At 44.7% G+C, this 71,883-nt stretch overlaps 2 protein-coding genes, 2 long non-coding RNA genes, 3 other non-coding genes and 1 pseudogene across 7 annotated transcripts; 3 read left to right on the top strand and 5 right to left on the bottom strand.

Moving 5' to 3' along the window:
- Positions 1–2,846: 2,846 nt before the first annotated feature.
- On the bottom strand, positions 2,847–10,047 carry LOC137350424 (uncharacterized). The gene is made up of 3 exons (XR_010969412.1): positions 9,995–10,047; positions 8,395–8,480; positions 2,847–2,995 (listed from the first exon to the last, which is right to left on the bottom strand). It is a non-coding gene; the product is annotated as an uncharacterized lncRNA (long non-coding RNA).
- On the bottom strand, positions 3,287–3,360 carry trnat-agu (transfer RNA threonine (anticodon AGU)). Its single transcript has one exon. It is a non-coding gene; the product is annotated as a tRNA-Thr (tRNA).
- A 6,820-nt stretch (positions 10,048–16,867) lies between the features above and the next one.
- Positions 16,868–17,257, top strand: LOC137350423 (histone H2AX-like). The gene has a single exon (XM_068015084.1). It carries the CDS (start codon positions 16,868–16,870, stop codon positions 17,255–17,257), a length of 390 nt encoding a protein of 129 aa, XP_067871185.1.
- A 12,781-nt stretch (positions 17,258–30,038) lies between these two features.
- LOC137350758 (U2 spliceosomal RNA) lies at positions 30,039–30,147 on the bottom strand (annotated as a pseudogene).
- Positions 30,148–37,921: 7,774 nt separating this feature from the next.
- Positions 37,922–38,296, bottom strand: LOC137350422 (histone H2B 1/2-like). The gene has a single exon (XM_068015083.1). The coding sequence runs from the start codon at positions 38,294–38,296 to the stop codon at positions 37,922–37,924; it is 375 nt and encodes a 124-aa protein (XP_067871184.1).
- Positions 38,297–44,321: 6,025 nt separating this feature from the next.
- On the bottom strand, positions 44,322–49,414 carry LOC137350421 (uncharacterized). Its single transcript, XR_010969411.1, has 3 exons — positions 49,106–49,414; positions 48,662–48,738; positions 44,322–46,310 (listed from the first exon to the last, which is right to left on the bottom strand). It is a non-coding gene; the product is annotated as an uncharacterized lncRNA (long non-coding RNA).
- A 3,362-nt stretch (positions 49,415–52,776) lies between these two features.
- trnam-cau (transfer RNA methionine (anticodon CAU)) lies at positions 52,777–52,848 on the top strand. Its single transcript has one exon. It is a non-coding gene; the product is annotated as a tRNA-Met (tRNA).
- A 3,636-nt stretch (positions 52,849–56,484) lies between these two features.
- On the top strand, positions 56,485–56,556 carry trnam-cau (transfer RNA methionine (anticodon CAU)). Its single transcript has one exon. It is a non-coding gene; the product is annotated as a tRNA-Met (tRNA).
- The last annotated feature ends 15,327 nt before the right edge of the window (positions 56,557–71,883 follow it).

The following is a 71,883-nucleotide window of genomic DNA, read 5'->3' as shown; positions in this document are numbered from 1 at the left end:
GACTAATCCCCTGGGATGGTGGGATTGTCTTATGATGAGACACTGCAGAAACTGGGCCGAAATTCTCTGGAGTTTCGAAGAATGAAAGGTGATCTCATTGAAACTTACAAAATTCTTACAGGGTGTGACAGGGTAGATATGGATAGGATGTTTCCTCTGTCTGGTGAGTCTAGAACAAGGGGACACAGACTCAGAATAAGGGCAGGCCATTTGAGACTGAGATGAGCAGGAATTTCTTTACTCAGAGGGTGGGAAATCTGTGGAATTCTTTATCCCAGTGGGCTGTGGAAGATCAATCATTGAACATATTCAAGACAGAAATCGATAGATTTCTAAATACTAACAGGATCAAGGGATATGGAGATAGCAGGAAAAATGGCGTAGAGGTAGATGATCAGTCACGATCTGTTTGAATGTTGGAGCAGGCTCGATGGGCTGAATGGCCTAATGCCCCTATTTCCTATCATCCTTTGAATCCCAATAATGTACATCGGAACGTCAGACCAAGTTATGCATTACATACCAGTTCAAAAATCCCACAGAGATTACGACTGAAAGATACAGTATCAATTCCATTACTACAAAATGAAGGACTTGGAGCTTGCAGACCAGCCCATGTATAAGATTGAAAGTTATATTTTCATTCACAATCATTTTCACAGAGCTAAATATTAAATACCAATCCACAACTTGCACAGGACTACCAAATAAAACCTACAACTGTAAAATACAGTTAATCCATATTTTAAATTAAACACAAGGCAAACAAATATTGATACATTAATAGAGTGGGAAACGGTGAGAGCAGAGTGGAGCATAAAGAGCCCAGGAGAGAGAGGGAGCAAGAGTTCACTCGGAGAGCAGGGAACAGCGAGAGCACGCATCAAAAAAGGCAAAGGAATCCACAATTAATGGGAGAACACTGAATGGTGTAGAGGAAGTGAGGGACGTTGGAGTGAATGTCCACAGATTCCTGAAGTAGCAGGACAGGTCAATAAGGTGGTTCAGCAGGTATATGGAATCCTTTCCTTTATTAACTGAGTTATAGAATATAAGGGTGATCTGGGTGTCCATGTCAATAAGTCACTGAAAGCTAACATGCAGGTGCAGCAAGCAATTAGGAAGGCTAATAGTATGTTAGCCTTTATCACAAGAGGATTTGAGTACAGGAGTAGTGAATTCTTGCTTCAATTGTATAGAACCCTGGTTAGACCGCACTTGGAGTACTGTGTACAGTTTTGGTCTCCTTACCTTAGGAAGGATATTATTGCCATGGAGGGAGTTCAACGAAGGTTCATCAGACTTGTTCCTGGGATGGTGGGATTGTCCTATGAAGAGAGATTGGGGAAACTGGGGCTGTCTTCTCTAGAGTTTTGAAGAATGAGAGGTGATCCCATTGAAACCCACAAAATACTTAAAGGACAGTCAGGGTAGATGCAGCTAAGATGTTTCTCCTGGTTGGGGAGTCGAAAATCAGGGAACACAATTTCAAAATAAAGGGGAAGCCACTTAGGACAGAGATGAGGAGAAATGTTGTTACTCAGAGGGTTGTGAATCTTTTGGAATTCTCTACCCCAGAGGGCTGTGGAAGCTCAGTCGTTGAGTATGTTTAAAGCAGAGATTGACAGATTTGTAAATACAAATGACATAAGGGAATATGAGGAAAGTGTGGGAAAAAGGGCATTGAAGTGGATGTTCAGCCATGATCATATTGAATGGCGGGGCAGTCTCGAAGGGCTGAATGGCCGACTCCTGCTCCTATGTTTCGATGTTCCTAACTCCACATTATCGATGAGACACAGCCTCAGGCCGACTTGTCGGGTGGTGCAAACAGATAACACTGCTTCTGATCTTCACCAGAACAGAGACTGAGATGTAACATTGATCATTAAACAGACTGTGAGAGAATACAACAGAATAAAACACATGGAGAGACACTGTGGAATAACAAATAGATTTGATTGGAATGTTGAATTTTGATTGGAATGGATAAAACACCAGAAACAGCAGATTAAATTGGGATTCTCATCATTATATTGATCTGAGACAGAAAAGAGAAACTGATGGAAAGAAGGAACAATGGAACTGTTAAGTTTTTTTGAGTTTTTCACTCACCCATGAAAGCTGATTAAAAAAAGATGCAAATAACAGAGAATTTCACCAAAAAGGGAGATTAAATGCTGCCGAAACCTTGGATCGAAGGATGTCCCAACAGATCACCTGTTTCACTGTCTCCTCACTGGGGGATTTCAATCAGTGAGCAATATTATTCGCTACCTTTTTTTTGTTAAATGAACCCAGAACTGTCACTTGGAGTTAATATCTGCATTCCGACTCCTGAATATTTTCTGGACACATTTCCTGCTGAAAGAACTAAGAACTCTTTTCTAATTTACACAATACTATATACACATTCATCAAACCTCTTAAGCTAGCATCCTTGGTGCTGCTCTCTCTTCTCCCAAACCTCATCTCATGTGACTGTTACATCATCACTCTGACAGTGGGAGGGGTTGATCCCACTATCTTCAGCATTAACCCTTTACATCCTTATACTACACTGTCTGTCCAAACAAATGGGTGGAGGGAACTTCCTTCATTTATTCAAACACTTGAAAATCAACTCAAAGCCATCAGAGAGAGAGAGGGAGAGAGAGTGTCAGAGAACTTCCTGCATCCAGTCCTGACCCTGTCACACTCAGCAGCTGCTCACCCAGACCCCACTCTCATCAACACTGAACATTGTTACAGAGACCCTTCAAATAATGTTTATAAAAGGCGGAAAAATTCAAAGTTCATCGCAGCCGGATTGAATGGAACAAAGTTTAATATCTTCTCACCGTCTCTCAATACCCACGAGACATAGGTTTTCTTATTTGGTTCCTTTGATTTTTCTTGTTCCTGATTGACAAATATTCCAAACCTCGGATCAACCTTCCCACTCGCGTCATGTCCCCAGTCTCGGTTAAAAGCAACACATAACGAGACCAACACTCTGAAACATACAACACAGTCACACTTTCCTTCAGTGAGATTAATGTCGAGCTGTTTTCCAGATCGAATGTAACCGTGAACAAATTTGTATCAAAGAAGTTGCCTTTGGCGTATCAGCACTGAATTTCTGGACAAGGAGGAACAGCCATTCCCAACTCACATCCTTCACAAAGGCTGTTTTCTCCTGTGACTGAAATTCATCATGTAATTTGAATTCCAAGTTCAAGTTCACAAAACAGAGATGTAAATGATTGATAAGGAAACTTCTAAAGCATATCACAAATGTGAAATAAGGCTCTGCTGGGAGTTGAACCCAGGCTCTTCTGTTTACTAGACAAGTGCTTTAACCAACTAAGCTACAGAGCCAAATCGCAAATGCTTGTGTAGTTGAAATCAGAGGAGGATCTGTTTATTCTCATCACACTTCTCCACTGGTCACAACATATTTTAACTTTTCCTACTTACTGAGACAGTCATATACTCTATTTTTCCCAAAACTGAGAATGGAGGTGGAGGGGCAACATGATAGAGGTTGACAAAGTTATGAGTGGCAGAGACAGAGTGGATAGTCAGAAGCTTTTTCACAGGGTGGCAGAGTCAGTTACGAGGGGACATAGGTTTAAGGCGAGAGGGGCAAAGTTTAGAGGGGATGTGCGAGGCAAGTTCTTTACACAGAGGGTGGTGAGTGCCTGGAACTTGCTGCCGGGGAAGGTGGTGGAAGCAGGGAAGATAGCGACGTTTAAGAGGCATCTTGACAAATACATGAATAGGATGGGAAGAGAGGGATACGGTCCCCTGAAGTGCAGAAGGTTTTAGTTTAGACAGGCATCAAGATCGGCGCGGGCTTGGAGGGCCGAATGGCCTGTTCCTGTGCTGTACTGTTGTTTGTTCTTTGTACATAGATAACACGTTTATAGATGTGGTCACCCCACAGCTTAAGAGTATGCAGGGAGAGAGGGAATGGGTGACCACCAGGCAGTCAAAAGGAATCAGGCAGGTCGTGCAGGACACCCCGAGTGCGTCTCACTCTCCAGCAGGTATTCAGTTCTGAATACAGAGGACAATGATGCTTCACCTGGGGAGTGCAGCCGGAGCCAAGTCCATGACACCATGTGTGACTCAGCAGCAAAGGGGAGTACAGGGAAGACTGGAAAAGCCATAGTGATAGGTGATTCAATCGTCAAGGGAACAATCAGGTGTTTCTATGGCCACAGACGTGAATCCAGGAATGGAGTGTTGGCTCCCTGGTGCCAGGGTCAAGGATGTCATTGAGCAGTTGCAGAGCACCCTGAAGCGGGAGGGTGAACAGCCAGCAGTGGTAGTCCACATCAGAACCAACAACATAGGTAGATATAAGGATGTTGTGCTGCAGTCAGAACTTAGGGAGTGAGGTAAGAAATTAGCAAGCAGGACATCAAAAGTAATAATCTCCGGATTACTCCCAGTGCCACGTGCAAGTGAGTACAGGAATAGATGGATAAGACAGATGAACGTGTGGCTGGAAAAATGGTGCAGGAGGGAGGACTTTCGATTTTTGGGACAGGTTGGACGGGTTGCACCTGAACCGAGCCAGGACGGAGTTCCTTGCAGGATGTTTTGCTAGTGCTGTTGGGGAGGGTTTAAACTAGTTTGGCAGGGAGATGGGGACTGGAAGGTAGAGTCAGATCAGAAATGAAAATGGAAGGCAGAAAATTAATGGAGCCTGGAAGAGAGAGGAAACACTGATTAGAAAATTCAAAACAAAAAATGTTGGCAGTGCTCAAGGATATCTAAATCAATGCAAGGAGTATAGCAAATGAAGCAGATGAGCTCAGGGCACAGTTAGACACACGGCAGTATGATATCATAGCTATTACAGAAACATGGCTAAAGGAGGGACAGGCGTGGCAGCTCAATCTTCCTGGTTACAGGGTTTTCAGACGTGAGAGGGAAGGGGATAAAAAAAGGAGGGGGAGTGGCAATTTTGGTCAAAGAAACTATTACAACTGTGAGGAGGGATGATATGTTGGAAGGTTTATCAAATGAGACCGTATAGATTGAGCTGAGGAACAAAAAAGAGGCAATCACACTGCTGGGAGTGTACTATAGACCCCTAAACAGTCAGAGGGAGATGGAAGAGCAGATATGTAGGCAAATATCTGAGAAGTGCAAGAACAATAGGGCAGTAACAGTGGGGGATTTGTACCACCCAAACATTAACTGGGATACTTTTAGTGTAGAGGGAATTGAGGGAGCAGAATTCTTGAGGTGCATTCAGGAGTACTTTTTTTAGCCAATATGTAGCAAGTCCAACAAGAGAGGGTGAAGTTTTAGACTTAGTTTTAGGAAATGAAGAGGGGCAGGTGGAAGGAGCGGCAGTGGGACAGCAATTTGGTGGTAGTGATCATAATTCAGTCAGTTTTAATATAATTATGGAAAGGACAAGGACAGAACAGGAGTTAGAGTTCTCAATTGGGGTAAGACCAACTTTACTAAGGTGAAGATTGATTTACCGAAAGTGGACTGAAAACAGGTAGTTGAAGGTAAATCAGTGTCAGAGCAGTGGGAAGAATTCAAAGGGGAGATTCCAGGGGTTCAGAGTCAACATGTTCCCACAAAGAAAAAGGGTGGGAAGGCCAAATCTAGAGCCCCATGGATGTCAAGGAGTTTACAGGTATAATAAGGCAGTAAAGGGAAGTTTATGCCCAACACAGAGAACTGAATACTACAGAAAGCCAAGAGGAGTATAGAATGTGGAGGGGGGAAATCAACATTGAAATTAGGAAAGTTAAGCGAGAGCATAAAAGAATATTGGCAATCAAAATTATGGTGAACCCAAAGATGTTTTATCAATACATTGAGAGTAAAAGGATAAATAAGGAAAGAATAGGGCACAGAAAAGACCAAAAAGGTAACCTATGTGTAGAGCAGAAGATGCTGGCATTGTTCTGAATAAATACTTTGCATCTGTCTTCACAAAAGAGGGGGAAGATGCATATATTGTAGATAAGGAAGAGGGGTGTGAAGTATGGATGTGATCCATACAGAGGGAGAGAGGACATATTAATGGGATTAGTGTATATGAAAGTTGATAAATCACGAGCGCCGGATGGAATGCACCTCAGGCTGTTAAAAAGAAGCAAGAGAGGAAATAGCAGAAGAGCTGATCATCATTTTCCAGACCTCACTGGATACAGGTGTGGTGATGGAGGATTGGAGGACTGCTAACGTTGTAGCTTTGTTTAAAAAGGGAGTGAGGGAGACCAAATAATTACAGGCCAGTCAGTCTAACATCAGTAGTGGGCAAATTATTGGAATCTATTCTGAGAGACAGGATAAAATGTTACTTCGAAAGGCACAGATTAATCAAGGATAGTCAGCATGGATTTGTTAAGGGAAGATCTTGTCTAACCAACTTGATCGAAATTTTGAAGAATTAAGAAGGAAGATAGATGAGGGTAGTGCAGTTGATGTAGTCTACATGGATGTAAATGTAGGGGGTATGAGTTTGCAGATGGCACAAAGATTGGCTGTGTGGTAAATAGCAAGGAGGATAGCTGTAGACTGCAGGAAGATCTTCATGGTCTGGTCAGATGGACAGAAAAATGGCAAATGGAATTCAATTCAGAAGTGTGAGTTGATGCACTTGGGGAGGTTAAACAAGGCAAAGGAATACACAATTAATTGGAGAAGACTGAGAGGTGTAGAGGAAGTGAGGGACCGTGGAGTAAATGTCCACAGATCCCTGAAGGTAGCAGGACAGGTCGATAAGGTGGTAAGAAGGCATATGGAATTATTTCCTTTATTAGCCGAGGTATAGATTTAAGAGCAGGGAGGTTATGCTGGAACTGTATAAATCATTAGTCAGGCCACAATGAATACTGTATGCAGTTCTGATCACCTTATTACAGAAAGGATGTAATTGCACTAGAGAGGGTGCAGAGGAGATTCACGAGAATGTTGCCGGGATTGGAAAAATGCAGCTATGAGGAAAGACTGGATAGGCTGGGGCTATTCTCCTTGGCACAGAGAAGGCTGAGGGGAAATCTCATTGAAACATACAAAATTTTGAGGTGCCTGGATAGAGTTGAAGTGAAGGGCCTATTTACCTTAGCAGAGAGGTCAGTGACTGGGGGAAATAGATTTAAAGTGATTGGTAGAAAGATTACGGGGGAGATGAGGAAAAGTTCTTTTCAGCCAGAGGGTGGTGGGGGTTTGGAACTCACTGCCTCAATTCATTCAAAAGAAGTCTGGATATACACTTCAAGTGCTGTAATCTGCAGGGCTACAGACCAAATGCTGGAAGGTGGAATTAGAATGGGTGGAAAGTTTTTCATCTGGCACAGACACGATGGGCCAAGTGGCCTCCTTCTGTGCCTTAAACTTTCTTTGATTCTATGATACTATAATTACCCAGCTGTTGTAATGGAACTTGAACTTGTTTCTCTGGACCATTAGTGGAGACTTCAGGATTACTCGTCCTGTAATGTCACCACAAAACCACCATACCGCTGTATGAGATTTTTTACTGGTTTGTTCTGTGGATTTCAGTCTACACAAATGGAATTGATAATCTATTTCACACTGATAATGTTTGAGATGTTTTTGGCTGGTAAATAATGTGTATCTCAGTCAACTGTATTTTTAAATTCCGCAGTCTGGGTGAATTCAGGCATCTAATTTACATCACAGTTTGCACTTTCTATCAGCATTACTTAATCTAATACTGTTTTATTTTTGGACTGGCAATGTTTAGCTCAATCTACACTCATGGAATTGATACTGTATTTCAGTTTGATATTGTATGAGTTTTTAGAATGGTATATAATATTTAGATCAATCTGCACGAATGGAATTGATTCTGTATCTTTCCATTTCACAGTGTGGGTGAGTTCTGAACTGGTATCTAATTTGTGTCTCAGGTTACAATATCTTTCAGCACCTTAGAAACTTTCTCTGTAATGAATGTTGAACTTGTATGTAACTTGTATCTCAGGGTACACTATGGGGATGTTTAAACATCCTTTATCATGAATGGATGTGAGCTTTGAGTATGGTATTTAATTTAAATCTCAGGGTACAGCATTACGTTAGATTCTGTGCCATTCAATCAATACTGTGTGCCAATTCTATCTGATATTTAATTGATAGCTAAGTCTGCATTATATTTAGATTGACACATTGTATTTCAATCTGTTAATGTGTGTGATTTTGACCTGGGATTGACATATCTGACTATCAGTGGGACTGAATTGGGGTGAAATGGAAACAACTTATTTTTCTCCTGCTTTGTTTGATTGTTGGATTGAAAATGTGTCTCTGGAACTCGGGATCAATGTGGGCCTGACTACTTCTGCAGTCTGAGACTAGGGAACTGATGAACTGTCTATCCCTCTGTACTCTGAGTGATAATGTACCTACTGTGTGTGAGAGGAGTTGGCTGCACTGTTCCTTGTGCCTCGAGTGCAGCAACCATCACATTCATCATGATTCCTTCAAGTATTTGCCTGTATGAAGAAAAAATATGTCTTAACTCAAGAACAGGGGAGGTGCAAAATATCAAAGAGGTGAATTTAATTTCGCAATTAATAATCATTAAAAACACCCACAAATGAAAACCAGTGTCAGTATCTGTCTCCACTGAAGTACTGAAGCTCCCAGCTCCTGCATCACAAGTGTTCTGGGCAGATCCATCCAGACAAAACACTGCACTGGGATCGTCCCAACTGCTCGATGCTCTACACATATTTCCAGCCATCCTGCTTCATTTGCACAAATAAAAAAAAATAAAGCCTCAATTCCTTTCTTCCCAGACAGTTGTTCCACCTCCCCTTAAATGCATCAATACTATTCGCCTCGACCTCTCCCTGTGGTTGCAAATTCCAGATTCTAACCACTCACTACATAAATACATTTTTCATGAATTCCTCATTGGTTTTATGAATGTCGATTTTATATTTTTGGCTCTTGTTTCAGACACCACCACAAGAGGAAACATATCTGCATGTATTCTATAGAAGCCCTTCACTATTTCCTCACTTTTTTCATTTGTTCATGTGATGTAGGCATCACTGGCTATGCCAGCATTTATTGCCCATTCCAAATTGCCCTTGACAAAATGGTGGTGAGCTGCCTTCTTGAGCTGATGCAGTCCTTGAGATGTAGGAATTCCAACGGTGCTGTTTGGAAGGGAGTTCCAGGATTTTGACCCAGCGACAGTGCAGGAATGTTGATATAGTTCCAAGTCAGGATGGTGTGTGGCTTGGAGGGGAACTTGCAGGTGGCAGTGTTCCCATGCATCTGCTGCCCTTGTCCTTGTTGGTGGTAGAGGTTCCAGGTTTGGAAGGTACTGTCGAAGAAGCCTTGGTGTGTTGCTGCAGTGCATCTTTTAGCTGGTACGCACTGCTGCCACTGTGCATCAGTGGTGAATGGAGTGAATATTGAAGGTGGTGGATGTGGGCAATCAAACAGGCTACTTGAGTGTTGTTGGAGCTGCCCTCATCCAGGCAAGTGGGCAGTATTCTATCACACTCCTGACTTGTGTCTTGTGAATGGTGGACGGATGTGGGGAAACAGGAGGTCAGTTACTCGCCGCAGAATTCCTAGCCTCTGACCGTGCTCTTGCAGTCACAGCATTTATGTGGCTGGTCCAGTTCAGTTTATGGTCAATGGTAACCATGGGTGACTCAGCTGCTGTACTGTTTGTCTGTTCCATCTGACATTGAATTTGAAGTTCAGGCTGCTCTCTTGTGAGAGTGACACAGTGCCTTGCAATCTGATAGTGGGTGTGATTTTGGACTGGGATTGATGTATCTACCTGTCAGTGGGACGGAGTTGGGGTGAAATGGAAACAACTTCAGTCTGTCATGCTCTGTGTGACTGTTGGATTGACTGTTAGTCTCTGGAACTTGGGATCAGTGCCAGTCTGACGAATACTGCTGGCAGTGATTGTGGAACTGATGTCTCTTTTCTCTCTGAATGATACTGTCCTTACTGTGTGTGAGAAGCCGGCTGCACTTACCCTTGTGCTAAGGCATCATTATATTTATTCTGCTTCCTTCAAGTATTTGCCTGTAGAAAGAAAAAGTATTTATTATAATTCAGGAAGAGGTGTGGTGGAAGTTACAAGAGAGACCAAAACAATCTTTGAATGAATAATCATTGTGAACAATCACAAAGGAAACCCAGCAATACAAACAGAGTCAGTGTCTGATTCCACTGCAGTCCTTCAGCCCCCAGCTACTGCACACCAGAGGCTTTGGCCGTTTTACAACAATTAAATGACATCCAGACATAATCCGCTGGGACATGAATGGGACTGACCGACGGAACAGGGACTTTTACACTGGTCAGATTTCCAGTTCCCGCTCCCATGGTCTAACCGTTCAGGCGAAACCAAACAGCCACTGTTTAAAATGTGTCCTTCACACTTCTCACCTGGTGCCTATAATAGATTCTCTTTGTGTAACTCCCCACATTCTGACTGTCCGCTTCTATTTCCACACTTCACTGTCCAACAACAATAAACTGTGGGAACAGGCTGGATCGCTCTCTTTGCGCTGGCACGGACATGTTGGGCCGAATGGCCTCATTCTGTGCCGGAAATTTTCTATGTTTCTGTTTGCTGAATTGTTGCCTGAATCTGCGCCTGCGCTCCCCTCCCCCAGCACTGCCTGTGAGCGGAAGAAGATGGTTTGAAACAGTCGCGAATGGAGAGATCCCGTTCCCGGGGGAAGGAAGCAAACAGCAGCCTCCTTCCAGCAGCACATCGCTTTGGGAGCGTGTCCACAGATAGACTCAGAGATCAGCATCGAGTCCGGGGCAAGTTCAGGGGCAGACGGGGGCTGTTTGTAAGAGGCGGAATGGAGAATCAACTGGTCCCGGAACATGGGGTGAGTGGGGGAAGGGAGAGGCCATTCTCAGGCTGTGTGTCGACGGGGAAAGGAGACAGAATGGGAAGAACCTGTTACTGCAGTGCAGTCAAACAATGATAATATTTGTATGACTGGGCTTCCTTTGTGGGGGCTCATTATTATTTGAGAGATTAAATTCATTAAAATCCTGTATCTTCTGTCTCACCTGTATTTTAGTTATAAACATACTTTTGTTCAAACAGACAGATAATTGAATGAACCAGAATAAATGTGATGTTTCCTCCACCCAAGTTACAAGGACGAGTGTCACCAGCTCCTTCTCACACACAGTCCGTACATTATCATTCACAGAGCGCAGAGACACAGACAGGTCATCAGTTCCACAGTCTCAGACAGCAGAAATAGTTCCAGAGACACATTTTCAATCCATCAATCAAACAGAACAGGAGAGACGGACGTTGTTTCCATGTCACCCCAACTCAGTACCACTGACAGGTAGATTCATAAATCCCAGTCCAAATTCTCACCCACTATCAAATTATCAGGGTGTCAATCTCACAATAGTGCAACCTCAGCTACAAATTAAATACACATAGAACTGACACATGGTTCCCTTTTCAAAGTTATAGAATTAAGGGCGGTGCAGTGGTTAGCACCGCTGCCTCACAGCTCCAGCGACCCGGGTTCAATTCTGGGTACTGCCTGTGTGGAGTTTGCAAGTTCTCCCTGTGTCTGCGTGGGTTTCCTCCAGGTGCTCCGGTTTCCTCCCACATGACCAAAAGACTTGCAGGTTGGTAGGTAAATTGGCCATTATAAATTGCCCCTAGTATAGGTAGGTGGTAGGGAAATATCGGGACAGGTGGGGATGTGGTAGGAATATGGAATTAGTGTAGGATTAGTATAAATGGGTGGTTGATGGTGGGCACAGACTCGGTGGGCCGAAGGGCCTGTTTCAGTGCTGTATCTCTAAACTAAACTAATATAATCTGAGATTCAAGTTAAATACCAGCCCAATATTTACACGTTATCAGTTTATTATCAGTATTAATTCCCATAATGTGTCCAGACATATACATTAGATACAAGTCCAAATCTAAAATGCATAATCAGATTGAGAGATTCTGAAATATCGTATAACCTGAGATACAAACTCAGATTCCAGTTTAAAACTCATCCGGATTGTGAAACTAAAAGATACATTATAAATTTGATGAGTTTAGTCTGAGCTATAAATTACATACCTGTCCTGAAACCTCATAGTGTCAGATGGAAGATACTGTACAATTCCAGACTGAGCTCATTTTACACACAAGTCCAAGATTCTCCCTCAGAGTCAGACTGAATGGCATTGATCAAATTGATTAGTACAGCCTGAGTTACATTTGCACATCAATCCTGTATCAGATTGAAAGATACATTATCTTTCGCTATTATGTTCACAGTGACAGATATTTAATACTTGGCAAAACTTCAAACATATTGTCTGCTTAAAACCAACCACATCTGTGGCCTGTTGCTGTGCTGACATTTTATGCAGAATGAATCCAGACTTGCAAACAGTCCCAGGGACGGAAGGTTATATAATGAATCCCCCACTCACACAGAGTACCAGATACTGACAGATAAAGTGATGCTGAAACACATGCTCAGTGCCAGATGCTGAAAACTATAGGTTGATTATTGCACTCACTCACAGTACCTCAGCCCGAGTCATCTAAAGCAACCTAACACACAAATAGTAGCACTGAGAGATTGAGAAAGAGTCCAAAACTCACATAGAGTACCAGGCACTGACAGATACAAACTGAAAACTACACACACATGGATATGGGATTGGCTAACTCACAGAAAACAGAGAGTGGGGATAAATGGAGCATTTTCAGATTGGCAAACTACCCAATGGAGTACCACAGGTACAGTGCTGGGGCCTCAACTATTTATGGTCTATATTAATAATTGCATGAAGGGACCAAGTATATTGTTGCCAAATTTGTAGATGGTACAAAGATAGGTCGGAAAGCAAGTTGTGAGGAGGACACAATGTGTCTGCGAAGAGATATAGATAGGTTAAGTCAGTGGGAAAACATTTTGGCAGATGGAGTATAACATGGGGAAATGTGAGATTGTCTACTTTGGCAGGTAGAATAGAAAAACAGAATATTATTTACATAGAGAGAGACTGCAGAATGCTGCTGTACCAAGGAATCTGGGTGTCCAGGTACATGAATTACAAAAATGTTAGCATGAAGGTATAGCAAGTAATTAGGAAGGCAAATGGAATGTTGGCATTTTTAGCAAGGGGAATGGAGTATAAAAGTAAAGAAGTTTTGCTATAACTTTACAGGGCATTAGTGACATCCCAACACCATACAGTTTTGGTCTCCTTACATAAGGAGGAATATACCTGCATTGGAATCAGTTCAAAGAAGGTTCACTCGACTGATTGCTGGGATGTTGGATTGTCTTATGAGAAAAAGTTGAGCAGATTGGGCCTATACTCACTGGAGTTTAGAAGATTGAGAGGTGATCTTATTGAAACCTGTAAGATTCTCAGTGGGCTGGACAGGTAGATGCTGAGAGGACGTTTCTCCTTGTGGGGGATTATAGAATTAGGGGCAAGAGTTTAAGATAAGCAGTCTCTCTTTCAAGAAGGAGATGAGGAGGAATTTCCTCTCTCAGAGGGTTGTTCATCTTTGGAAATCTGCTCTCCAGAGGACTGTGGAGGCTGTGTCATTGAATATATTCAACGCAGCGATAGACAGATTTTTGATCTACAACAGAGTCAATGGTTATGGGGGCAGGCAGGAAAGTGAAGTTAAGGCCACAATCAGAACAGCCATGATCTTATTGAGTGGCGGAGCAGGCTTGATGGGCCAAATGGTCTACTTCTGTCCTATTTCGTATCTTCTTATGTTCTTACACACACACACACACACACAACCAATGTGTGGCGGATCTAGAATTAATCCCACTTTCATACACAATACCAGTGACTGAAAGGTACAGAATTAATCCCACAGATAGATACAGTACCACCGACAGGTACAGAATGAATCCTATGCTCACAATCAGCACCCGGGATCGAAAGATACACGTGATTCCTACCCTCACATAACAATATCAGACTGAGTTACAGAATGATTTCCACATTCATACTGGGCACCAATGACTGCGAATTAATTCATCCCACAATCACACACACTACCAAAGGCTGACAGATACAGAATTAATCCCACACTCCTATGTAGTAGCAAAGACTGACACATACAAAATCATTCTCAAATACTCCTACAGTACCTGGCAGATTCAGTGACTGCCAAACTCACATAAATCACCAGAGACTGACAGATAAAGAATGAACTCACACACACACTGAGATACTGACAGATATAGCTTGAATTCCACACATACAGAACCACTGACAGATTCAGACTAAGTCCCAAATCACATAACATTCCAGAGACTGACAGAATGAATCAAATACTCACACACAGTGCCACTGACAGAATGTATTCCACACTCACATACAAGACTGAAGACTGACAGATACAGAATGTAACTCACACTTTCACAAAGTACCAGTGAGTGACAGGTACAGAATGAATCCCACATTCACACATGACGTTAGAGATGGATAGCCAAAAAACAATAAGACTGCCAGAATAGATAGAATTCACATAAAAATTCTAAAATATGGCAGAGAAGCACTCTTGACACAAATACATGTCTCATTTCCCTCATCTGGAAGGAGGAGAGCATGACAGGGGATCTCCGCGATGCGGTAATTGTGATCATCTTTAAAAAAAGTTGACAAGACCGACTGTGTTAACTATAGAGGGGTATCGCTGTTGTCCACCACAGGGAAGGTCATCACAAGAGTCCTTCTCAACTGCCTCCTCCCCGTGGCTGAAGAGCTCCTACTGGAATCACAATGTGGATTCTGTCCATCAACAGGCACAGTGAACATAATCTTCACAGCAAGACAACTTCAAGAAAATGTAGGGAGCAGCAGCAACCTTTATCCATGGCCTTCTCTGACCTGACAAAGGCCTTCGACTCTACCAACCGAGAGGGATTATGGAATGTCCTCCTCAAACATACTGCACTACGACATGCAAGCTGTAATCCTTGCCAACGGATCTATCACTGACCCAATCCGAGTGCAAACTGGGGTCAAGTAAGGCTGTCATCGCACCAATGCTCTTTTCCATCTTCCTTGCCGCAACACTCCACCTCATCTCCTCACACTCAAACACAGTACCTGACAGAGACAGAATGAATCCATACAGCACCAGAGACTGAGTTACCAAATTACATAAAACACTCAAACACAGCAGCCTAGACTAAAAATAAAATTAATTGCACACTCACATGCAATAGCAGAGACACAACGACACAGAATCAGTCAATAAGTGTCCTCCCAACAACAGCCAGGACATTTCCAGGAAGCTCCACACAGGGAGCAGCTCTTTCAATATAAACTGGGGCTGGAGAGAGTCTTTGTGAAATATACTTCCTGATTGCAGTAAGGGAATTTGTGATTGGTTGCAAATATTTAATCTGATTGGATGGCGAAAGAGACCAAATGTCGAATTACAATATTAAATCGTTGGGACATCACTCCCAATCACCCAATCACAATCTTTACTTTTCCCCATCCCTCATTAGCATAGAGCTGTGGGATTGTCTATTTAATCCGCACTCGGAAGGGGGTTGGTTTATTTCGGAGTCTGAAATTGGAACTGAAGATGGTTGAGGAGAAGAAGAAAGCAGCTGCGAAGAAGGGCGCCAAGAAAACCTTAAATAAACCGTCAGCAAAGGGCGGCAAGAAGCGGAGAAGGTCGAGGAAGGAGAGTTACTCCATCTACATCTACAAAGTGATGAAGCAGGTTCACCCCGACACCGGCATCTCCTCCAAGGCCATGAGCATCATGAACTCGTTTGTGAACGATATTTTCGAGCGCATCGCGGGTGAGGCTTCCCGCCTGGCCCATTACAACAAGCGCAGAACCATCAGCTCCCGGGAGATCCAGACCGCCGTGCGCCTGCTGCTGCCCGGGGAGCTGGCCAAGCACGCCGTGTCGGAAGGGACAAAGGCGGTGACCAAGTACACCAGCTCCAAGTAAAACTGCACAATGGACTGAAAAACATCCCAAACACAACGGCTCTTTTAAGAGCCACCCACAATCTCTGAAAAAGCTGCATCCGAACATCTCTATGAAATCATTTTAAGACAATGTAACATAATAAATGTCCCACTGCTGTGTTTTTGTCTGCTGTCCCATAAACCGAACTCAAACCCATAATCCGCTCATCCGCCTTTCCTTTTTTGCTTAAAGCTGTTATTGTTGTTTTACACAGCCCCTGAATGACAGCATTAACAGCTGCTTTTAGCGGTAAGGGTCAGACCTCAGTCCCTTCACTCTATTCCTGAAATGTGAACTGATTCATAATTTTATTAACAGTAACTCTCCGCACTGAAACAGCGCGGAATGGGATTATTACACAGCAGACTAAGGGCTGTTTGAGGACTCGATCCTGCTTCCTCTTTTCAGAGAAGGACACTGGGCTCTGATTGAAGATAAACTGAATGTTTCCCTTCAGGGAAATGCTGTGAACAGGGATTTAGTACCTCCCGGGACAGTTTGAAAGCGATTGGAGAAAGATCCACAATTTAAATAACATTTTAAACCCGCGTCTGTAATTCGTGACGGAAAAAGTTAAATAGAACAAAATAAAGACAAAGGATTTTAAATATTTGACTCAGGATGGCATTTATTTTAATCCGCTCCTTTCTGACAATGAAATTGGCGGTCTTTTTGAAATTGACAAATTTTCTGCTTCTGATGTTTTGGCGGTAAACCCCGCCCACTTCTGTTGTCAGTGACCTGATTGGTGAAGAATATAGGCAAATGAGGTGAATTAAGTACCGGCCAATGGGGAGATATTTCAGTCTATAAGTAAAGTGAATGCGGCGGAAGTTATCCATTCTTTGTGAAAGTGTTTGCGAGATTGTGGAAATGTCTGGAAGAGGAAAGACCGGCGGCAAAGCTCGGGCCAAGGCCAAGTCTAGGTCTTCCCGGGCCGGACTGCAGTTCCCGGTGGGCCGTGTTCACAGGCTCTTGAGAAAGGGCAACTATGCTGAGCGTGTGGGTGCCGGAGCCCCGGTCTATTTGGCTGCTGTGCTCGAGTATCTGACTGCTGAAATCCTCGAGCTGGCCGGGAACGCGGCCCGGGACAACAAGAAGAGCCGAATCATCCCCAGACACCTGCAGTTGGCAGTCCGCAACGATGAGGAGCTCAACAAGTTGCTGGGGGGAGTGACTATTGCTCAGGGCGGGGTGCTGCCTAATATCCAGGCCGTACTGCTGCCCAAGAAAACCAGCGCTCAGAGCTCCCAGAAAAAGTAAAGCGGCCGAAATGTCATCAAATAAACCAAAGGCTCTTTTCAGAGCCACCCACAGTCTCTGTGAAAGGGCTGGTTACTGTCTGATTCCAAAATGCCAGTAACAGGACCGAATGAGAACTATTTCAAATGTTTAAGCATCTGTTTCAGTGATTTCTCACTCACCCCAAAACCTGTCTAATTTATTACTTCCACACTGAGTGAGTTATTTGTCCCGTTACAGATTGCTGAATAGAGTCTTCCCGCCATGTACAGATAAGTAGACAAAAAAATTACAGATTAAAACTTCGTAATATATATAATCCATCAAAAGCTTTTTTTATTCCGCTTTTATCAGCACAAAGTCCTGGCCCGATTTTAAGAACAGCTTTAAACTAACGCCTGATTTACCATTAATTCGCTTCTTTCCGACACTGAAATTGACGGCTTTTTCGAATTTAAACTTTCTGCCAATTTAAGCCAGTGATTTGCTGTATTTTCTAATTCGAGGCTCTGCGATTGGTTAAGACATGTGAATGACAAGTGGGTGACCAATCAGAAGTGGGCTCTGGATAGCGCGGGCTCAAGCTGTGGGAATTCCAGGTCCCTGAATGATTGAGCTGAAACTGATCAGTTTCACAAACCCTGTCAGTTTCAGTGCAGGAAACACCGTCTCGGGGGAAATAACATCACAAGTGGGTCTGGTTCCAGTGACCGATTCAACGGCTGCTGCAAAACTCCCGGATTCCCTCATTGCAGCGAAATCATTTTGAAATTCTATGAAAACAATGAGTGATTCTGGAGGAGTGATGTGGCTTTTCACTGAGGGCATGTGTCGACTGGAGAAATAACTAACTGTAGAGCCTCAGGCGCTGTTTACACAGCCCGTTCAGAAAATCAAATCCACTGCACATCCTTGCTGCAAATGAAATGTCAAATTTGGGGATTCCAGTTTTGTATCTCGAACACAGCACAGATTTATTCTAGACAGTTCTAAACAGCCTATCCCAGCTCCCGTTTCCAGGTCACTGCTCTCTCTGTGAGGCGGTGGGTGGCTCTTAGAAGAGCCTTTGTTGTGTTTGCTGGAAAGGGTCGAGTTGTTCAGCCGCTGAATTCGGAGAGAGTGCGGCCCTGCCGTTTCAGAGCGTACACCACATCCATGGCAGTGACCGTCTTGCGCTTGGCTTGTTCAGTGTAGGTGACCGCATCCCTGATCACATTCTCCAGGAAAACCTTCAACACCCCGCGAGTCTCCTCATCGATCAAACCTGAGATCCGCCGGCCAGCTCGAGGATTTCAGCGGTCAGATACTCGAGCAAAGCAGCCAGATAGACCGGGGCTCCGGCACCCACACGCTCAGCATAGTTGCCCTTTCTCAGGAGCCTGTGATCATGGCCCACCAGGAACTGCAGTCCAGCCCGGGAGCAGCGAGACTTGGCCTTGGACCGAGCTTTCCTGCCGGTCTTTCCTCTTCCAGACATTTCCACAATCTCACAAATACTTTCACAAAGAATGGATAATTTCTCAGCTTTTGTCATAAGCTTGAAACAGTCAAGATGGCCGAGTGGTTGAAAGGGCTGTGTTCAGGTCGTAGTGTTTTCTGGAGGCGTGTGTTCAAATCCCAAATCTACTGGAGGGATTTGGGAGCAGCGGTGAAGGGAGAACATGGAAGAATATTGACAAGTAAAATGAAAATGGACCCAAAGATGTTTCTTCCATACATTAAGGTAAGAGGCAACTAAAGAAAGCGGAGTGCACTGAAAAGACCAAAAAAATCACAGTGATTTTTGACATCTTGCCAGGATTGAGTGGCGCGTGCACGGGATGATGTCATTTTGCAGCGCCAACGTCATCACATTTCCGCAACAAATCCATCTTCGTGTATGCGTGATAAAGCGTCATTGGGTATCTAGCCACCCCATCCCTCCACCACTTGGCTGGAGGAAGTGGCTGAATGGGAGATTTTGAAGCTGTAGCTCTCCCCCCTCGGCAACTCACTCCAGGCCTCGACGATTCCCCCCCTCAGCCGCTCGCTCCAGACCTCGCTGCTCCCCCACCCCCCCACTCCCCTGGCCAGTTGTTCCTTGCTTCGCACCACCCCACTCTCTGGCCACTCGCTCCAGGCCGCGCCGCTTCCCTCCTCTCAGCCACTCACTCCTCCGTCGCCCTGTCACCCCTTGCGGCCCTCCTGCTTCTACAGGTGGCGCCTGGTGAAGAAATGTGGGAGCGAGTGTCACGGCCAGAGCTTGCAGCTGTGGGCTGGGCTGGGACAGGGTGGGGTTGGGGGTGCGGAGAGCGAACAGCCAGAGTGCGGAATTTCACCAGTAGGGAGGAGGGGGAGAAAGCGAGTTGCAGAGGGGGGAGAGCGGTCAGTGAGGTGGGAGCTAGTAGCTGCGTTCGGGTGAAGTCAGTCCTGGTCAGTTATATAAACAAATCACAATAACGAATTGGCAGCACATTTTATCCTCTGCCCGATTTTCCTTTCCATCGATCGGGGTGCTAATTCACTATCTTCCAATGGAAATTCAATCATAAAATTCCTTTTGTATTTAATAGGATTACTGAAATGTTAAATGGATCTGAGGATTACAGTTAGTATTAGCAAACGCACCCGAGTGAATTAGCACCCCAATCGATGGAAAGGAAAATCGGGGTAAGTATAAAATGTGCTGCCAATTCGTTATTGAGATTCGTTGAGTAATTCGATTCTGCCCAACACTGAAATTGGCGGCTTTTTTGAATTCAACCTTTCTGCCAGGACGACAATTTAAGCCAATGATTTGCTGTATTTTCTAATTCGAGGCTCGGCAATTGGTTAAGACATGCGAATGGGAAGAGGGTGACCAATCAGAAGTGGGCTCTGGATAGCGCGGGCTCAAACTGCGGGAATTCCAGGTCCCTGAATGACTGAGCTGAAACTGATCAGTTTCACAAACCCTGTCAGTTTCAGTGCAGGAAACACCGTCTCGGGGGAAATAACATCACAAGTGGGTCTGGTTCCAGTGACCGATTCAACGGCTGCTGCAAAACTCCCGGATTCCCTCATTGCAGCGAAATCATTTTGAAATTCTATGAAAACAATGAGTGATTCTGGAGGAGTGATGTGGCTTTTCACTGAGGGCATGTGTCGACTGGGGAAATAACTAACTGTGGAGCCTCGGGCACTGTTTACACAGCCCGTTTAGAAAATCAAATCCACTGCACATCCTTGCTGCAAATGAAATGTCAAATTCGGGGATTCCATTTTTTTTCATCCCGAACACAGCAGATTGATTGAACAAAGAATTAAAAGTAAAATTCTGCGAATGCTGGAAATCTGAAATATTTCAGATTGATTGAACTGTTCTAAACAGCCTATTCCAGCTCCCATTTCTCGGTCACTGCTCTCTCTGTGAGGCGGTGGGTGGCTCTTAGAAGAGCCTTTGTTTTGTGTTTGCTGGAAAGGGTCAAATTGTTCAACCGCCGAATCCGTAGAGAGTGCGACCCTGCCGTTTCAGAGCGTACACCACATCCATGGCAGTGACCGTCTTGCGCTTGGCGTGCTCAGTGTAGGTGACCGCATCCCTGATCACATTCTCCAGGAAAACCTTCAACACCCCGCGAGTCTCCTCATAGATCAAACCCGAGATCCGCTTGACCCCGCCACGGCGAGCCAGGCGGCGGATTGCTGGTTTGGTGATGCCTTGGATATTATCACGAAGCACTTTGCGGTGCCGCTTTGCTCCGCCTTTGCCCAGTCCTTTGCCTCCTTTACCTCTGCCAGACATGATGATTCTTCACTCAGATCACTACACAATATAAGAAGCAGACTCTTGCAGGCTCTACTTTATACAGACCGCCCGGACCTGCCTGAGAATGGGAGAGAGAGAGCAGGAAGGGGAGGAGACAGAGTGAAGATTGAACAGAGAGCAGATGGGGCGGAGACACCCAGAGTGACAGACAGAGAGAGAACGGCCCCTCATCTTTCAGCTCCACCTCCAGTTTCCTCTGGTTCGCCAATTTCAAACCCTTTATTAACAGTGGAACCGAAACCCAGCTCTCCACACAAACCCTTCCAGACTCGGCCTTCATAGTCAAGGCTTTCCAGAAAGCCGGAGCTTTTAAATATGGTTCCGCTACAATTAACACTCAGTAATATTCCCACCTAAACACAGTCCATTCTATAACAAATAACCTACTCAGTAACGTCACCATTTCCACACACATCCTCTTCCAGCAGTTTACAAACACCTTATTTCAGCCGTTTGGGGAATCTCCTGTGTTAAGATTGGAGTTGGAAAGCGGCCTTTACCCGGCAGTGTTACCGTCTCACACTGAATCTGCCAGACATCCTGTTGATCTGCCTAGTTCCCCACTGTCTCTCTTGACTATTACATGGCACGGGTAGTACTTCAGAAAGTACTGCAATGGAGGGAGTGCTGGGGACTCCAGGCCAATCCTGGAGGGATGGGGAAAATATCTTTAGAAATTCCCTGGAGAGAATCGTGACATGACAGGTCTCCAGGGACAGACCAAGGAGAGAGTGTGGACATTGAATGGAAACATGGCAAAAAGAGTTGTGGATTCAGGAACACAATCCTCTTTGATGGGTTACAGCCTCCCCTCTGCTCCTACTCTTTACGAGACACTTTTCCAGTTTAAATTTATGGACAAGGTGGGTTAGTTGCTCTCAGGGTGGGTGGGGGGAGAGGAGCCTCAGTGGCCATGGGTGGGACAGGGAAAATGGAGTCAGAGAACCAGGACTCCGGTCACTCCCCAGCAATGTCTGCTGGAAGTAATCTGTGGATCGGATGATGCCGGGGGCCCATGGAGAGGGGAAGGGGGTGGGGTGATGGAGTGAGGAGGTGGAGAGGGAGTGTTCGTGGTGTCACAGCCAACCCCCTGCCCAAACCAAACTCCCACATCCCAGCATTATATTGTCCAATTCCTTGAGGCGGAGGATGGCGATTCCCGTTGGATTAATTTCTAATGTTCGGCATCTTATCCTGATAAAATCACCAGTTCTGAAGGAGGCCATTCTGTACTTATTCTCAGGTCATCGAGGGGTCATCTTTCCCTTTTCAGCTCCTGACTGCTGGTATTTTTGCTGTTAAATGTGAAATGCAACATATGTTCGCAGCTGTTTCTGCCCTGTTGCAGCCATAGGAACATAGAAATGGGGGTAGGCCATTCAGCCCCTCGAGCCTGCTGCACCTTTCAATTAGATCCTGGCTCACCTGTATCTTAACTCCAGCTGCCTGCTGTGATTTCATAAACCCTCAGACCGTCACTGGATAAACATCTCTCAATCTCAGGTTGGAAATTGTCAATTGACCCTCAGGTTTATCTGATTTTTCGGAGAGAATTCCAGGTTCCCGCTCCCCTTTGTGTGAAAAAGTGCTTCCCGGCAATATTCCTGAAAGGCAGAACTCTAATTTTTGAGTTCTCTCCCTTTGTTGTGGAACTGCTTGTTTACAGCTCAGACCGAAGTCCACACTGCAGAACAAACAGCTGTTCCTCTGATCCTGTCACTTCAGCTTTGGATTTGAAGCTCAAGCCTCTTTCCATGATGATTCTTTGTGCCCTATCTCTGTAAATGGTTATGCCTGTCTTTTTGTGGGGTATGTCAAACATTCTTTTTTCCAGTCCTACTCAGGACCCCACCCCCAGCTCTTTTTCCGGTACAATGATGACTGGATCAGTGTCATTTCCTGCTCCCGCTCCGAACTGGAAAATTACATCAAATTCGTTTCCGATTTCCCCCTCACTGTGGTTGACAGGGCTCTCAACCCTTTTTATTATTTTATTTTATCTTTTTGTTTAACCATGTGCCTGCCTTAAACTTGGTTTTTCAAGTATGTGCTTTTGGACAAAACTATTGATTATTCTGTCATTAACACTCTCTCAGCACTAATATTTTGTCTTTCACTACACCATTAGCACACTCCCTTTGCCTTTGCCCCATGACCTCCTTGTCAGTTAATCTCTCCTGCCCTCTGCCCTATTACACACCTTCCCTTTTGTTCTCTTCCCCACCTCCCCCCACCCCCGCTTCACTTGCTTAAAACCTATTACATTGAGTGTGAGACAAATTCAATCCATCTTTTGTACTGTATGAGATTAATTTTGACACACTTTCTGGTACATTATGTGACAGCGAGTTTAATTCTACATCTATCTGTCTGTGGTACTGTGTCTGAGTGTGAGATTATTTCAGTGTCAGTCTATGAAACTAAATGTGATTGTGTGATTCATTCTGTATGTTCAGTTTGCTTACCCACTGTTTTTTTCAGGTTTTTTTTCAGGTTTGCACATGCTGCTGTTCAATATTCAGTGTATTCACACCTAATCTGTACTAATGCTTTGTCTTTCAACACACCATTAACATATTGTTTGCCTTTGCTCCGTGACATTTTGGTCAGCTATGTGGCCTTGTTGTGCTTTAGACCATTTCCATTTCACATCTTTCTTCAACAACTCATGTAGTGGAGCTAACACCATTGCATGCTCAGGCAGAAATTGCAAGTAGTATTGGACCATGCGTAGAAAAGATCCAAGCTCAGACACATCTTTTTGTCTTAGGGGCTTTGACCATAGCCTCTATCTTCTCTTTCACTGGCTGTAGTACTTTTCATTGATTATCAGGCCAAGGTACACCACCTCAGATTGTACAAAGGCACACTTGTTCTTTTTCAAGTGACACATTGTGATCATTGAGCCTTTTTAACACTTCATCCAACACTTGAAAATTCTCTTCATTTGTTACAGTCATGATCAACACATCATCCTGATTGCACAAGCAATGTAGCACTCCTTGTAAAATCTTACCCATTGTAACTTGGAAGAAGTTTGGAGAAGGCTTCACACCGTACGGCAGCTTTATGTAGGAGTATAACCCCATGTGTGTGTTTATTGTGAGATACTGCAGATTCACTTGATTCACATTGAGCTGTGCATAAGCATGGAATAAATCCAACTTTGTGAATAGCTTGGATCCTGCTAACTCCGCATACAAATCTCGAGATCAGTAGTGGATACTTCTCATAATCCACTGCCTGGTTCATTGTGACATTGTCGTCCCCACATAGACTGATGGTTTTGTCTGACTTGGGCACAATGACAATTGGGTTTGCCCAATCACAGTGATCAGTTTTCACCAGCACACCATATCTCTCCAGATTCTTTTGCTCCTCTTCAACCTGGGTTTTGGAAGCATAAGGAAGCAGCCAAACTTTGCAATATACTGGTTTGGTATCAGGCCTGATTCAGATGTGAGCTTTCACACTGATTATGCCTTTATAGCTGTCCTCGAAAGTGTTCCTGTAACAATTCAATGCCTGATCAAGCTCCTTGGTTGTTTCAACTTGAAAAAACATGCTTCCAGTCTAACTTCAGCTTTCAAAGCCAGTCTTTCCCCATTATTATTGGTTTGTTGACATATCTCACTACCTTGTAGGGGAGAAGCTGGCATAGCAGTAATGTCACTGAACTAATAATCTCACAACTCAGACTAATGCCCTGGGGATATGAGTTTCAATCCCACCATGGCAGCTGGTGGAATTCAGATTCAATTCATTAATGAATAATATAAAATTTGAGTAGTGGTGCCATGCAACTTTTTTTTTTATTTCCAAAATATACTTTATTCATAAAAATCTGTAAAAATTACATTGCCAAACAGTTTCCAAACAGCACCAAAAAATACAAACATTGCAAGGGAGGTCAGTTTCCTTCAATACTGTCATGAGTTTCTTCCCAACCCTTCCGTTTCACAATTGTCATGTCAATTACAGTTTTACATTTACAGCAATTGAGAATATTAACGATACAGATCGAGGGGTTTCCCATGGATCCAGCCCCTCAGTCCAGCTTGGTGGGGGAACCTTACACTGTGGTCTTTCCCCATTGAGCCTTTGCTGCGGCTGCCCCAAGCTTTAGTGCGTCCCTCAGCACGTAGTCCTGGACCTTGGAATGTGCCAGTCTGCAACATTCGGTGGTGGACAACTCTTTGCGCTGGAAGACCAGCAAGTTTCGGGCAGACCAAAGGGCGTCTTTCACCGAATTGATAGACCTCCAGCAGCAGTTGATGTTTGTCTCGGTGTGCGTCCCTGGGAACAGCCCGTAGAGCACAGACTCCTGTGTTACAGAGCTGCTTGGGATGAACCTTGACAAAAACCACTGCATCTCTTTCCACACCTGCTTTGCAAAGGCACATTCCAGGAGGAGGTGGGCGACCGTCTCTTCCCCACCACAGCCAACGCGGGGGCACTGTGCGGAGGGGGTGAGACTTCGGGTGTGCATGTAGGATCTGACGGGGAGGGCCCTTCTCACCACCAGCCAAGCTACGTCTTGGTGCTTGTTTGAAAGTTCTGGTGATGAGGCATTCCGCCAAATGACTTTGACAGTCTGCTCGGGGAACCATCCAACATGATCCACTGTTTCCTTTTCCCGTAGGGCCTTGAGGACATTCCGTGCAGACCACTGCCTGATGGACCGGTGGTCAAAGGTGTTTTCCCGCAGAAACTGCTCCACGAAGGATAGGTGGTACGGCACGGCCCAACTGCACGGAGCGTTCCGCGGCAATGTGACCAGGCCCATCCTTCGCAACACCGGGGACAGATAGAACCTCAGCACGTAGTGAGACTTGGAGTTTGCGTACTGGGGATCGACACACAGCTTGATGCAGCCGCACACGAAGGTGGTCATCAGGATGAGGGCCGCGTTGGGTACATTTTTCCTGCCCTTGTCCAGAGATTTGAACATCGTGTCCCTCCGGACCCGGTCCATTTTAGATCCCCAGACGAAGCGGAAAATGGCTCGGGTGACTGCCACGGCGCAGGAGTGGGGTATGGGCCAGACCTGCGCCACGTAGAGCAACAACGTGAGCGCCTCGCACCTGATGACCAGGTTCTTACCCACAATGGAGAGAGATCACTGCCCCCACATGCCCAACTTTTGTCGTACCTTGGCTACTCGCTCCTCCCATGTTTTGGTGCATGCCCCGGCCCTTCCGAACCATATCCCCAGCACCTTCAGGTAATCTGACCTGACGGTGAAGGGGACAAAGGATCGGTCAGCCCAGTTGCCAAAGAACATGGCCTCACTCTTGCCGTGGTTAACTTTGGCTCCCGAGGCCAGTTCGAACTGGTCGCAGATACACATCAGTCTGCGCACGGACAGCGGATCCGAGCAGAAAACGGCGACGTCATCCATGTACAGGGAGGTTTTGACCTGAGTGCCTCCGCTGCCTGGGATTGTCACCCCTCTTATGCTCGCATCCTTCCTAATATACTCAGCAAAGGGTTCAATACAGCAAACAAACAAGACCGGGGACAGAGGGCAGCCCTGTCTGACTCCAGATTTGATCAGGAAACTTTCAGATTCCCACCCGTTGATTGAGACTGCGCTACTGATGTTTGTGTAGAGCAGTTGGATCCAATTGCAGATTCCCTCCCCAAACCCCATTTTGGAAAGCACGTCCATCATGTAGGTGTGCGATATCCTGTCAAAAGCCTTCTCCTGGTCCAGGCTGATGAGGCAGGTGTCCACCCTCCTGTCCCGTACGTAGGCGATCGTATCCCTGAGTAGCGCGAGACTATCAGAGATCTTCCTGCCGGGTACAGTACAGGTCTGATCGGGGTGAATCACCAACTCCAGAGCAGACTTGACTCGACTGGCTATGACTTTGGACAGAATCTTGTAACCAACATTAAGCAGTGAGATGGGCTGCCAATTTCTGATTTCTGCCCTCTCCCCCTTCTGCTTGTAAATGAGGGTGATGATGCCTTTTCTCATGGATTCTGACATGCTGCCGGCCAGGAGCATACTCTCGTATACTTCCAGCAGGTCCGGGCCGACCCAGTCCCACAGGGCCGAGTACAACTCGACCGGTAAGCCGTCGCTCCCGGGAGTTTTACTCGTCTCGAAAGACTCGACGGCCTTTGTCAGCTCGTCCAGAGTTAGCGGCTTGACCAGTCTCTCCCTCCTGCTGTCATCTAAGACCTCTGTGATAGATGACAGGAAGGACTGGGAGGCTCTGCTGTCTGTGGGCTTCGCGTCATACAGCCCAGCATAAAAGGATTTGCTGATCCTTAGTATGTCGGACTGCGAAGACGTTACCGAGCCATCTTCTTCCTTCAGGCTGCTGATAACAGAGCTCTCTCTGTGTACCTTTTGGAAGAAGTAACGCGAGCACGTCTCATCCTGCTCGATGGAGCGGACTCTGGACCGGAAGATGATCTTGGAGGCCTCCTTGGCAAAGAACGAGGCCTGCTGGCTCTTCACCTCTTGGAGGTCCTCCTTGACCTCGACCCCCATTGACTGCAACCGGAGTAGATTTTGCATAATTTTCTGGAGTCGGGACACTTCCCTCTGTCTCTCTCTCGCCTTCTGAACACCTTTGTGGATGAAGAACCTCTTGATGTTCTCCTTAATCGCTTCCCACCAGTGAACTGGAGACTCAAAGAGGGGTTTCACGGTCCTCCAACCATTGTAATCCCTTTTGAGTTCCTCAACGTTCTCTGGGGTCAGCAGTGTCGCATTGAGCTTCCACGTCCCTCTGCCAACCCGCTGGTCGTCCTGTAAGTGACAGTCGGCCAGTAAGAGGCAGTGGTCGGAGAAGAACACCAGCTTGACGTCGGTGGATCCGACCGTGACAGCACGGGACACAAACAGGAAGTCAATCCTGGAACGGGCAGACCCGTCCGATCTTGACCATGTGTATCTGTGCTGCGCTCCGTCTGCAGGTTTGCTGAAGACGTCGTGCAGTTTGGCATCTTTAACTGTTTCTATTAGGAATCTGGACGTAGCGTCCAGTTTGCTGTCGTCACTGCCGGATCGTCCAGCCGCATCGATGATGCAGTTGAAGTCACCGCCTAGGATGACCGGCCTGGACGTCGCCAGCAGCAGTGGGAGCTGCTGGAAGACGGTCAGCCGCTCGCTGCGTTGTACCGGGGCGTACACGTTGATCAACCGGAGCGGAGCGTTGTTGTACATCACGTCTGCTACGAGGAGGCGGCCGCCCACCACCTCCTTAACTTCGGAGATGGTGAAGTTACCTCCCCGCAGCAGAATACCCAGGCCGGAGGAACGGCAGTCATTACCCCCCGACCAGATCGATGGCCCGTGGGACCACCATCGCGACCACTGCCTGTAGGTGCTGAGGTGTGGTATTCCACACTCCTGCAGAAACAGTAGGTCAGCTTTGACCTTGGCAAGGTAATCCAAGGTTGAAACACATCGCGTAGTAGATTTAATGCTACGCACATTAATGGAAGCAATTCTTACACCCATTTTTTACTAAAAATTAGTTGTTGCTTCCCATACCATTCGTCCTCGCTAGTCCCAGTCCTTCGGGATGTTCCTGCATACCCATCGTGTGCGCAAGCAGTTTCACGTTGGTTGGGCTCAGAAACCCCTCCTGATTTTTCATGCAGGGTTTGTGCTGCTCGGGTGACATCGGGGGGGTCTTGTAGGCAGAGAGGATTGGGTTGTCCTCAGCTGCTTCCATCTGTTCCTCCTCGAAAACATCACAGCTCCCGGTCTCCCGGAGCTCAGGTGCGCCAGACGTGTCTTTGCTCACGGTGTCCCGGAGCTGAGATGCGTTGGCCACGTCGTTACATGTGGGGCATTGGGGTTGGGGCACGCCGGGCCCATCACAGCTTCCAGTGCCCGGGGGCTGGGATGCTTTATCATCCATCTCGGAGTTCTGCCACCTCTTTTGAAGGGGCTGTCGTTCCAGCATTTCCCCGTCCAGTGAAGAGGAGTTGTTGCAGTCTGATTCAGAAGAGAGCCTCCTCTTGCCACTGGTTTGGGTGGTGGCTTTGGGATGTTTTTTCCTTGTGGTTTTCCTCTGGACCACTTGCCACTGACCTGTTTGTCCATCTGCTGCCTCCTCCTCCATTGATTCTGTCTGTGGAGGAGGGGTTTCCGGGCGCTGGGTAGGTGCTGGATCGTTGGTTTCAGCTGCCTCCCCTTCCTTCTCAGGTTGAAGTTCCTCACTGCGGAGAAGGTTGCTGGTCTCCTTTCGAACAGCGGACGCCTTCGTCGAACCTTCTCGCGGCCTTTCCTTGGACCTTGCCGCCTGAGCATAGCTGAGGCAACGTTTGGGGCAGGTCTTGTAGAGATGGCCTGCCGCACCGCACAAGTTGCAACACTTAGTCTGCTTACAGTCCTTGGTCTGATGGCCTTCCTCCTTGCAGTTCTTGCAAACAACCGTGCTGCAGTTGGCTGCCATGTGACCAGATTTGCCACAGGTGCGGCAAACTCTGGGCTGCCCAGCGTAGACCAAGAAGCCTCGACTTCCCCCGATAGCGAAGCTGGAGGGAGGGTGGATGATGGCTCCACTGGGATCTACCTTCAAGGTCACCTTGACCTGCCGCTTGCTGGTCCAGATCCCAAAGGGGTCCTTGACATCAGTGCTGGCCACCTCGACATACCTGGCGAGAAAGGTGAGTACATCCACCACCGGAACATGGGGGTTGTAGAGGTGAATTGTCACCACCCGGTCCCGTTGTGACGGAAGTGTGAAGAGCGGCTCCGCTGTGAGGATCGACAGTGGCGCCCGGTCCCCTTTCTCCTTGAACGCCTTCAGGAACTTGATGCATCCCGCCACGTTCCGGAACGTCACGTCAAAGTATCCACTGCTGGGGAAATCCTGCAGGCAGAAGACGTCCGTCGCTTGAAATCCGCAGCAATCGAAGAGAATTTTCTTGATGAAGAAGGTGCGATCAACCGGTGCATCTCCTTCCTTGTCCTTCACGACCACCCGAACGGTGTTCCGCACTCCCTGGCCCGAAGCTCGAAAATTGGTTATAGCCATTTTACTCAAAGCTTCCCCAGGATCAAAAGGCAATGATCATGGTCTCTTCTCAATCAAATAAGCACTGATAAGAACAGATCCTACACTTGATCTTAGCCAAAAGGCCGAGAAGTCCTTTTTTTTTGTTAGAGGAGGAGGGTGGGTGGGAGACACGACACGTGTAGTGTATCGGGTACAGCCACCACCCAAATATATAGTTTTTACTTACCCAGCAGTCCCCTGGTCCTCCGAAAACAAAAGGGAATTAACTTTTAAACTCCCACTGAAATTGACTTCCCAGCTGCAAGCCCGCTCTCGCACCTTCGCTACTGTCAAGCTGCAGTCACCAAAACTAAAAGAAAGAGATTATAAACCACCCAAATATATAGTTTTTACTTCCCCAGCAGTCCCCTGGTCCTCCGAAAACAAAAGGGAATTAACTTTTAAACTTCCACTGAAATTGACTTCCCAGCTGTAAGCTCGCTCTCGCACCTTCGCTACTGTCAAGCTGCATTCTGTTCTTTGTCAATCTCTGCTACTGTACATGAGTGATATCTGTTATGCATATATTATTTTCTGGTACTGGAAGTGAATGTTGGATTTATTCTTCAGCTGTTAGTCTCTGGTACTGCATATGAGTCTGGGTCTCATTCAGTATCAGTCAATTTCTGGTACACTCTGCATGTGCACATCCAGGGCTCATTCTGCATTTGGCAGTCTCTGGTACTGAATGTGTGTTACAATTCATTTTTTATGTGTCTGTTTCTCAGACAGTCAGTTACAGTGGGATTAATTTTGTATCTCTCAGCTACTGCCATTGCCTGCAAATGTGATACATTGTGTATCTATGAAATTCTGTTACAGGATTCCTCTGTACCTGCACTTAATATGTATCTCAGTGATGGTATTGAGAACTATTTGTTTAATGCCATGATGTGTCACGATTTGCTTGCCTCATTTGTATTTCAAAATATGGATCACATTTTAACTGTGTGTTTTATTGAGTTGTGGTGTGAGAGTTTTAGGAACATAGGATCATAGGAGCAGGACATTCAGCCGATTGAGCATGCTCTGCCATTCAAGATGATCATGACTGATCATCCACTTCAATGCCTTTTTCACACACTATCCTCATATCCCCTTATGTCATTTGTATTTAGAAATCTGTCACTCTCTGCTTTAAACATACTCAATGACTGAGCTTCCACAGCCCTCTGGGGTACAGAATTCCAAATGTTTAACAACGCTCTGAGTAAAGAGGTTTTTCCTCATTGCTATCTGTTTTGGACTAATATTTAGTCTGTAACTCTGAACACATTTGTGAATGATGGCATATGTTTCAAACTCACAAATGGTGTGCTCAGGACAATTAGAATCATTGAATTGATACTCTATCTTTCGTTACAGCTCTTACAGAGATTATTGGACTGGTATGAAATGAGTAGTGCAGTGTGCACTAATTGACATAATACTATAACTTTATTTTTGATACTGTATGAGATGTTTGTACTACATTGTAATCTGTCACTGAGTCTGCAGTCTGGGCTACATTTATTTTATTTATTTATTTAGAGAGACAGCACTGAAACAGGCCCTTCGGCCCACCGAGTCTGTGCCAACCATCAACCACCCATTTATACTAATCCTGCACTAATTCCATATTCCTACCACATCCCAACATTTCCCTACCACCTACCTACACTAGGGGCAATTTTATAATGGCCAATTTACCTATCAACCTGCAAGTCTTTGGCATGTGGGAGGAAACCGGAGCACCCGGAGGAAACCCACGCAGACACAGGGAGAACTTGCAAACTCTACACAGTCAGTACCCAGAATTGAACCCGGGTCGCTGGAGCTGTGAGGCTGCGGTGCTAACCACTGCGCCACTGTGCCACCTCTAAGGAATCTAAGGATTCATTCTGTACCTTTCCATCAGCTGCTCTACCTGATATTTAATTTGTAGCTTAGGCTGCACTTTTGTGGGATTAATCCGGTGCCTTTCAATCTGATGGTGGGTGTGATTTTGAACTGAGATTGATAGACCTACCTTTCAGCAGTACTGAGTTGGGGTGAATTGGAAACAACTTCTGCCTCTCCTGCATTGTTTGATTGTCTGCTGGATTGAAAATGTGTCTCTGGAACTTGGGATCAGTGCGAGTCTGACTACTTCTGCTCTCTGTGCCTGTGGAACTCATGGCCTGTCTGTGTCTCTGTGCTCTGGGTGTGATAATGTACCTACTCTGTGTTAGAAGGAGTGGACTGCACTTTTCCTTGTGCTGGGGAATCACCACCTTCCTTCAGGTTCCTTCAAGTTTTTGCCTACAGAGAGAAAGAAAAATATCTCTGTAACTCAAGATCAATTGAGGTAGAAGCGAGAAAAGACATTGTTACGACCAGGTGAGAAAGGCTCCCCCTCTCAGCCTCTTCCTTACCTGTAACAGGGTTTAACTTTTTAAAACACCATGTTTTAGCTTCACTACTCCCTAATTCTAATGGCAAAGAAATCAACCAGGCATGTTTTCTCAGATTTAAAAAAGAACAGTGTTAGTTTATTAACCTTAAAAATCTAATTCAGTTAAAATGAATAAAGATACGCAGCACAACCACGCTAGCGTGCATATGCGATAAACAGACACACAAATAGAAACGGAAAAGGAGAAAAGATTTGAAGCAATAGCTGGAGTTCAGTTGCTGGCTTTGGGTTTGATGTAAAGTCTTTGATTGCTGTTATGGCTTGCAGTTCTTGTTGGGGACCAGTGCACACTTTCAAACTTGTTTCGCTGGTCTTCTGTCTTGAGGGTTGAGCTACTCCCATGGGTCTCTGGGACTCTGCATGTGTGTGTGTGAGAGAGGGAAGGACCTGCCTTCTGTTGTCTTCAGATTGCAGTCTCTGTCATATTTTTATTTCCATCTGGCATTATAGCATAAGAACATAATAACTAGGAGCAGGATTAGGCTATTCTGCCACTCGAGCCTGTTCCACCATTCAATAAGATCATGGCAGATCAAATCATGGCCTCAACTCCACTATCCTGCCTGCCCCTATAACCAATTATTCCCTTATAGATCAAAAGTCAGTCTAACTCAACCTTGAATATATTCAATGACCAACCTCCACCATCCTCTTGGGTAGATAATTCCAAAGAATAGCAGCCCTTTGTGAGAAGAAATTCCTCCTCAACTCCATCTAAAATGAGAGACTCCTTATTTTGAAACTGTTCCCCCATAGTTCTCGATTCCCTCATGAGGGGAAACATCATTTCAGCAAATACCTTGTCAAGCCCCCTCAGAATCTTATGTATTTCAATAAGATTGACTCTCATTCTTCTAAACTCCAATGAGTGCACCACAACCAGGTCAACCTTTCCACATAACACAACACCTTTATCCCAGAAATCAACCTAGTGGTACTTGCCTGAACTACCTCCAATGCAAATATATCTCTCCTTAAATAAGGAGACCAAAACTGCATGCAACACTCAAGGTGTGGTCGAACCAACAACCTGCACATTTATACCCCATCCCCCTTGCAATAAACACCAACATTCCATTTGCCTTCCTAATTACTTGCTGTGTTTTCATGCTAACATTTTGTGATTCATATATGAGGACACCCAGATCCCTCTGTACCACAGTATTCTGCATTCTCTCTCTAATTAAATAATATTCTGCTTTTCTATACGTCATACCAAAGTGGATAACCTCACATTTTCCCACATTATACTTCATTGCCAAATTTTTGTCCACATACTTAACCTGTCTTTATCCCTTTGCAAACTCATTGTGTCCTCCTCACAACTTGCTTTCCCACCTATCTTTGTATCCCCAGCAAATTTGATTACAATACACTCGATCCCTTCATCCAAGTTATTAATATAGATTGTAAGTAGTTGAGGCCCCAACACCAATCCCTGTGGCACCCCACTAATTAGTTTGCCAACCTGAAAAATGACCCATTTAACCCAATTCTCTGTTTCTTGTTAGTTAGCCAATCCTCTATCCATGCTAATATATTACACCTGAACACCATGAGCTCTTATCTTGTGTTGTAACCTTTTACATGGCACTTTATCGAACGCCTTTAAAATCCAAATACACTACATCTACTGGTTCCCCTTCATATACCCTGCTTGTTACATCCTCAAAGAACTCTAATAATTTTGTCAAACATGGTTTCCCTTTAATAAATCCATGTTGACTCTGCATGATTGTACTTTAATTTTCTGAATGTTCTGCTACCACTTACTTAATCATGGATTCCAGCATTTCCCCAATGACAGACATTAGGCTAGCAGGCCTATCATTACCTGCTTTTTGAATAGGGGTTTTACATTTGTGGTTTTAATATCCACTGGCACTGTTCCAGAATCTCGTGAATTGACGAAGATTACAACCAACGCATCCACTATGGCTGGAGCCATTTCTTTTAAACTCTAGGATGCAGGCCATCAGGTCTAGGGGATCTGTCAGATTTTAGTCCCATTAGTTTTCCTCATACATTTTTTCTAGCGATAGTGATTGTTTCAAGTTCCTTCCCTCCTTTTCCCCTTGATTTTATACTATTCTTTGGATGCTTTTAGTGTTTTCTACCATGAAGACTGAGTCAAAATACTTGTTCAAAGTCTCTGCCATTTCCTTGTTTCTCATTGGACCAACCATTCAACCGAAATCGACAGCCGCTGTTTAAAATATTTCCTCGATACTTCTCACCGAGTGACAGCAATAGTTGTTGTTCGCATAACTGCCCACATCCCTACTGCCCGGCTCTATTTCCTCTATTCACTGTTCAAGAACAACAAACAGTGTGAAACTAAAGCCAAACCAGGAACGTGCATTACAGGTTTGAGGACAGAAAACAACAATGATTTTCAATAGCAGAATCTTCCCGTTCTGTCTCCCTTACCTTGTCCACACACAGCTCGAGAATGGCCTCTTCCTTCCTGCACTTACTCTGTTCCGGGAGCAGATTCTCATTGAGAAGCGGCGCTCAGATCACCGGAGAGAAAAAAAGAATTCAAACTGTCTCAATGAAAAACAGACCAGAATTGACCCAGATACTTCCATTATTAAATTAATTCATCAGCACCAAACCACTTATCATTAATGCACCGGGAGGGTCTCCAAATTTATGAAATTGAAGGTGGCGGCATTTATTAAATTGTTGATTGACATCATGTAGTTCAGTTCTTCATTTAATTGGGGGTGGGAGGGTGCAGGGGGATGTGTGAGCAGAGGAGCAGAGCGAAATCCAGAGAGGGAACGGAAAACACACCTGGACAGATGTGAAACTGGTCAATGCACCATTACAATAACTCCATCTCTGACTCCCTCCTGACAGTAACCAACCCTTTCACAGAGACTGTGGGTGGCTCTGAAAAGAGTCTTTGGTTTATTAGATGACATTTTGGCCGCTTTACTTTTTCTGGGATCTCTGAGCGCTGGTTTTCTTGGGTAGCAGCACGGCCTGGATATTAGGCAGCACACCGCCCTGAGCGATGGTCTCCCCTCCCAGCAGCTTGTTGAGCTCCTCGTCGTTGCGGACGGCCAGTTGCAGGTGTCTGGGGATGATGCGGGTCTTCTTGTTGTCCCGGGCCCAGTTACCGGCCAGCTCGAGGATTTCAGTGGTCAGATACTCGAGCACAGCAGCCAGATAGACCGGGGCTCCGGCACCCACACGCTCAGCATAGTTGCCCTTTCTCAGGAGCCTGTGAACACGGCCCACCGGGAACTGCAGTCCAGCCCGGGAGGAGTGAGACTTGGCCTTGGCCCTGGCCCGAGCTTTCCCGCTGGTCTTTTCCTCTTCCTCTTTTCCTCCAAAATATACTTTATTCATAAAAATCTGTAAAAAATACAGTACAAAACAGTTCAAAATAACACCAAGTTGACATCCCAAAAAGTGCAAAGGAAATCAGTTTTCTTTGATGCAGGAGTGAGTTTCCTCACAACCCTTCCATTTTACAGCAAACCCATATTCAGTGTATACAGCCTGAGGGGTTTCCCATGGGTCCATCCCTCAGTTCACTTTGGTGGGAGAACCTTACACAGTGTTTATACCTCATTGAGACTTTACAGTGGCTGCCCCTCTTCCAGACACTTTTTTAAAATTTCCAAAGTATACTTTATTCATAAAAAACTATTAAAAAAATAGATTACCAAACAGTTCCAAAAAGCACAAAGTCGAAAAATACAAGGAGTGCAAATGAGATCAGTTTCTTTCAATACAGGAGTGAGTTGCCTCACAACCCTTCCATTTCATTTTACATGCTACGTACATTTTACAGCAAACCAAATATTTTCTGGATACAGTTGAGGGGTTTCCCATTGGTCCAGCCCCTCCGTTCACTTTGCTGGGGGGACCTTACACTGTGATCTTTCCACATTGAGCCTTTGCTGCGGCTGCCCCAAGCTTTAGTGCGTCCCTCAGCATGTAGTCCTGGACCTTGGAATGTGCCAGTCCGCAACATTCGGTCCTGGACAACTCTTTGCGCTGGAATTCCAGAACGTTTCGGGCAGACCAAAGGGTGTCTTTCACCGAATTGATAGTTCTCCAGCAGCAGTTGATGTTTGTCTCGGAGTTCGTCCCTGGGAACAGCCCGCAGAGCACAGAGTCCTGTGTTACAGAGGTGCTTGGGATGAACCTCGACAAAAACCACTGCATCTCTTTCCACACCTGCTTTGCAAAGACACATTCCAGAACGAGGATGGGCAACTGTCTCTTCCCCACCACAGCCACTTCGAGGGCATCGTGCAGAGGGGGTGTGACTCCGGGCGTGCAGGAAGGATCTGACGGGGAGGGCTCTTCTCACCACCAGCCAAGCTGCATCTTGGTGCTTGTTTGAAAGTTCTGGTGATGAGGCATTCTGCCAAATGACTTTGGCAGTCTGCTCAGGCCACAATCTCACAAATACTTTCACAAAGAATGCTGAAATCCGCTGACATTGGTCCCTCTGGGCTGGGATGGTAGTGGTGGAGGCTGCTGATTGGTCACTCTGTTACTGCATCTCATGATGTGGTTCATGTTTCCAATCCCAGAGCTGCTTAATTCACCAATCCGGAGATTCCACGCTGAATAACGGCGGAAAATAACGGCGCTAAATTGTCAGACTCCAACAGATTTTTTAAATTTGAAAAGCCCGCTAATATATTTGTAAAACAAGGAGCAGCTTCAATATAGAATATCGCATTAACAGGCAATTTCATTTTACAGCAAAAAATTTGAAAATCTTTCTCCTCTTGTATTATTCTACATTTTGTTACAAGTTCCAGATACACTTTTACACTCTGGCATCTATTCGGGTTTATTCTCCGTCCTTTTTGAAACAGTCTGTAAGCGGCGGCAGAAAGTCTCATTCACAGCATTCTGCAAGCGGACACATTTCAGATCAATTTTTGTCAGGATACCGCATCACTGATTCTAGATTGAACCTATTTGTGGGAGACAAAAGCGGAGAGAAGATTTTTACTGTCAGGTGTTGAAATGTGAGACTGAGGGTTCCGACACCAGCGGGGTTTCCAGATAATGTACTTATTTAATCATTGAGGCCGAGCTTCAACAAGGGAAACAAGTGACTGAGAACTGATCTGTCAGCTTTTATTATCGAGATACAGGAAAGGGGTCGAATATGAACGCGTCCGAGATCCAAGCGCACTTGGGGTCAGTGATGAGTAATTAATTTACAGGGCATTATTAAGTAGAGACACAAAGATCTCAACAGTGAAAGTGAATCACCCAGAATCCATGGGGTTAAAACAGAGATCAGAAAGGCAATTAGAAAGTTCCAGACTCTTCGTATAAAAAAAAAACAAATCGATACCATTGAGATGATGATGTAGCTTTTTCAGAGAGATTGTGGGTGGCTCTTAAAAGAGCCGTTGTGTTTGGGATGTTTTTCAGTCCATTGTGCAGTTTTACTTGGAGCTGGTGTACTTGGTCACCGCCTTTGTCCCTTCCGACACGGCGTGCTTGGCCAGCTCCCCGGGCAGCAGCAGGCGCACGGCGGTCTGGATCTCCCGGGAGCTGATGGTGCTGCGCTTGTTGTAATGGGCCAGGCGGGAAGCCTCACCCGCGATGCGCCCGAAAATATCGTTCACAAACGAGTTCATGATGCTCATGGCCTTGGAGGAGATGCCGGTGTCGGGGTGAACCTGCTTCATCACTTTGTAGATGTAGATGGAGTAACTCTCCTTCCTCGACTTTCTCCGCTTCTTGCCGCCCTTTGCTGACGGTTTATTTAAGGCTTTCTTGGCGCCCTTCTTAGCAGCTGCTTTCTTCTCTTCAGGCATTTTCAGATTCAATTTCAGACACAGAAATAAACCAAACCCCTTCCGAGTGCGGATTAAATAGACAATCCCACAGCTCTTTGCTGATGAGGGATGGGGGAAAGTTAAGATTGTGATTGGGCGATTGGCAATGATGTCACAACGGTTTTATATTGTAATACTACAATTGGTCTCTTCAGCCATCCAATCAGATTTAACATCTACAAACCAATCACTAACTCTTTCACTACATTCAGGAATTACATTTCCCAAAGACTCTCTCCAGTCCCAGTTTCTATTGGAAAATCCACCGGGAAATGTGTCCTGGCTGCGAGGGTCCCTTATTCTCAGCAGTTTCTCACATTCCGGCCTCTCTAAGTTGAGCCGCTTTTTTGGGTGCTCGGGAGGGAAAGAGTCGCCTTCAGATTGACACTTTGGTTGGCTCAAGAAGACTGAGGACACCAACACCTCACCTGCCTCATCGTCGGGGAGACTGTCAACACTGTTCTTCCCGGCGATATGATCCGGGACCGGTTTTCCATTTAATCTGTTATGGGTCATTTGTCTTTTCTGTCTATTTAGCTTATGCATTACCATAATTAAACTCTTCATATATAAACTGCTACTTCTTAATATTATATTTAAACTGTTGCTTCTTAATAAACTATTATGAGCTCGACATTATGAGCTCGACCCGCTTCTTTGTGTATCTGTGAACACAAAACCTAAATCTTACAATTCCTTCCCAGGGAATATTTTATTCAAAAAGAGACTTTTTGCACACACTGGAAATCTGAATAATAACAGAAGATTCTGGAAACACTCAGCACTTCCCGCAGCATCTGTGGAGAGAGGAAGGTAGGAGCAACGTTTCAGGTTTATTGAAGGGTCGCAGAACTGGACCATTAACCCGAGCTTCACTTCTCCACAGTTGTTTCCGGACTGGCTGAGTGTTTTCAGTATTTTAGCTTTTATCTTTCTGTATTTCATCTCTTTCTATTTTAACTGTTTGCTGTGAAACTTTCAGCATTCTGCTCAGTTCTTTGTGTAGTTATGTTTTCTTTATTTGAAGTAATGTAAATACTATCCTGAAAATACAGACAGAAATACTGGTCAATGGTAAATACTGGTAAAATATAACAGGGCACATTTACAATCATCGGATCAATGAAGACAACCTTTATTACGAATCAATTATCTTTATTTTCAATATAAATATATGAAGCAATATCAGTGTAGCACTTGCAGACAAAAATCTATTACCTCACATTACCTGCTTCGTTAACCCTGACAGACCATGTCAATTTCTGCCCCTATGTTGCATTTCTCACTTTTAGCTAGAAAACGTCAGCAATTTGTGATATAGTGCAGTTTACAGATCAGACAGTCAGACACAACCTGCAATAATTGTTCAGCTTTTGTTGGACAGATGGGATTTAGAAATACTAAGAAACAAGACGAGCTGTTATTGCATTTAGTTAGCCCAAACGTTAGTGATGACCCTGTGCCAAATAAGTGAGCCTGTTGTCCCGTACCTTAGAGTAAGAATCATTCTTTATCTGTGGCAATCTGTCAGTTTCCGTTACTGAAAGAGAATGTGGAATTCATGCTGCCGTCAGTCAGTCTCTAATTCTGTATGTGAGCTTAGGATTCAGACACTGCCAATAAGTCTCTGTTGCAGTATGTAACTGTGTGATTCATTCCGTATCCGTCAGCCTCTGGTACTGTGTGTGAGAGTAGGATTGCTGTTGTACCTCTCTGCCACTGTAAACCTTTGAATCTGGGCTCATTTAACATCCGTCAGTCTCTGGTACTGCCTATGAGTGTGGGTTTTATTCAGTATCTGCCAGTTTCTGGTACTGCCTATGAGTGTGAGATTTGTTCAGTGTCTGTCAGTCTCTGGTACTCTCTGTGTGGGATGCATTCAGAAATCATTAATCTCTGGGATAGTTTGTAGTTCAGAATTCATCCTACACACAATTACATAGAATTTACAACACAGAGACAAGCTATTCTGCCCAAGTGCTGCTGGTTCCACATGAGCCTCCTCCCACCTTACCTCCTCTAATTGTATCTGCAAATCCCTCAAATCTTTTCTGCCTCATATTTAATTTATCAATCATTTAATTTGATGTTAAATGTAACAATTCTCACCCGGGTTTTCTCCGGGTGCTCCGGTTTCCTCCCACAAGCCAAAAGACTTGCAGGTTGATAGGTAGATTGGCCATTATAAATTGTCACTAGTATAGGTAGGTGGTAGGGAAATATAGGGACAGGTGGGGATGTTTGGTAGGAATATGGGATTAGTGTAGGATTAGTATAAATGGGTGGTTGATGTTCGGCACAGACTCGGTGGGCCGAAGGGCCTGTTTCAGTGCTGCATCTCTAATCTAATCCAAAAAAACCCAAGTGCTGCATGTTCCAGATTCTAACCAGGTCCAAAGCAGGGTAAAGAAGTTTCTCCTGAATTAATTATTTGATTTATTCCTGACTATTTCATATTTACAGCTTTTGACTCCACCACAAATGGGAAATATCTCTACCTCTACCCTATCAAATCCTTTCATATAATTCAGTGCTTCTATTAGGTGATCATTCAGCTTCCTCTTTTCCAAACAAAAGAGACCAGACTTGTTCAGTATTTAGAACTCCTGTGGAACAAGTAGCTCAGTTTGCAGTAATGGAATAAATACTGTATCTCAGTCTGAAAGTGTATGCGATTTTAGATGGTGATGTCTCGGAACGTGTTTTTGGGATCCTTAGGGGGGAGGGGGAGTAGCCCCAAGTCGTGGTCCACATAGGCACCAACGACATAGGTAGGAAGAGAGATGGGGATTTAAGGCAGAAATTCAGGGAGCTAGGGTGGAAGCTTAGAGCGAGAACAAACAGAGTTGTTATCTCTGGGTTGTTGCCCGTGCCACGTGATAGCGAAGCGAGGAATAGGGAGAGAGAGGAGTTGAACACATGGCTGCAGGGATGGTGCAGGAGGGAGGGTTTTGGTTTCCTGGATAATTGGGGCTCTTTCTGGGGTAGGTGGGGCCTCTACAAACAGGATGGTCTTCACCTGAACCAGAGGGGTACCAATATCCTGGGGGGGAGATTTGCTAGTGCTCTTCGGGGGGGTTTAAACTAATTCAGCAGGGGAATGGGAACCTAAATTGTAGTTCCAGTGTACAGGATGTTGAGAGTAGTGAGGTCAGGGATAAGGTTACAAGGACGCAAGAGGGCACTGGCAAGCAAGAACCTGGTTTAAAGTGTGTCTACTTCAACGCCAGGAGCATCCGGAATAAGGTGGGTGAGCTTGCAGCATGGGTTGGTACCTGGGATCTCGATGTAGTGGCCATTTTGCAGACATGGCGAGAGCAGGGGCAGGAATGGATGTTGCAGGTTCCGGGATTTAGATGTTTCAGTAAGAACAGAGAAGATGGTAAAAGAGGCGGTGGGGGGGGGGGGGCGGTGGGGGGGGGGGGGTGGGATTGTTAATCAAGGAGAGTATTACAACGACAGAAAGGATGTTTGAGGACTCGTCTACTGAGGTAGTATGGGCCGAGGTTAGAAACAGGAGAGGTGAGGTCACCCTGTTGGGAGTCTTTTATAGACCTCCGAATAGTTCCAGAGATGCAGAGGAAAGGATAGCGAAGATGATTCTCGACAGGGGCGAGAGTAACAGGGTAGTTGTTATGGGGGACTTTAACTTTCCAAATATTGACTGGAAATACTATAGTTCGAGTACTTTAGATGGGTCAGTTTTTGTCCAGTGTGTGCAGGAGGGTTTTCTGACACAGTATGTAGCCAGGCCAACCAGGGGCGATGCCACATTGGATTTGGTACTGGGTAATGAACCCGGCCAGGTGTTAGATTTAGATGTAGGTGAGCACTTTGGTGATAGTGATCACAATTCGGTTAGGTTTACCTTCGCGATGGGCAGGGACAGGTATATACCGCAGGGCAAGAATTATAGCTGGGGGAAAGGAAATTATGATGCGATTAGGCAAGATTTAGGATGCGTAGGATGGGGAAGGAAACTGCAGGGGATGGGAACAATTGAAATGAGGAGCTTATTCAAGGAGCAGCTACTGCGTGTCCTTGATAAGTATGTACCTGTCAGGCAGGGAGGAAGTTGTCGAGCGAGGGAGCCGAGGTTTACTAAAGAAGTTGAAGCGCTTGTCAAGAGGAAGAAGAAGGCTTATGTTAGGATGAGACGTGAAGGCTCAGTTAGGGTGCTTGAGAGTTACAAGCTAGCCAGGAAGGATCTAAAGGGAGAGCTAAGAAGAGCAAGGAGAGGACACGAGAAGTAATTGGCGGATAGGATCAGGGAAAACCCTAAGGCTTTCTATAGGTATATCAGGAATAAAAGAATGACGAGAGTTAGATTAGGGCCAATCAAGGATAGTAGTGGGAAGTTGTGTGTGGAATCAGAGGAGGTAGGGGAAGTGTTAAATGAATATTTTGCGTCAGTATTTACAGTAGAGAAAGAAAATGTTGTCAAGGAGAATACTGAGATTCAGGCTACTAGGCTAGATGGGATTGAGGTTCACAAGGAGGAGGTGTTAGCAATTTTGGAGAGTGTGAAAATGGATAAGTCCCCTGGGCCAGATGGGATTTATCCTCGGATTCTCTGGGAAGCTAGGGAGGAGATTGCAGAGCCTTTGTCCTTGATCTTTATGTCGTCATTGTCGACAGGAATAGTGCCAGAAGACTGGAGGATAGCAAATGTTGTCCCCTTGTTCAAGAAGGGGAGTAGAGACAGCCCTGGTAATTATAGACCGGTGAGCCTTACCTCGGTTATGGGTAAAATGTTGGAAAAGGTTATAAGAGACAGGATTTATAATCATCTTGAAAAGAATAAGTTCATTAGCGATAGTCAGCACGGTTTTGTGAAGGGTAGGTCGTGCCTCACAAACCATATTGAGTTTTTCGAGAAGGTGACCAAACAGGTGGATGAGGGGAAAGCAGTGGATGTGGTGTATATGGATTTCAGTAAGGTGTTTGATAAGGTTCCCCAAGGTAGGCTATTGCAGAAAATACGGAAGTATGGGGTTGAAGGTGATTTAGAGCTTTGGATCAGAAATTGGCTAGCTGAAAGAAGATAGAGGGTGGTGGTTGATGGCAAATGTTCATCCTGGAGTTCAGTTACTAGTGGTGTACCGGAAGGATCTGTTTTGGGGCCACTGCTGTTTGTCATTTTTATAAATGACCTGGAAGAGGGTGTAGAAGGGTGGGTTAGTAAATTTGCGGATGACACAAAGGTCGGTGGAGTGGTGGATAGTGCCGAAGGATGTTGTAGGGTTCAGAGGGACATAGATAGGCTGCAGAGCTGGGCTGAGAGATGGCAAATGGAGTTTAATGCGGAAAAGTGTGAGGTGATTCACTTTGGAAGGAGTAACAGGAATGCAGAGTACTGGGCTAATGGGAAGATTCTTGGTAGTGTAGATGAACAGAGAGATCTTGGTGTCCAGGTACATAAATCCCTGAAAATTGCTACCCAGGTTAATAGGGCTGTTAAGAAGGCATATGGTGTGTTAACTTTTATTAGTAGGGGGATCGAGTTTCGGAGCCACAATGTCATGCTGCAGCTGTACAAAACTCTGGTGAGACCGCACCTGGAGTATTGCGTGCAGTTCTGGTCACCGCATTATCGGAAGGATGTGGAAGCTTTGGAAAGGGTGCAGAGGAGATTTACTAGGATGTTGCCTCGTATGGAGGGAAGGTCTTACGAGGAAAGGCTGAGGGACTTGAGGTTGTTTTCGTTGGAGAGAAGGAGGAGGAGAGGTGACTTAATAGAGACATATAAGATAATCAGAGGGTTAGATAGGGTGGATAGTGAGAGTCTTTTTCCTCGGATGATGATGGCAAACACGAGGGGACATAGTTTAGTTTAGAGATACAGCACTGAAACAGGCCCTTCGGCCCACCGAGTCTGTGCCGATCATCAACCACCCATCTATACTAATCCTACACTAATTCCATATTCCTACCACATCCCCACCTGTCCCTATATTTCCCTCCCACCTACCTATACTTGGGGCAATTGCTAATGGCCAATTTACCTATCAACCTGCAAGTCTTTGGCATGTGGGAGGAAACCGGAGCACCCGGAGGAAACCCATGCAGACACAGGGAGAACTTGCAAACTCCACACAGGCAGTACCCAGAATTGAACCCGGGTGGCTGGAGCTGTGAGGCTGCGGTGCTAACCACTGCGCCACTGTGCCACCCTGCGCCATAGCTTTAACTTGAGGGGTGATAGATATAGGACAGATGTTAGAGGTAGTTTCTTTACTCAGAGAGTAGTAGGGGCGTGGAACGCCCTGCCTGCAGCAGTAGTAGACTCACCAACTTTAAGGAAATTTAAGTGGTCATTGGATAGACATATGGATGAAAATGGAATAGTGTAGGTCAGATGGTTTCACAGGTCGGCGCAACATCGAGGGCTGAAGGGCCTGTACTGCGCTGTAATGTTCTAATTCTAAAAAAGAAAAATAGGTATGTAATGTGTAGCTCAGGCTGCAATAAATAATTGAGACAGTATCTTTCATTCGAACACTATAGATTTATGGCGTGCGATGTTATGTGTACTTCAGTCTGTTCTAATGGAATATATAATGTTATTTCTCAGTCTGATACTGCTTGTTTATTCATTCACAGGATGTTGACATCGCTGGCAAGGTCAGTATTTATTGCCCATCAGTAATTACTCTTACAATTATGCTGAGTGGTTTACTGGGCCATTTCAGAGGACAGTTAAGATTGAATCACATTCCTGTGGGTCTGGAATCACTTATTGGCCAGACTGGGTCAGAATGGCAGATTTCCTTCTCTTAAGGACATTCCTGGATCTGATGGATTTTCTTGCAACAATCTAGTAGTTCCAAGGTCACTAGTATTGATACTAGATTTTTTAATTCCAGATTTTTTTAATTAACTGAAATTAAATTACTCAGATTCTGTCGTGGAATTTGAACTCATGTCTCTGGATCATTAGTCGAGACTTCTGGATTATTAGTCTTGGAGCATAATAACTAAAACAACCTGATATGAGATTTTTTTATACTGCTTTGTAATGTGGAGCTCAGTCTACACAAATGGAATTGATAATCTATTTCACTCTGATAATGTTTGAGATGTTTTTGGCTGGTAAATAATCCGTATCTCAGTCTACTGTATTTTTCAATTCCGCAGTCTGGGTAAGTTCTGCACTGGCATCTAATTTACATCACAGTTTAGACTTCATATTAGCATTGCTCAATCTGATACTGCATGTGATTTTTGCACTGGTATTGTTTAGATCAATCTATATGAATGGAATCAATACTGTATTTCAGTTTGATATTGTTTGAGTTTTTAGAATGGTATATAATGTTTAGATCAATCTGCACTAATGGAATTGATTCTGTATCTTTCAATTTTACAGTGTGGGTGAGTTCTGAACTGGTATCTAATTTGTGTCTCAGGTTACAATATCTTTCAGCAGCTTTAAATATTTCACTGTAATGAATGTTGGACTTGTATGTAACTTGTATCTTAAGGTACACTATGGGGATGTTTAAACATCCTTCTCATCAATCGATGTGAACTTTGCCTATGGTATTTAATTTAAATGTCAGGGTATTCCATTAGGTTAGATTCTGTGTCATCCAATCAGTACCATGTGCCAATTCTATCTGATATTTAATTGATAGCTAAGTCTGCATTATATTTAGGTTGACACATTACATTTTCATCTGCTAGTGGGTGTGATTTTGACCTGGGATTGATGTATCTGACTGTCAGTGGGACTCAATTGGGGTGAAATGGAAACAACTTCTTTCTCTCCTGCTTTGTTTGATTCTTGGATTGAAATGATGACTCTGGAACGTGGGATCAACGTGGGCCTGACTACTTTTGCAGTCTGACACTGTGGAACTGATGAACCAACTGTGGCTCTGCATTCTGAGTGATAATGTACCGACTGTGTGTGAGAGGAGCTGGCTGCACTGTTCCTTGTGCCTCGAGTGCAGCAACCATCACATTCATCATGATTCCTTCAAGTATTTGCCTGGAAGAAGAAAAAGTATATCTTATAACTCAAGAACAGGTGAGGTGTAAAATATCAAAGTGATCAATTTAATCTCTCAACGAATAATCATTAATAATAGCCACAAATGAAAACCAGTGTCAGTGTCTGCCTCCACTGAAGTACTGAAGCTCCCAGCTCCTGCAACACAAGTGTTCTGGGCAGATCCATCCAGCCAAAACACTGCACTGGGAACATCCCAACTGCTCTATGCTCCACACATATTTCCAGCCATCCTGCTTCATATGAATGAATGAAGAAAAATAAAGCCCAATGTGTGTATCCCACAATTCCTTTCTCCCCATACACGTGTTCCACCTCCCCTTAAATGTGTCAATACTATCCGCCGCATCCTCTCCTTGTGATAGCAAATTCCAGATTCCACTCACCACTCACTACATAAATAGGGTTTTCAAGAATTCCTCAATGGTTTTATTAATGATGATTTTATATTTTTGGCTCTTGTTTCGGACACCAACACAAGTAGAAACATATCTCCGTGTACCCTATCAAAGCCCTTCACCATTTCCTTACCTTTCTTTCATTTGCTCATAGGTTGTGGGCATCATTGGCCAGGCCAGCATTTATTGTCCGTTCCTTATTGTCCTTGATATAGTGGTGGTGAGCTGCCTTCTTGAACCACTGCAGTCTTTGCTGTGTAGGTACAACCAAAGCGCTGTTTGGAAGGGAGTACCAGGATTTTGACCCAGTGACAGTGAAGGATTGGCAATTTAGTTCCAAGTCAGGATGGTGTGTGGCTTGGAGGGGAACTTTCAGATGGTGGTTTGCTGCCCTTGTCCTTTTAGGTGGTAGAGGTGGCGGGATTGGAAGGTACTGTCCAAGAAGCCTTGGTGAGTTGTTGCAGTGCAGCTTGTAGATGGTACACACTGCTGTCACTGTGCATCAGTGGTAATGGGAGTGAATATTTAAGGTGGCGGATGCGATGCCAATCAAGCGGGCTAATTTGTCCTGGATGGCGTCGAGCTTCTTGAGTGTTGTTAAAGCTGCATTCATCCACGCAAGGGGAGAATATTTGATCACACTTCTGACTTGTGCCTTGTAACTAGTGGGCAGGTATTGGGGAGACAGGAGGTGAGTTACTTGCTGAAGAATTCCTAGCCTCTGACCTGCTCTTACAGCCACAGCATTTATGTGGCTGGTATAATTAAGTTTCTGGTCAATGGTATCCCCAAGATGTTAATAGTGGGGGATTCAGCAATGGCAATGTCATTGAACATCAAGGGGAGATGATTGGATTCTCTCTTGTTTGAGATGGTCATTGCCTGGCATTTATGTGGCACGAATGTTACTTGCCAGGTATCAGCCTAAGCCTGGATGTTGTCCAGGTCTTGCTACATCTGGACACGGGCTGCTTCAGTATCTGAGGAGTCATGAATGGTGCTGAACATTGTGCAATCATCAGCGAACATCCCCACTTCTCGCCTTTTGATGGAGGGAAGGTCATTCATGAAGCAGCTGAAGATGGTTGGGCCTTGGAAAATACCCTGAGGAACTACTGCAGTGATGTCCTGGGAGTGAGATGATTGACCTGAACAACCAAAGCCATCTTCCTTTATGCTTGGTATTAACTTCCTTTTTTAAAAAAAATGTTTTCCCCCTAATTCCCATTGACTCCAGTTTTGCTAGGGCTCCTTGATGCTACACAAGGTCAATAGCTGCCTTGATGTCAAGGGCAGTCACTCTCACCTCACAATGCAATGTTTCTTGAACCCTAAAATAAAAGCAAAATTCTGCAGATGCTGGAAATCTGAAATAAAAACATAAAATACTGAAAATACCCAGCACGTCAGGCAGCATATGTTGAGAGAGAAGCAGAGTTAATTTCTCAGGTCTGTGGCCTTTCATCTTATAATCTGTTGTATGTAAGATCAGGTTCATTCAGTTTGCAGTAATGGAATGAATACTGTGTCTTCCACTCTGACCATTTGTGAGATTTGTGGAGTGGTGTGTAACATGGAGCTCAGTCTGCAGTCTGGGTACATTATTGAGATTAATTCTGTACTTTACAATCAGGTACTGTTTGTCTGTTCCATCTGACATTGAATTTGTAGTTCAGGCTGCTCTCTTGTGAGAGTGACACAGTGCCTTGCAATCTGATAGTGGGTGTGATTTTGGACTGGGATTGATGTATCTACCTGTGAGTAGGACTGAGTTGGGGTGAAATGGAAACAACTTCAGTCTTTCCTGCTCTGAGTGACTGTTGGATTGAGTAAATGTCTCTGGAACTTGGGATCAGTGCCGGTCTGACTACTTCTGCTGGCGGTGATTGTGGAACTGATGTCTCTGCTCTCTGTGAGTGATACTGTACTTACTGTGTGTGAGGAGCTGGCTGCACTTCCCCTTGTGTCGAGGAATCACGACATTTATTCTGCTTCCATCAAGTATTTGCCTGTAGAAAGGAAATGTATTTATTATAATTCAGGAAGAGGTGTGGTAGAAGATACAAAAGTGACCAAAACAATTTTTCAATTAATAATCACTATGAACAATCACAAAGGAAACCCAGCAATACAAACAGAGTCAGTGTCTGATTCCACTGCAGTCCTGCAGCCCCCAGCTACTGCATACCAGGGGCTTTGGCCATTTTACAACAATTTAATGACATCCGGAAACAATCCACTGGGGCCATGAATGGGACTGACCGACGGAACAGGGACTTTTACACAGGTCAGATTTCCAGTTCCCGCTCCCATGGTCTAACCGTTCAAGCGAAACCAAACAGCCGCTGTTTAAAATGTGTCCTTCACACTTCTCACCTGGTGCCCATAATAGATTCTCTTTGTGTAACTCCCCACATCCTGACTGTCCGCTTCTGTTTTCACACTTCACTGTCCAATAACAACGAACTGTGGGATGAGGCTGGATCGCTCTCTTTGCGCTGGCACGGACATGATGGGCCGAATGGCCTCATTCTGTGTCGGAATTTTTCCATGTTTCTGTTTGCGGAATTGTTGCAGAAATCTGCGCCTGCGCTCCCCTCCCCCAGCACTGCCTGTGAGCGGAAGAAGATGGTTTAAAACAGCCGCCAATGGAGAGATCCCGGTCCTGGGGGAAGGGAGCAAACAGCAGCCTCCTTCCAGCAGCACATCGCTTTGGGAGCGTGTCCGCAGATGGACTCAGAGATCAGCATCGAGTCCGGGGCAAGTTCAGGGGGAGGCGGGGGCTGTTTGTAAGAGGCGGAGTGGAGCAGGAACTGGTCCCGGAACATGGAGTGAGTGGGGGAAGGGAGAGACCATTCTCGGGCTGTGTGGACAAAGGGATGGCGACAGAATGGGAAGAATTTGTTATTGAAATTCAATGCTGCTTCCTCTCCCCAGACCAGCAGTGAATATTCCTGGTTTAGTTCCAGTCTCAGCCGGTTTGCTGCTATTTGACAGTGAAGAGCGGAAACAGAGCCAGACAGGAAGAGTGTGGGGAGTTATACAAAGAGCATCTGTAAGTCGCCAGGTGAGAACTAAGACAGGCTCATTTTAAACAGGTTAATGCCATGGGAGCAATAAATGGAAATCTGACCAGTGCAAATGTCCCTGCTCCATCGGATATTTCCATTCATGGAGCAGTGCAGGGTTTGGGCTCTGTCTACATATCATTACATTGTTGTCATAGCGCCCAATACTCCAAGGATACAGACCCTGAGTGTTGCAGTACTGCAGTGGAGTCAAACATTTGATAATGTTTGTATCCCTGGGGTTCCTTTGTGGCCGTTCATAATGATTATTAATCGAGACATTAAGCTGATGGTCTTTGTATCTTCCACCTCACCTGTACTTGAGTTGTAAAACATACTTTTGTTTCAACAGGAAAATAAATGAAGAAGCCAGAGTAAATGGGATGTTTCCTCCACCAAGTTACAAGGAAGAGTGTCACCAGCTCCTTCTCACACACAGTCCGTACATTATCACTCACAGAGCGCAGAGACACAGACAGGTCATCAGTTCCACAGTCTCAGACAGCAGAAATAGTTCCAGAGACACATTTTCAATCCATCTATCCAACAGAGCAGGAGAGACAGACGTTGTTTCCCTGTTACCATAACTCAGTACGACTGACAGGTAGATACATAAATCCCAGTCCAAATTCTCACCGACTATCAAATTATCAGTGTGTCAATCCCACAATAGTGCAACCTCAGCTGCAAATTAAATACACATAGAACTGACACATGGTTCCTGTTTCAAAGTTACAGAATTAACCTCAATAATATAATTTGAGATTCAAATTAAATACCAGCCCAATATTTACTCACGTTATGATTTTATAAGTTTTAGTATTAATTCCCATAGTGCATCCTGACATATACATTAGATACATAATTATTAATGATTTAGACGTGAATATAGCAGGTATGATAAGTAAGTTCGCAGATGACACAAAAATTGGTGATGTTGTAACAGTGAGGAGGAAAGCCTTAGGTTACAGGACAGTATAGATGGGCTGGTAAAATGGACGGAGCAGTGGCAAATGGAATTTCATCCTGAGAAGTGTGAGGTGATGCACTTTGGGAGGACTAACAAGGCAAGGGAATAGACAATGGATGGTAGCACCCTAGGAAGTACAGAAAGTCAGAGGGACCTTGGTGTACTTGTCCATAGATCACTGAAGGCAGCAGCACAGGTAGATAAGGTGGTTAGGAAAGCATATGGGCTACTTGTCTTTATTAGCGGAGGCATAGAATATAAGAGCAGGGAGGTTATGATGGAGCTGTATAAAACGCTAGTTAGGCCACAGCTGGAGCACTGTGTACATTTCTGGACACCATCCTATAGGAAGGATGTGATTGCACTGGAGAGGGTGCAGAGGAGATTCACCAGGATGTTGCCTGGGCTGGAGCATTTCTGCTATGAAGAGAAACTGAAAAGGCTCGGGTTGTTTTCCTTAGAGCAGAGAAGGCTGAGGGGGGACATCATTGAAGTATACAAAATTATGAGGGGCATTGATAGGTTAGATAGGAAGAGACTTCCTCCCTTAGCAGAGGGGTCAATAACCAGGGGGCAAAGATTTAAGGTAAAGGGAAAGAGGTTTAGAGGGGAATTTGAGGAAATTGTTTTTCACCCAGAGGTGGTTGGAATCTGAACACACTGCCTGAAGGGGTGGTAGAGGTAGGAACCCTCACAACATTTAAGAAGCATTTAGATGAGCACTTGAAACGTCATAGCATACAAGGCTGCGGGCCAAGTGCAGGAAAATGGGATTAGAATAGTTAGGTGCTTGATGGCCAGCACAGACACGATGGGCCAAAGGGCCTGTTTCTGTACTGTATAACTCTATGACTCTATATAAGTCTAAGTCTCAAGTGCGTTATCAGATTGAGAGAATCTGAAAGATAGTATAACCTGAGATACAAACTGAGATTTCAGTTTAAAACTCACCCGGATTGTGAAACTAAAAGATACAATAGCAATTCAATTTGTATAGACCGAGCTTTGGATCATATTCCAGCCCTCATACAGTATCAGACTGGAAGATACTGTCGCAATTCCATTAGTGCAGACTCAGCTCTACATGACAGAGCAGGGAACATATTTAAACAACCGGGAACACTTTTACACAAGACGGATCATATTTACACAACTGAGAAGACCTTTACCCAACAGGGAACCATTTTACATAATACCAGAGAGCATCTTTACACAACAGCGAATACAGTAAGAAAGAAAATAAGCAAATTTTTATCGTGCACAGGGAATGTGGGGTGGATTGTGATCTCAGACAGGGAATGTGGGATGTTTTGGGATCTCACACAGGGAATGTGGGTGGACTGGGCTCTCACACAGGGAATGTGGGGTGGATTGTGAGCTCAGACAGGGAATGTGGGATGGACTGGGCTCTCACACAGGGAATGTGGGTTGGACTGGGATCTCACACACAGCCTCATGCTGTCCGAAAGACCCAGACAGCCAGTGAAGGACGTTTAAAACATAGTCACTGTTGTCGGAAATGCTGCATCCAATTTGCCACGAAGATCAATCTGATAATGAGCACATAATCACTTGTTTTAGTGACGTTGAGGGATAAATACTGTCCAGGACAAGAGGGAGAGCTTAAAACAGAAAACACTGAAAATATTCTATTACACAGCAGGAAATATCTTTAAAAGAACACAGGGGACATCTTAACAGAGAACACGTTTCCATAAATCATCCGTCTTTCGCTGTCTCTTGCTGGTTTGCTCAGTAACTTTCTCTGTCTGTTCCTTTCTGGATCCTGAAATCTCTTCCTGGTTTTCTGTGTGTCTTTCTCTGCCTGCCTGATTGTCGGTGCTGTTACTCAGTGTCCTTGTGCCATTGTGCAGTGAGGGTGAGTCTGTCAGCGAGTGTGTCGCTGAGTCTGGGTTCTTGAGCAATCTGACAACAATCCTATTTTGTAAAAAAAATTGGGGAAATGAACATATTTCACTAATAGGCAGTTGAAGTTAAAATCATCCGATAGCAGAGTGGCGCAGCGGAAGCGTGCTGGGCCCATAACCCAGAGGTCGATGGATCGAAACCATTCTCTGCTATTCATATTTTGTAGTAACACAAATTGTTTACTTTCAAAACATCAAGTATTTATCCACAATCACATCATGCTTCTTCAAACACTTTCTTGGAATCAGCGTTTTTCTTCCACTCAACACATCAATCAGCAACAAGTCTCACAAACCAATTTGTTGCGCACACGAACACAAGCTGCACCAGCTGCAAACACGTTTCACCCCAGTCTCTCCTCTTTGTCAAACCATTCCTGCAGCGCCTCCTCTCCACCAGCAGATGTAAAACGACGGCAAATGGTCACAGTCAGGAGATGGTGAGTAACAGAAAGTAAAACAATAACACGCAAAACCTTTACTGAACATTGAATTCAATAATTTCCCAGCATGACAGCACCCACCACACACTCCCCCCGCCCTCTCCTTTTTATGTGCAGTTATTTTTCCTTTTTTTCTTTTTAATTTGCTTATTTTATTTTAGGTTTTTTAGTGTGTTTAGTTTGTTTCTACTGTTTCTGCTTTTTAATTTTTTTATTGCTTGTGCTTGGAGTGCTCTGTGCTTTACAGTCTATTTACACCCTCTCTGTACTAATGTTTTGTCTTTCAGCACACCATTAACATACAACCTTTGTTCATGGCCTTTCATGACCTTCTGGTCAGTTATTCTCTGTGACCTTGTCCTATCAACACCTTCTCTTTTGTTATCTCTCCCACCCCCCGCCCCCCCCACCTGCTTTACTTGCTTCAAATCTTTTACATTTCTAATATTTGTCAGTTCTGAAGAAGGGTCACTACCTGAAACGTTAACTCTGTTTCTCTCTCCACAGATGCTGCCAGAGCTGCTGGGTATTTCCAGCATTTCTTGTGTTTATTTCAGACAAGTGCCCTGTTTCTCTATCTCAGTCTCATTGTCTCTCTCTCTCTCTGTCTGTCCCTCACTGTCTGCTTCCTAATAGTCTATTCTTGGTTTTCTGTGTTTTTCTCTCTCTGTCCCGTTGTCGATGGTGTTACTCAGCGTCCTTGTAACATTGTGTAGCCAGGCTGAGCCTCCCAACACCTGTGTTGCTGTAATAAAAACAGAAAATGCTGGAAATGCTCAGTTGGTCTGGCAGCATCTGTGCAGAGAGAAACAGTTAACAGTTCAGATCTGTTTCGTTAGCTCACATTAACTTTGTTCTCTCTCCACAGATGCTGCCAGACCTGCTGACTATTTCAAGCATTTTCTGTTTATGTTTCAGATTTCCAGCATCTGCAGTATTTTGCTTTTGTACGTGTGTTGCTTTGTCTGGGACTGTTTGAGTGCAATGCTATTGCTTTATAAACAGCGTTGAAACAAACATTTATCTCGCTAACACACAGCACTAATACACAGCTGGATATAAACAGCAGCCTGCAGCAGAGGGCGCAGTGGAAGTTTATTCACACAAATAATTCACCAACACTATATTTACTGCTATCCCCAATCACACCACGCTTCATCTTAACACGTTTTACTCTTTATTTACATCAACTTCTTCCTTCCAGTAAACACTTCAATTTGGAACACAGCTTCCAAATCACCTTTATTCACAAACCCGAACACACACCAGCCCAGACTTTCCCCTTTCTGTCAACCCATTCCTGCATCACTGCCTCTCCAACAACAGTTGTTGCGAGAATCATACAATCATAGAATGGCTAAAGCACAGAAGGAGGCCATTCGGCCTGTCGAACCCGTGCTGGCTCTCTGTTAGAGCAACTCACCTCATTTCACTCCCCAGTCAGTTCAATTTTGGAGGTGGGAAAACTTCTCGAAAGAATAATTCGGGACAAAATTAATAGTCCCATGGACAAATGTGAGTTAATTCAAGAAAGCCAGCATGGATTTCTTAAGGGAAAATCATGTTTAACTGTCCTGCTGGAGTTTTTTGATGAGGTAACAGAGAGGGATGATGAGGGCAATGCTGTTGATGTGGTCTACATGGACTTTCAAAAGGTCTGGCAGCATCTGAAAGGTCACTGACCTGAAACGTTAACTTTGCTTCTCTCTGTACAGATGCTGCCTGACCTGCTGAGTATTTCCAGCATTTCTTGTTTTCATTATGGCACAGAGTTCCCTTTTCAAACTTACAGAATTAACCACAATAATGTACTCTGAGATTCAAGTTAAATATCAGCCCAATATTTACACACATTATGAGTTTATAAGTTTCAGTATTAATTCCCATAGTGCATCCTGACATATACATTAGATATAACATAACATAAGAACAGAAGAAATAGGAGCAGGAGTAGGCCATTCGGCCCCTCAAGCCTGCCCTGCCATTCAGTAAGATCATGGCTGATCTGCCCCAGACCTCAACTCCTCTTTCATGCCAGCTCTTCATAGCCCTCAACTCTCCAATATTTCAAAAATCTATTTGCATCCTCTTTAAATACTTTCAGTGATTTAGCCTCCAATACTGTCTGGGGTAGAGAATTCCAGACATTCACTACCCTCTGAGAGAAGAAATTCCTTTGCATCTCAGTTTTAAATGAGTGTCCCCTTATTCTGTAACTATGTCGCCTAGTTTGAGATTCCCCCACTCGTGGAAACATTTTCTCAACATCTACCCTGTTAATAAAAACAAGAAATGCTGGAAATACTCAGCAGGTCTGGCAGCATCTGTGAAGAGAGAAGCAGAGTTAATGTTTCAGGTCAGAGACCCTTCTTCACCCTGTTAAGCCTCCTCAGAATCTTGTACGTTTCAAAACGATCACCCCTCATTCTTCTAAACATGAATGAATAACCTGTTTAGCCGTTCTTCATAAGTCAACCCCTTCATCTCAGGAATCAGCTGAGTGAATCTCTTTTGAACTCCTCCAATGCCAGTACATCCTTTCTTAAGTCTAAATCTCAAGTGTGATATCAGATTGAGAGAATCTGAAAGGTAGTATAACCTGAGATCCAAACTGAGATTTCAGTTTAAAACTCCCCCGGATTGTGAAACTAAAAGATACAATAGCAATTTAATTTGTATAGACTGTGCTTTGGATCATATTCCAGCCCTCATACAGTATCAGACTGGAAGATACTGTAGCAATTCCATTAGTGCAGACTCAGCTCTACATTACAGAGCAGGGAACATATTTAAACAACCGGGAACACTTTTACACAAGACGGATCATATTTACACAACTGAGAAGATCTTTACCCAACAGGGAACCATTTTACACAATAACAGAGAACATCTTTACACAACAGCGAATATAGTTACACAACAGAGAACATATTGCACAGCAGGAAATATCTTTAAAAGAACACAGGGAACATCTTTACACAACAGAGAACACAATTACATAAATCATCAGTCTTTCGCTGTCTCTTGCTGGTTTGCTCAGTACCTTTCTCTGTCTGTTCATTTCTGAGTCCTGATAATCTCTTCCTGGTTTTCTGTGTGTCTTTCTCTGTCTGTTCCTTTCTGGGTCCTGATAATATCTTCCTAGTTTTCTGTGTGTCTTTCTCTGCCTGCCTCATTGTCGGTGCTGTTACTCTGTGTCCTAGTGTCATTGTGCAGTGAGGGTGAGTCCGTCAGCATGTGTGTTGCTGAGATTCTTGAGAAATCCGACTCCAATCCTATTTTTATAAAAACAGTGGGGAAATGAACATATTTCACTAACAGGCAGCTAAAATTGAAAACAGCAGTTAGCAGAGTGGCGCAGCGGAAGCGTGCTGGGCCCATAACCCAGAGGTCGATGGATCGAAACCATTCTCTGCTATTTATGTTTGGTCGGAAGACAAACAGTTCACTTTCACAACATCAAGTGTTTCCCCATAATAACAAGATGCACTCGATTGCGATCAGCTTTTTCCTTCCAGTGAACACATCAATCAGTAACAAATCACTTGTGCTCACACGAAGACAAGCTGCAAACACGGACCAAGTGGGCAGCTTTCTGGGTTCTAGGTTCCCCTTACCCCGCCCCTCCCTCCCTCCAGTCCAAGCCCCTCTTCACTTTCTTTGTTGGGACTTTGATGAGGGTGAAGTGGGGAAAGTTCCCATTCATGTCTGAATGCGGAATTGCTGCAAAGATCTGCGCACGCGCGACATAGCCCCGCCCCCGGTGGGACGTCACAATGAGGAGTGGAGCGCATGCGCAGTATTTCCCCAACCCAGTCTGTGAGGCCATTCACTCAATGAGGGGAAGATGCTTTAAATCTGCTGCTAATGGAGACTTCCCGGGCCCGGGGGAAGGGAACAAACAGCATCTGCTTCCAGCAGCCACTGCTTTGGGAGCGTGTCCGCAGATGTGCTCAGAGATTAGCATTGAGTGGTGGGAAGTTGAGGGGGAGTCGGGGAGTGTTTGGAACAGACACTGTGGAGCAGGAGCTGCTCCCGGAACATGGAGTGAGCCGGGGACACGGGGAAGGGAGAGTTCATTCTCGGACAGTGTCTGTCCAGGCTCAGGGAGACACAATGGGAAGAAATCACTATTGAAAATCAGTGACAATTTCACCACCCAAAGGAGAGGGAATTTTCCTGCTTTAGTTCCAGTTGGGAGAGCCAACTGTGCAACAGCCCCGACAAACAAATTTCTCTGCAGCACCTGTGGAAGAGCCTGTCACTCCAGAATTGGCCTTTATAGCCACTCCAGGCGCTGCTTCACAAACCACTGACCACCTCCAGGCGCGTATCCATTGTCTCTCGAGATAAGGAGGCCCAAAAGAAAGAAAAGAAAAAGAAAGTTCCAGTCTCTCACTGTTCGTTGGATCGTGAACAGTGGGGGGAAAATAGCTGCAAAATAACGATGTGGACAGTTAGACAAAGAGCATTTATTGCAGACACCAGGTGAGAAGTGTGAAAGGCACATTTTAAATAGTGGCTGCTTGTTTTCCATTGAAATGGGTAATTACTGGGTAATGAACCCGGCCAGGTGTTAGATTTAGATGTAGGTGAGCACTTTGGCGATAGTGATCACAATTCGGTTAGGTTTACCTTAGCGATGGGCAGGGACAGGTATATACCGCAGGGCAAGAATTATAGCTGGGGGAAAGGAAATTATGACGCGATTAGGCAAGATTTAGGATGTGTAGGATGGGGAAGGAAACTGCAGGGGATGGGCACAAACGAAATGTGGAGCTTATTCAAGGAGCAGCTAATGCGTGTCCTTGATAAGTATGTACCTGTCAGGCAGGGAGGAAGTTGTCGAGCAAGGGAGCCGTGGTTTACTCAAGAAGTTGAAGCGCTTGTCAAGAGGAAGAGGGCGGCTTATGTTAGGATGAGACGTGAAGGCTCAGTTAGGGCGCTTGAGAGTTACAAGCTAGCCAGGAAGGATCTAAAGGGAGGGCTAAGAAGAGCAAGGAGAGGACACGAGAAGTCATTGGCGGATAGGATCAAAGAAAACCCTAAGGCTTTCTATAGGTATATCAGGAATAAACGAATGATAAGAGTTAGAACAGGGCCAATCAAGGATAGTAGTGGGAAGTTGTGTGCGGAATCAGAGGAGATAGGGGAAGCGTTAAATGAATATTTTTCGTCAGTATTTACAGTAGAGAAAGAAAATGTTGCCGAGGAGATTACTGAGATACAGCCTACTAGGCTAGATGGGATTGAGATTCACAAGGAGGAGGTGTTAGCAATTTTGGAAAGAGTGAAAATAGATAAGTCCCCTGGGCCAGATGGGATTTATCCTAGGATTCTCTGGGAAGCCAGGGAGGAGATTGCAGAGCCGTTGTTGTTGATCTTCAAGTCGTCATTGTCGACAGGAGTAGTGCCGGAGGACTGGAGGATAGCAAATGTTGTCCCCTTGTTCAAGAAGGGGAGTAGAGACAGCCCTGGTAATTATAGACCTGTGAGCCTTACTTCGGTTGTGGGTAAAATGTTGGAAAAGGTTATAAGAGACAGGATTTATAATCATCTTGAAAAGAATAAGTTCATTTGCGATAGTCAGCACGGTTTTGTGAAAGGTAGGTCGTGCCTCACAAACCTTATTGAGTTTTTCGAGAAGGTGACCAAACAGGTGGATGAGGGTAAAGCCGTGGATGTGGTGTATATGGATTTCAGTAAGGCGTTTGATAAGGTTCCCCACGGTAGGCTATTGCAGAAAATACGCAAGTATGGGGTTGAAGGTGATTTAGAGCTTTGGATCAGAAATTGGCTAGCTGAAAGAAGACAGAGGGTGGTGGTTGATGGCAAATGTTCATCCTGGAGTTTAGTTACTAGTGGTGTACCGCAAGGTTCTGTTTTGGGGCCACTGCTGTTTGTCATTTTTATAAACGACCTGGATGAGGGTGTAGAAGGGTGGGTTAGTAAATTTGCGGATGACAAGAAGGTCGGTGGAGTTGTGGATAGTGTCGAAGGGTGTTGTAGGGTACAGAGGGACATAGATAGGCTGCAGAGCTGGGCTGAGAGATGGCAAATGGAGTTTAATGCGGAGAAGTGTGAGGTGATTCACTTTGGAAGGAGTAACAGCAATGCAGAGTACTGGGCTAATGGGAAGATTCTTGGTAGTGTAGATGAGCAGAGAGATCTTGGTATCCAGGTACATAAATCCCTGAAAGTTGCTACCCAGGTTAATAGGGCTGTTAAGAAGGCATATGGTGTGTTAGCCTTTATTAGTAGGGGGATCGAGTTTCAGAGCCACGGGGTCATGATGCAGCTGTACAAAACTCTGGTGAGGCCGCACCTGGAGTATTGCGTGCAGTTCTGGTCACCGCATTATAGGAAGGATGTCGAAGCTTTGGAAAGGGTGCAGAGGAGATTTACTAGGATGTTGCCTGGTATGGAAGGAAGGTCTTACGAGGAAAGGCTGAGGGACTTGGGGTTGTTTTCGTTAGAGAGAAGGAGGAGGAGAGGTGACTTAATAGAGACATACAAGATAATCAGAGGGTTAGATAGGGTGGATAGTGAGAGTCTTTTTCCTCGGATGAGGATGGCAAACACGAGGGGACATAGCTTTAAGTTGAGGGGTGAAAGATATAGGACAGATGTCAGAGGTAGTTTCTTTACGCAGAGAGTAGTAGGGGCGTGGAACGCCCTGCCTGCAACAGTAGTAAACTCGCCAACTTTAAGGGCATTTAAGTGGTCATTGGATAGACATATGGATGTAAATGGAATAGTGTAGGTCAGATGATCGGCGCAACATCGAGGGCCGAAGGGCCTGTACTGCGCTGTAATATTCTAATTCTAATTCTAATTCTAAAAAATGTGACTGTGTAAAGGTCACTGCTCTGTCGGTCAGTCCCAGTCATTGAGCAGTGCAGGGCTTGTGTTGTTTCTGAATGTCACAAACTTGTTGTAAAACCACTGCAAACACCTGGTAAACAGAAGCTGAATACTGCAGTACTGCAGTGGAGTCAGACATTGACACTGTTTGTGTTCCTGGTTTTCATTTCGCGATTGTTCATAATGATTATTATTGGGACGATTGCATTGATCGCTTTTGTATCTTCTACCTCATGAGTTCTTAAGGTTTAAGAGTTACTTTTCATTCCTGCAGGCAAATACATGAAGGAACCTGAATGGATGTGGTGATGTGGTGATTCCTGGCCACAAGAAAAAGTGCAGCGAGCTCGTTCCAACACACAGTCGGTACAGGATCACTCGCAAAGCACAGAGATACTGCCAGCTCATCAGTTCCACTGGAACAAGCAAAAGAAGTAGACAGACACTGATCCCAAAGTCGAGAGACACATTTTCAATCCAACAGTCAAACAACAGCAGGAGAGACAGAAGTTGTTTCCATTTCACTCCAATTCAGTTCAGCTGAAAGGTTGATACATCAATCGCAGTCCAAAAACAAACCCACTATCAGATCTATATAAACTCTGTCACCATGGTCACATTTTAAATATAAAATCTGAAACAGAACAGACAAAATTTACATGATTGAAAGGTACAGAATGAATGCAAGGAGGCTTCAAGGGGATTTGGACAGGCGAAGGGAATGGGCAAGAACATGGCAGATGGAATATAATGTGAGTAAGTGTGAAGTTATCCACTTTGGTAGAAAAAGCAGAAAGACAGAGTATTTGTTAAATGGTGAGAGGTTGGGAAGTGTCGATGTTCAAAGGGACCTGGATTTCTTTTTTATTCATTCATGGGTTGTGGGTGTCACTGGCGAGACCAGCATGTATTGCCCATCCCGAATTGCCCTTGAGAAGTTGGTGGTGAGCTGCCTTCTTGAACCGCTGCAGTCCATGTGGGGTAGGTACACCCACAGTGCTGTTAGGGAGTTCTAGAATTTTGACCCAGCAACTGTGAAGGAATGGCAATATACTTCCAAGTCAGGATGGTGTGTGGCTTGGGGGAGAACTTGCAGCTGGCGGTGTTCCCATGCATTTGCTGCCCTTGTCGTTCTAGGTGGTAGAGGTTGCGGGTTTGGAAGGTTTTGTCGAAGGAGCCTTGGTGTGTTTCTGCCATGCATCTTGTAGATGGTACACACTGGTGCTGCTGTGCGTCAGTGGTGGAGGGAGTGAATGTTTGTGAATGGGGTGCCAATCAAGTGGGCTGCTTTGTCCTGGATGGTGTCGAGCTTCTTGAGTGTTGTTGGAGCTGCACCCATCCAGGCAAATGGAGAATATTCCATCACACTCCTGACTTGTGCCTAAGAGATGGTGGACAGGCTTTTGGGAGTCAGGAGATGAGTTACTCGCCACAGGATTCCTAGCCTCTGACCTGCTCTTTTAGCCACGGTATTTATATGGCTACTCCAGTTCAATTTCTGGCCAGTGGTAGCCCCTAGTCTGTTGATAGTGGGGGATTCAGTGATAGTACTACCATTGAATCTCATGGGGAGATGGTTAGATTCTCTCTTGTTGGAGATGGATGTCCTTGTTCATGAGCTACTAGAAGCTAGTATGCAGGTGCAGCAGGCAATTAAGAAGGCAAATTGTATGTTGGCTTCATTGAAAGGGGATTTGAGTACCTGAGTAAAGATGTATTGCTTCAATTGTATAATGACTTGGTGAGACCACACCGAGAATATTCTGTACAATTGTGGTTTCTTTATCTCGGGAAGTATATACTTGTGTTGCGACCAGGTGAGAAAGGTGTCTAGGGGTCTGTTAATTTCTTCACCTGGTCTTATTGTAACAGGGCTTAATTTTTAAACACATTGTGTTTTGAGCTCCCCCTTTGTGAATCCTTGTTCACAGCTTTCCAATTATAAGGCAAAGTAATGAGCAAAAACAGGCTTTCTTTGGTTTAAAGAAGAAAACTGATATTTATTAAACTTACTTAAACTCTAATACGGTTCACCCATACGGATATACGACGTGCCCACGCTAGCATGCATACGCGATACACACATGCAAATAGGGACAGAAAAGAGAAGAAATTGTTAGGTGAAAGGTTTGAGGCAGTCTCTAACGTTTTATTTTACTCTGCTGCATGCTCACTTGATTGTAGTTAGTCTTGCTGTTCGTTGGGGCCTAGTGTTCTTCTTAAACCTTGTTCACGTTGGAGACTTTTCTCTCTTTGAGCTTCATCTGTTTTCACAAGATTCAGTTCCGTGGGGAAGAGATGGAGGCAGGCAGGAGGGAGGTCTTATCAGTCCAGGAGAAAAGTGCTTTCTGATTTCAAGTACTGTTTTCTCCAATTTAAAAACTCTCAGTTCAAACCTCTGCAATAGCCAGTTAGTCATGTGACTAAAACTGGTCTGACCATTTCTTCTGTGCATTGGGGAAGCAACAACTGGGTCCCCATTGTTTCAACACTGTCTGTTACTATGCAAATGTCTTTCCAGTCTGGGGCTTGCAATTTTTAAGTTTTAATGTTCATGCGGTGAAATAATGTGTCCCTCAGTCTTGGCAGGTGGGGGTTTGCCTGACACTTGTCATAGAGGGAGTGCAACAGATGTTCACCAGACTAATCCCCTGGGATGGAAGATGATGAGAGACTGCAGAAACTGGCCCTGTATTCTCTAGAGTTTCAAAGAATGACAGATGATCTAATTGAAACTTACAAAATTCTTCCAGGGTCTGACAGGGTCGATATGGATAGAAGGTTTCTTCTGGCTAGTGAGGTTAGAACAAGAGGACACAGTCTCAAAATAAGGGCCAGGCATTTGAGACTTAGATGAGCAGGAATGTCTTTACTTGGTGTGGCAAATCCGTGGAATTCTCTACCCCAGAGGGCTGTGGAGGCTCAATCATTGAACATATTCAAGACAGAAATTGATAGATTTCCAAATACTAATGAGATCAAGGGATATGGAGATAGTGGCGAAAAATGGCGTAGAGGTAGATGATCAGCCACGAGCTATTTGAATGGTAGAGCAGGCCGATGGGCCGAATGGCCTACTGCCCCTATTTCCTATGATGCTATAAATCCCAATAATATACATCAGACGTTAGACCGAGCTACACATTACATAACAGTCCAAAAATCCCACAAAGTTTAAGACTGAATGATACAGTATCAAATCGATTATGACAAACTGAAGGACTTGGAGCTTGCATACCAGCCCATCGAAGTTATATTTTCATTCACGATCGTTTTCACAGAGCTAAATTTTGAATACCAATCCACAACTTGCACAGGACTACCAAATAAAACCTACAGTTGTAAAATACAGTTAATTCATATTTTAAATTAAACACAAGACAAACATAGATTGATACATTGAGAGTAGGGAGCAGCGAGAGTGGAATGGAGCATAAAGACCCCAGAGAGTGACAGCGAGAGACAGATCGAGTTCGGGTTCAAGTTCGCTCAAAGAGCGGGAAACAGCGAGAGTGGAGCGGACAAGAGTCCAGGCCGCCGTAGTGTGAAAACAAAGTGAATAGTGACATCACAGGAAAGCTGCAAGGTGATTGGTTGTGAGCAAATGCTGTTTAGGAGAATCAGTAAATCGTTAGTACACCACTGTTGGGGTGGATGTGTAAATAGCTGGGTTCTCGCAGCTCAACAACTGGCAGACTTAAAAAAAAAAGTATCAATAATAAGGAACAAGTGAGTAGCCGGTGAGTATGTTTTTTTCAGTAAGGTTTATTTTAACTAGTGAACTGTATTGATTTTTAGTAGGATTTATCAGTACTAGTAAGGTTTTATTCATAATTCTAAGGTGTTGTAGAATTTGTCAGGCTTTTTTTTAGCAGCAGCAAAGGGTCAACTAATACATAAAGGAATGGCAGGGGTGCTTCAATCTCGAGCGTGCACCTCCTGTGCTATGTGGGAGCTCCCAGATGCTTCCCGTATCCTGGAGAACCATTTGTGCCAGGAAGTGATGTCAACTTTGGCAGCTTGAGCTCTGGGTTTTGGAACTTGAGCGGTAACTGGCGACACTGTGCTGCATTGGTGAGGATGAGAGCTACATCTATGTGTGGAGCCAGAGGAAATGGCGAGGTACTAAATGAGTACTTTGCATCAGTATTCACCAAAGAGAAGGACTTGGTGGATGATGAGTATAGGGAAGGGAGTGTAGATAGTCTGGGTCATGTCGTTATCAAAAAGGAGGAGGTGTTGGGCATCTTGCAAAGCATTAAGGTAGATAAGTCCCCTGGGCCTGATGGGATCTCCCCCAGAATACTGAGGGAGGCAAGGGAAGAAATAGCTGGGGCCTTGACAGAAATCTTTGTATCCTCATTGGCTACAGGTGAGGTCCCAGAAGACTGGAGAATAGCCAATGGTGTTCCTTTGTTTAAAAAGGGTAGCAAGGATAATCCAGGAAATTATAGGCCGGTGAGCCTTAATTCAGTGGTAGGGAAATTATTGGAGAGGATTCTTCGGGATAGGATTTACTCCCATTTGGAAACAAATGGATTTCTTAGCGAGAGGCAGCATAGTGTTCCCTAACTTGATCGAGTTTTTTGAGGAAGTGATGAAGATGATTGATGAAGGAAGGGCAGTAGATGTTGTCTATATGGACTTCAGTAAAGCTTTTGACGAGGTCCCTCATGGCAGACTAGTACAAAAAGTGAAGTCACACGGGATCAGAGGTGAGCTGGCAAGATTGATACAGAACTGGCTCGGTCATAGAAGACAGAGGGTAGCAGTGGCAGGGTGCTTTTCTGAATGGAGGGCTGTGACTAGCGGTGTTCTGCAGGGATCAGTGCTGGGACCATTGCTGTTTGTAGTATGTATAAATGATTTTGAGGAAAATGTAGCTGGTCTGATTAATAAGTTTGCGGACGACACAAAGGTTGGTGGAGTTGCGGATAGTGATGAGGATTGTCAGAGTATACAGCAGGATATAGATCGGTTGGAGACTTGGGCGAAGAAATGGCAGATGGAGCTTAATCTGGACAAATGTGAGGTAATGCATTTTGGAAGATCTAATACTGGTGGGAAGGATACAATAAATGGCAAAACCCTTAGGAGTATTGACAGGCAGAGAGATCTGGGCGTACAGATCCACAGGTCCCAGAAAGAGGCAACGCAGGTGGATAAGGTAGTCAAGAAGGCATATGGCATGCTTGCCTTCATCGGTCGGGGCATACAGTATAAAAATTGGCAAGTCATGCTGCAGCTGTACAGAACTTTAGTTAGGCCACACTTAGAATATTGCGTGCAATTCTGGTCGCCACACTACCAGAGGGACATGGAGGCTTTGGAGAGGGTACAGAAGAGGTTTACCAGGATGTTGCCTGGTCTGGAGGGCATTAGCTATGAGCAGAGGTTGGATAAACTCGGATTGTTTTCACTGGAACGACGGAGGTGGAGGGGCGACATGGTAGAGGCTTACAAAGTTATGAGTGGCATGGACAGAATGAATAGTCAGAAGCTTTTTCACACGGTGGCAGAGTCAGTTACGAGGGGACATAGGTTTAAGGTGCAAGGGCAAAGTTTAGAGGGGATGTGCAAGGCAAGTTCTTTACATAGAGGGTTGTGAGTGCCTGGAACTTGCTGCCTGGGGAGGTGGTGGAAGCAGGTACGATAGCAACGTTTCAGAGGCATCTTGACAAATACGTGAACAGGATGGGAATAGAGGGATATGGTCCCTGGAAGTGCAGAAGGTTTTAGTTTAGACAGGCATCAAGATGGGCGCAGGCTTGGAGGGCCGAATGGCCTGTTCCTGTGCTGCACTGTTCTTTGTTCTTTCTACATAGATAACACGTTTATAGATGTGGTCACCCCACAGCTTAAGAGTATGCAGGGAGAGAGGGAATGGGTGACCACCAGGCAGTCAAAAGGAATCAGGCAGGTCGTGCAGGACACCCCGAGTGCGTCTCACTCTCCAGCAGGTATTCAGTTCTGAATACAGAGGACAATGATGCTTCACCTGGGGAGTGCAGCCAGAGCCAAGTCCATGGCACCATGGGTGACTCAGCTGCAAAGGGGAGTACAGGGAAGACTGGAAAAGCCATAGTGATAGGTGATTCAATCGTCAAGGGAACAATCAGGTGTTTCGGTGGCCACAGACGTGAATCCAGGAATGGAGTGTTGGCTCCCTGGTGCCAGGGTCAAGGATGTCATTGAGCAGCTACAGAGCATTCTGAAGGGGGAGGGTGAACAGCCAGCAGTGGTAGTCCACATCAGAACCAACAACATAGGTAGATATAAGGATGTTGTGCTGCAGTCAGAACATAGGGAGCAAGGTAAGAAATTAGCAAGCAGGACATCAAAAGTAATAATCTCCGGATTACTCCCAGTGCCACGTGCAAGTGAGTACAGGAATAGATGGATAAGACAGATGAATGTACAGGAATAGATGGATAAGACAGATGAACGTGTGGCTGGAAAGATGGTGCAGGAGGGAGGACTTTAGATTCTTGGGACAGGTTGGATGGGTTGCACCTGAACAGAGCTGGGACGGAGTTTCTTGCAGGATGTTTTGCTAGTGCTGTTGGGGAGGGTTTAAACTAGTTTGGCAGGGAGATGGGGACCGGAAGGTAGAGTCAGATGGGACAAAATCAGAAATGAAAATGGAAGGCAGAAAATTAATGCAGTTTGGAAGAGAGAGGAAACACTGATTCGGAAATTCAAAACAAAAAATGTTGGCACTGCTCAAGGATATCTAAATCAATGCAAGGAGTATAGCAAATGAATCAGATGAGCTCAGGGCACAGTTAGACACATGGCAGTATGATATCATAGCTATTACAGAAACATGGCTTAAGGAGGGACAGGCATGGCAGCTCAATTTTCCTGGTTACAGGGTTTTCAGACGTGAGAGAGAAGGGGATAAAAAAGGAGGGGGAGTGGCAATTTTGGTCAAAGAAACTATTAAAGCTGTGAGGAGAGATGATATGTTGGAAGGTTTATCAAATGAGACCGTATAGATTGAGCTGAGGAACAAAAAAGAGGCAATCACACTGCTGGGAGTGTACTATAGACCCCTAAACAGTCAGAGGGAGATGGAAGAGCAGATATGGAGGCAAATATCTGAGAAGTGCAAGAACAATAGGGCAGTAACAGTAGGGGATTTGAACCACCCCAACATTAACTGGGATACTTTTTGTGTAGAGGGAATTGAGGGAGCAGAATTCTTGAGGTGCATTCAGGAGAACTTTTTTAGCCAATATGTAGCAAGTCCAACAAGAGAGGGTGAAGTTTTAGACTTAGTTTTAGGAAATGAAGAGGGGCAGGTGGAAGGAGCGGCAGTGGGAGAGCAATTTGGTGGTAGTGATCATAATTCAGTCAGTTTTAATATAATTATGGAAAGGACAAGGACAGAACAGGAGTTAGAGTTCTCAATTGGGGCAAGGCCAACTTTACTAAGCTGAGGAGTGATTTACCGAAAGTGGACTGGAAACAGGTACTTGAAGGTAAATCAGTGTCAGAGCAGTGGGAAGAATTCAAAGGGGAGATTCAAGGGGTTCAGAGTCAACATGTTCCCACAAAGAAAAAGGGTGGGAAGGCCAAATCTAGAGCCCCATGGATGTCAAGGAGTTTACGGGTATAATAAGGTAGTAAAGGAAAGTTTATGCCCAACACAGAGAACTGAATACTACAGAAAGCCAAGAGGAGTATAGAATGTGGAGGGGGGAAATCAACATTGAAATTAGGAAAGTTAAGCGACAGCATTAAAGAATATTGGCAATCAAAATTATGGTGAACCCAAAGATGTTTTATCAATACATTGAGAGTAAAAGGATAAATAAGGAAAGAGTAGGGCACAGAAAAGACCAAAAAGGTAACCTATGTGTCGAGCAGAAGAAGCTGGCATTGTTCTGAATAAATACTTTGCATCTGTCTTCACAAAAGAGGGGGAAGATGCATATATTGTAGATAAGGAAGAGGGGTGTGAAGTATGGATGTGATCAACAGAGGGAGAGAGGACATATTAATGGGATTAGTGTATATGAAAGTTGATAAATCACGAGCACCGGATGGAATGCACCTCAGGCTGTTAAAAAGAAGCAAGAGAGGAAATAGCAGAAGAGCTGATCATCATTTTCCAGACCTCACTGGATACAGGTGTGGTGATGGAGGATTGGAGGACTGCTAACGTTGTACCTTTGTTTAAAAAGGGAGTGAGGGAGACCAAATAATTACAGGCCAGTCAGTCTAACATCAGTCGTGGGCAAATTATTGGAATCTATTCTGAGAGACAGGATAAAATGTTACTTCGAAAGGCACAGATTAATCAAGGATAGTCAGCATGGATTTGTTAAGGGAAGATCTTGTCTGCCCAACTTGATCGAAATTTTGAAGAATTAAGAAGGAAGATAGATGAGGGTAGTGCAGTTGATGTAGTCTACATGGATGTAAATGTAGGAGGTATGAGTTTGCAGATGGCACAAAGATTGGCTGTGTGGTAAATAGCAAGGAGGATAGCTGTAGGCTGCAGGAAGATCTTCATGGTCTGGTCAGATGGACAGAAAAATGGCAAATAGAATTCAATTCAGAAGTGTGAGTTGCTGCATTTGGGGAGGTCAAACAAGGCAAAGGAATACACAATTAATGGGAGAATACTGAGAGGTGCAGAGGAAGTGAGGGACCTTGGAGTAAATGTCCACAGATCCCTGAAGGTAGCAGGACAGGTCGATAAGGTGGTAAGAAGGCATATGGAATCCTTTCCTTTATTAGCCGATGTATAGATTTAAGAGCAGGGAGGTTATGCTGGAACTGTATAAATCATTAGTCAGGCCACAACGAATACTGTATGCAGTTCTGATCACCTCATTGCAGAAAGGATGTAATTGCACTCAAGAGGGTGCAGAGGAGATTCACGAGGATGTTGCCGGGATTGGAAAAATGCAGCTATGAGGAAAGACTGGATAGGCTGGGGCTGTTCTCCTTGGCACAGAGAAGGCTGAGGGGAAATCTCATTGAAACATACAAAATTTTGAGGTGCCTGGACAGAGTTGAAGTGAAGGGCCTATTTACCTTAGCAGAGAGGTCAGTGACTAGGGGAAATAGATTTAAAGTGATTGGTAGAAAGATTACGGGGGAGATGAGGAAAAGTTTTTTTCAGCCAGAGGGTGGTGGGGGTCTGGAACTCACTGCCTCAATTCATTCAAAAGAAGTCTGGATATACACTTCAAGTGCTGTAATCTGCAGGGCTACAGACCAAATGCTGGAAGGTGGAATTAGAATGGGTGGAAAGTTTTTCATCTGGCACAGACACGATGGGCCAAGTGGCCTCTTTCTGTGCCTTCACCTTTCTTTGATTCTATGATACTACAATTACCCAGCTGTTGTAATGGAAATTGAACTTGTTTCTCTGGACCATTAGTGGAGACTTCAGGATTACTCGTCCTGTAATGTCACCACAAAACCACCATACCGCTGTACGAGATTTTTTACTGGTTTGTTCTGTGGATTTCAATCTACACAAATGGAATTGATAATCTATTTCACACTGTTTGAGATGTTTTTGGCTGGTAAATAATGTGTATCTCAGTCGACTGTATTTTTAAATTCCGCAGTCTGGGTGAGTTCAGGCATCTAATTTACATCACAGTTTGCACTTTCTGTCAGCATTACTTAATCTAATACTGTTTTATTTTTGGACTGGCAATGTTTAGATCAATCTACACTCATGGAATTGATACTGTATTTCAGTTTGATATTGTATGAGTTTTTAGAATGGTATATAATATTTAGATCAATCTACACTAATGGAATTGATTCTGTATCTTTCCATTTCACAGTGTGGGTGAGTTCTGAACTGGTATCTAATTTGTGTCTCAGGTTACAATATCTTTCAGCACCTTAGAAACTTTCACTGTAATGAATGTTGAACTTGTATGTAACTTGTATCTCAGGGTACACTATGGGGATGTTTAAACATCCTTTATCATGAATGGATGTGAGCTTTGAGTATGGTATTTAATTTAAATCTCAGGGTACAGCATTACGTTAGATTCTGTGCCATTCAATCAATACCGTGTGCCAATTCTATCAGATATTTAATTGATAGCTAAGTCTGCATTATATTTAGATTGACACATTGTATTTCAATCTGTTAATGAGGGTGACTTTGACCTGGGATTGAGGTATCTGACTGTCAATGGGACTGAATTGGGGTGAAATGGAAACAACTTATTTCTCTCCTGCTTTGTTTGATTGTTGGATTGAAAATGTGTCTCTGGAACTTGGAATCAATGTGAGCCTGACTACTTCTGCAGTCTGAGACTAGGGAACTGATTAACTGTCGATATCTCTGTACTCTGAGTGATAATGTACCTACTGTGTGTGAGAGGAGCTGGCTGCACTGTTGTTTGTGCCTCGAGTGCAGCAACCATCACATTCATCACAATATCTTCAAGTATTTGCCTGTATGAAGAAAAAATATGTCTTAACTCAAGAACAGGGGAGGTGCAAAATATCAAAGAGGTGAATTTAATTTTGCAATTAATAATCATTAAAAACACCCACAAATGAAAACCAGTGTCAGTATCTGTCTCCACTGAAGTACTGAAGCTCCCAGCTCCTGCATCACAAGTATTCTGGGCAGATCCATCTAGACAAAACACTGCACTGGGATCGTCCCAACTTCTCTATGCTCTGCACATATTTCCAGCCACCCTGCTTCATATGCACAAATAAAGAAAAATAAAGCCCCATATGTATATCCCTCAATTCCTTTCTTCCCATACAGTTGTTCCACCTCCCCTTAAATGCATCAATACTATTCGCCTCGACCTCTCCCTGTGGTTGCAAATTCCAGATTCTAACCACTCACTACATAAATACCTTTTTCATGAATTCCTCATTGGTTTTATGAATGTCGATTTTATATTTTTGGCTCTTGTTTCAGACACCACCACAAGTGGAAACATGTCTCCGTGTATTCTTTAAAAGCCCTTCACTGTTTCCTCACTTTTTTCATTTGTTAGTGTGATGTAGGCATCACTGGCTATGCCAGCATTTATTGCCCATTCCAAATTGCCCTTGTCAAAGTGGTGGTGAGCTGCCTTCTTAAGCCGCTGCAGTCCTTGAGCTGCAGGAATTCCAGCAGTGCTGTTTGGAAAGGAGTTCCAGGATTTTTACCCAGCGACAGTGAAGGAATGGTGATATAGTTCCAGGTCAGGATGGTGTGTGGCTTGGAGGGGAACTTGCAGGTGGTAGTTTTCCCGTGCATCTGCTGCCCTTGTCGGTGGTCGAGGTTCTGGGTTTGGAAGGTACTGTCGAAGAAGCCTTGGTGTGATGCTGCAGTGCATCTTTTAGCTGGTATGCACTGCTGCCACTGTGCATCAGTGGTGAATGGAGTGAATATTGAAGGTGGTGGATGTGGGCAATCAAACAGGCTACTTGAGTGTTGTTGGAGCTGCCTTCATCCAGGCAAGTGTGCAGTATTCCATCACACTCCTGACTTGTGTCTTGTGAATGGTGGACGGATGTGGGGAAACAGGAGGTAAGTTACTCGCCGCAGAATTCCTAGCCTCTGACCTGCTCTTGCAGTCACAGCATTTATATGGCTGGTCCAGTTCAGTTTCTGGTCAATGGTAACCAATGGTCAATGTTAATGGTGGGGGATTCAGTGATGGTAATGCCATTGAACATCAAGGGGATATGATTAGATTCTCTCTTGTTTGAGATGGTCATTGCCTGGCACTTATCTGATGCCAATGTTACTTGCCACTTATCAGCCCAAGCCTGGACGTTGTGCAGGTCTTGCTGCATCTGGACATGGGCTGCTTCAGTATCTGAGGAATCATGAATGGTGCTGAACATTGCGCAATCATCAGAAAACATCCACACTTCTGGCCTTGTG

The sequence above is a fragment of the Heterodontus francisci genome, chromosome 35, assembly GCF_036365525.1.
Source record: "Heterodontus francisci isolate sHetFra1 chromosome 35, sHetFra1.hap1, whole genome shotgun sequence".
Classification (NCBI taxonomy): domain Eukaryota; kingdom Metazoa; phylum Chordata; class Chondrichthyes; order Heterodontiformes; family Heterodontidae; genus Heterodontus; species Heterodontus francisci.
This window is presented reverse-complemented; position numbering and strand designations above follow the sequence as displayed.

Excerpts from the sequence above, each read along its gene's own strand:
- LOC137350423 (XM_068015084.1), top strand. The coding sequence starts at position 16,868 with ATGTCTGGAAGAGGAAAGACCGGCGGCAAAGCTCGGGCCAAGGCCAAG.
- LOC137350422 (XM_068015083.1), bottom strand. The coding sequence starts at position 38,296 with ATGCCTGAAGAGAAGAAAGCAGCTGCTAAGAAGGGCGCCAAGAAAGCC.